Source organism: Arachis duranensis, chromosome 9 (genome assembly GCF_000817695.3).
Source record: "Arachis duranensis cultivar V14167 chromosome 9, aradu.V14167.gnm2.J7QH, whole genome shotgun sequence".
NCBI classification, from domain to species: domain Eukaryota; kingdom Viridiplantae; phylum Streptophyta; class Magnoliopsida; order Fabales; family Fabaceae; genus Arachis; species Arachis duranensis.
The window spans coordinates 20,468,879-20,521,418 of NC_029780.3; the positions used below are offsets into that span (position 1 = coordinate 20,468,879).

Genomic DNA, 52,540 nt, shown 5'->3' on the forward strand with positions numbered 1-52,540 from the left:
TGTCTTCCAGTATTACCACCGGATACATACATGCCACAGACATATAATTGGGTGAAACTTTTCAGATTGTGACTCAGCTTTGCTAGAGTCCCCAATTAGAGGTGTCCAGGGTTCTTAAGCACACTCTTTTTGCCTTGGATCACAACTTTATTCTTTTTCTTCTTTTTTTTTCTTTTTTTTTCACTGCTTTTTCTTGCTTCAAGAATCATTTTTATGATTTTTCAGATCCTCAGTAACATGTCTCCTTTTTCATCATTCATTCAAGAGCCAACATTCATGAACAACAAATTCAAAAGACATATGCACTGTTTAAGCATACATTCAGAAAACAAAAGTATTGCCACCACATCAAAATAATAAATCTGTTATAAAATTTAAAATTCATGCAATTCTTCTCTTTTTCAATTAAGAACATTTTTCATTTAAGAAAAGTAATGGATTCATAGGACATTCATAACTTTAAGACATAGACACTAAGACACTAATGATCATAAGACACAAACATAGATAAACATAAGCATTAAAATTCGAAAAACAGGAGAATATAGAACAAGGAAATTAAAGAACGGGTCCACCTTAGTGATGGTGGCTTGTTCTTCCTCTTGAAGATCTTATGGAGTGCTTGAGCTCCTTAATGTCTCTTCCTTGCCTTTGTTGCTCCTCTCTCATGATTCTTTGATTTTCTCTAATTTCATGGAGGAGGATGGAATGTTCTTGGTGCTCCACCCTTAGTTGTCCCATGTTGGAACTCAATTCTCCTAGGGAGGTATTGATTTGCTCCCAATAGTTTTGTGGAGAAAAGTGCATCCCTTGAGGCATCTCAGGGATTCCATGATGAGTGGGATCTCTTGTTTGCTCCATCCTTTTCTTAGTGATGGGCTTGTCCTCATCAATGGGGATGTCTCCCTCTATGTCAACTCCAACTGAATAACAGAGGTAACAAATGAGATGAGAAAAGGCTAACCTTGCCAAGGTAGAGGACTTGTCCGCCACCTTATAAAGTTCTTGGGCTATAACCTCATGAACTTCTATTTCTTCTCCAATCATGATGCTATGAATCATGATAGCCCGATCTATAGTAACTTCGGACCGGTTGCTAGTCGGAATGATTGAGCGTTGGATAAACTCCAACCATCCCCTAGCCACGGGCTTGAGGTCATGCCTTCTCAATTGAACCGACTTTCCTCTTGAATCTCTCTTTCATTGAGCGCCCTCTTCACAAATGACTGTGAGGACTTGGTCCAACCTTTGATCAAAGTTGACCCTTCTAGTGTAAGGGTGTTCATCTCCTTGCATCATGGGCAAGTTGAATGCCAACCTTACATTTTCCGGACTAAAATCCAAGTATTTCCCCCGAACCATTGTAAGCCAATTCTTTGGGTCCGGGTTCACACTTTGATCATGGTTCGAGGTGATCCATGCATTGGCATAGAACTCTTGAACCATTAAGATTCCGACTTGTTGAATGGGGTTGGTAAGAACTTCCTAACCTCTTCTTTGAATCTCATGTCGGATCTCCAGATATTCACTCTTTTTGAGTTTAAAAGGGACCTCGGGGATCACCTTCTTCAAGGCCACAACTTCATAAAAGTGGTCTTGATGCACCCTTGAGATGAATCTCTCCATCTCCCATGACTCGAAGGTGGAAGATTTTGCCTTCCCTTTCCTCTTTCTAGAGGTTTCTCCGGCCTTGGATGCCATAAATGGTTATGGAAAAACAAAAAGCAATGCTTTTACCACACCAAACTTAAAAGATTTGCTCGTCTTCGAGCAAAAGAAGAAAGAAGAGAGTAGAAGAAGAAGAAATGAAGGAGATGGAGATGGCTTTGTGGTTCGGCCAAAGGGGGAGAAGTAGAGTTTAGGTTGTGTGAAAATGAAGGAGTGAAGATGGGTTGATTTAGGGGTGGAGAGAGGGGTAGGTTTCGGTTATGGGAGGGTGGGTTTGGGAGGGAAAGTGGTTTGAATTTGGATGGTGAGGTAGGTGAGGTTTTATGAAGGATGGATGTGAGTGGTGAAGAGAAAGATGAGATTTGATAGGTGAGGGGTTTTTGGGGAAGAGAGAGGGTGGTGGGGTAGGTGGGGATCCTGTGGGGTCCACAGATCCTGAGGTGTCAAGGAAAAGTCATCCCTGCACCAAGTAGCGAGCAAATATGCTCTTTAAGCCAATTCTGGCGTTAAATGCCGGGCTGGTGCCCATTTCTGGCGTTTAACGCCAACTTCTTGCCATTTCCTGGCGTTTAACGCCAGGCTGGTGCCCCTTTCTGGCGTTAAAAGCCCAGAATGGTGCCAGACTGGGCGTTAAACGCCCATTTGCTACCCTTACTGGCGTTTAAACGCCAGCAAGGTCTTCCTCCAGGGTGTGCTATTTTTCTTTTTGTTTTTCATTCTATTTTTGCTTTTTTAACTGATTTTGTTACTTCTCATGATCATCAACCTACAGAACACATAAAATAATAAAGGAAAATAGATAAAATATAACATTGGGTTGCCTCCCAACAAGCGCTTCTTTAATGTCAGTAGCTTGACAGTGGGCTCTCATGGAGCCTCAAAGATACTCAGAGCAATGTTGGGCTCTCCTTTTCAAACCTCTCTCCTGTTGATACCCTGGGTCAAGCTGTCCGACCCGGGATGTTTAGCGACAAGCCGACCGACCTCTTCAGGTCAGACTATCCGACCTCTTCTCAAAGAGCTCGGCCAATGCCCGACCTCTTCTCAAAGAGCTCGGCCAAATTGCCAAAGGAGCCCAAAGCATGCCCAAAATGAAGGAACACAGCCTAGTCTAAAGGCAGCCAAAGCCCAAAAAAATAAAGGCGGTTCCCCTAAAGATAAGATGACCTCACTCAAAGATAAGATAAGATAAGATAACTATCTTATCTCCAGAGAGGTCACTCCTCACCATTATAAATACACTGGAGCACGGCGGCTCCAGCCACCATCAACAAGTCGGACACAACAGCTCCGACCAGTACAGAAGATCTCGTCCGAGATCGACCTACAGTTTCAGGTAACCCTCGGAACATTCCCTCGGAACATCTCCCTTCCTTAATATTCCTCTTTGAGGTGTCTTTTGCGAGATGATTTAGACATCCCTCCTCCTGTGAATCCTCCACGAACATGTCTCTCAGGGGTGTGAAGTTCGACGTTCAACTCGTCCGACCTCTTTGGCGTGAGACACTCAACTCGTCCGACTCGTCCGATTTCTTTGGCGTGAGACGTTCAACTCTTGCGACCTCTTTGGTGTGAGGTGGACCTTCATCTCGTCCGACCTCTTTGGGGTGAGGTGGACCTTCAACTCGTCCGACCTCTTTGGGGTAAGGTGAACCTTCAATGCGTCTGACCTCTTTGGTGTGAGGTGAGCCTTCAATGCGTCCGACCTCTTCGGTGTGAGGTGGACCCTCAACGCGTCCGACCTCTTTGGGGTGAGGTGGACCTTCAACGCGTCCGACCTCTTTGGTGTGAGGTGAACCTTCAATGCGTCTGACCTCTTCGGTGTGAGGTGGACCCTCAACGCGTCCGACCTCTTTGGTTTTGGATTGGGCGAGGTGGTGGGATCTTCTCAGTATTGCATATTTCTCAGTAGACATCCACAAGAGACACCCGAAGGGGTGTAATTGTGATATTTTCTAGGCTTTTCTCTATGTTGATCTTCTTTTTTCTTGGACTCTTTATCCTTATCCCGAGAGGAGTAGGAATGTTCAGTTTTTGAGATCTCTCCTAGTCGAGAGTTTTCCTCCATATTGATGTACTTCTCTGCTCATTCTTGTACCTCGTTTAGAGATGTTTGGGTGCTTCTTGGATATTGAGTGGCTAAAAGGTCCTTCTCGTAGACCATTGATGAGGCCCCTGATAGCTACTTCTGTTGCCAGACTTTGTATGGCCAGACATGTTTTGTTGAATCTTTCCATGTAGTTGCAAAAGGCTTCTCTCGATCTCCTTGCTTGATCCCTAATAGGCTCGGTGCGTGTTTGGCTTTGTCCCTCTGGATAGAGAATAACGGATTGCATCTGAGGCCTCCGTGAGATACATCCTGCTTCTGAAATTGCTAAGATGATGGCTTGGATCTGATGTGCCGTCGTACAGAAACCGTAGAGGACCATTTTCACTGAGAGGACGGGAAGTAGCCAGTGACAACGGTGACACCCAACATACAGCTTGCCATAGAAAGGAGTATAAAGGATTGGATAAAGGCAGTAGAAAAGTAGAGATTGAAAAAGGAATAACGCATCTCCATACGCTTATCTGAAATTCCTACCAATGAATTGCATAAGTATCTCTATTTTTATTTTATGTTTATTTATCTTTTAATTATCAAAACTCTATAACCATTTGAATCCGCCTGACTGAGATCTACAAGATGACCATAGCTTGCTTCAAGCCGACAATCTCCGTGGGATTGACCCTTACTCACGTAAGGTTTATTACTTGGACGACCCAATGCACTTGCTGGTTAATTGTGCGAAGTTGTGAAAAAGAGTTAAGATTACAATTGTGCGTACCAAGTTGTTGGCGCCATTGAGATTGCATTTTCGTGTACCAGTTTCTCTTCTACTTTTATTTATTCTAATACTTTAATTTATGAATTCTCATGTTAGATTTGATTTCTCTTATAATTGCAATTTGAGGTATTTAATGTTTATTGCTTGCTTCTCCATTTGTTGAATTTGAATCTCTTGGCTTTGGTTGAGTAATTGGTGACACTTGAGTTATCAAACTCCTTTCTTGATTGATAATTGAAAGTTGCTGGTTGATTTGGATCTCTCTAAAGCTAGTCTTTCCTTAGGAGTTGACTAGGACTTGAGGAATCAAATTAATTAGTCCACTTGACTTTCCTTTATTGTTAAGGGTTAACTAAGTGGGAGTAATGAACAATTCTCATCACTATGGATAAGGACAACTAGGATAGAACTTCCAATTCTCATACCTTGCCAAGAGCTTTTATAATTGTTAGTTTGTTTCCATTGCCATTTACTTTTCTTGTTTCCTATCCAAAACCCCAAAACACACTTTTCCATAACCAATTATAAGCATACTTCCCTGCAATTCCTTGAGAGACGACCCGAGGTTTGAATACTTCGGCTTATTTTTATTGGGTTTGTTACTTATGACAACCAAATTTTTGTACGAAAGGATTCTTGTTGGTTTAGATACCATACTTGCAACGAGAATTTATTTGTAAAATTCTAGACCACACAAGAATCCCGTTCGTCAGTTCTCCCTAGGAACTAGTGACCGAGAGCGCACAATTTTGGTTGTGAAAATCAAAGGAATTTTTTAATAATGAAGCAAACAATTAAAGGAATAAAAGAATTAACAATCAAAATTGTAACTAATGAACCAATAAACAAATTAAAGAACTATCTATGTAATATGAACAAGTAAAGTTTTGGAATAATTGGAGTATATGGTTCCAAACATAAATGAAACCTTGGCTTGGGATGAGCTAGGGAATCCTTTCCTTGTCATAACCACAACTATGACAATTATGATGGATCAATCTTACTTAGTTAACCTTTAACATCGAAGAGTAAGTCAAGTGAGCATAGTTGTTCTTAATCCACAAATCCTAACTAACTTACTAATTACCTTAATAAAAAGCTAGCTTTAGTGGAAACAAGAACAATTAACAATCTATGAATTATCACTAAATGTTGGACATTACAACTCTAGTATCCCATATGCTCATTTCTCCCAAGCCAAGGAGTGAAAATTTACCTCATAATAAAAATTGACATTTCGACAAACACTTGGTGGGCATAATCATAAAACATGGCCAAATTGGGAAAATAATAAAAACTATGAACCACAAATGATAAAAATCAACACTAGTAACTCAAACAAACATATAATAATAAAAAATCATCAAGTTCATCAACTAGAATTCAAAGATGCAAAAATATGTATATATTAACAAAATGTCTTTAACTATAAGAAAGTGTAGCTCAAGTGTAGTAATTAAAGAGAAAATTAAGTAATACTTACAATGGAGGCAAGCTAGAATCCAAGATCAAAAATGGAAATAGCACTTTGCAATGTAAACCCTAATAAAACCTTAAGAAAGTTGAGAGAAAAACTAAGAGAAAACTAAAACCTAAAGCCTCCTAAAACTATCTAATACTACTACTAATGATATGGTATGTTTCCTCGAGTGTAGCCCCCTCCATATGAGCTCTAGGCCATCAGATTTGGGCCTCCAAAGCCTCCAATTCGCAAGCCACATGACTTTTTAATGAAGTCATGCGCTGGTACTTGTGCGTATGCACAAGAGGTTGTATGCACGCTGTAACACCCTAATTACCCTAAGCTTTACCTCTAGCTGTAAAGCAAAAGTAAATCAGAGGTCACGATAATCCTAAAGCTTATTCATAAATATATATAGAAAGAAATAATAACTCTAAAAGCCTGATGAAGAAATAAGCTCAAAAATTGAGAATTACAAAAATGCAAAACGTTCACACGAAGCTACAACTTAACACACACGATGTAGATGTGATATAACCGAATATAAGAGTATAATAGCATAAGAATCTAGCCACGACTCGCAGAGTTTAAGCCAGCTAGCTATATACAGACCATACAGATTCTAAGGATTAAAACAGCTTATACAAGTTTTTCTCTCAAAGCAAGCATCTAGGCAAAGTAAAATATAAAAGTGAGAGATATAAATAAAATAAACAAAAGACATCCAAAATGTATCAGGATCCTCCACTCTGTCACCGAGGTGGGTTGTGACCTACATCTGAAAAACAACAATAGAATATGGTATGAGAACCGGAGGTTCTCAGTATGGTAACAATGCCCAGTGATGTAAGATATAAGACCTCAGAATGCCAGAGGCAATCCTAGAACTTCATATCCATCACAAGATTCATCTTAAAGCATAGCTAAAATCGTAAAGCATAACTTAAAACCATATTGATAAAAAGGGTGATCTAACTTAAAGGATTTTCTAAGCTAACATTTCTCCGCTGTCCCACAGCCTTCACCAACCTATCCTCCTTGCGATTCCATTGCCACCGCCTTCCAAACCTCCTCAATCCCAGAAGAAAGCACAAATAATATCAATGCAAGTAAAACACAAGTATAGACATATATGGAAAGTAATTCAAGTAGGCAAATAGGCATGTTATACACTTAGGCAATCAATTATGAGTCGGTAAAGCAAACAAACAGATAGAAGATGCATATGATGAATGCTTGTCTTATTGGCTGTGATATCAATTATCGGTTCAACTGCCAACCCAACTAATCTCCATGGAGATATCGTCCTTTGAAATCATCATTGGGAACCCCCGAGATATGGTGCTCAGAACACTGTCCAGGATTTTGTGCCTGCACACTCTATTGATCCGAAGGGATTCGAGCAGGATACTCTTGCCACGGATCTCACATCTCAATGCAAGCAGGACGAACCACCACCCTTACGCTGCCGTTGCTACCTCGACAGGAGGGATTCAACCGCCGTCTCTACTGGGCGCATAGCGTCTCAACAATCTCAATATAAAAATGATACATCAGTGGTTTTCAGAAAACATTTTTCAGTATAACATGGATCCATCATTTCATTCCGAGTCCTCAACTCATCTCAACCACTGTGAATTCAACATTTTCATTCCAAACTCAATAGTTCATCAATTTCTCAATTCATACATCTTTCTCAATTTTCACTCCACTAAATCCATTCTCATTACGCCAAAAACCTAAGCCTCCGTTCTCTAACTTTTCAAAGAAATACCAAATACAATCTTCTAGGACCTTTCCATGTTTAGATACCCAAAAACAAGCCCAAGAGTCTTAAAATGGTGTCACAAAAGCTCACAAACTTGTTGGGAAGGTGAAATAGTTGAAAATAAAGTTTTAGTTGAAAAACAGGGCATGCGCGTGCGCACGCCCAGGAAAATTTTCAAAAAGTGTGCGTACGCATTGATATGTGCGTGCGCACAAGTGCAAAATTTCATAATTATGTTCGCTCGCACAAGGCAGGCGAATGCCCTCAACAGAACGCACCTTCCAACGTGTGCGTGCGTACAGGTTGTAAAACTTCATTGGTTATGTGTGCGCACAGGTTGTGCTAGCGCTCTCAACCGAAGGCTTTCCCCTGTGTGTGCGTACGCACAAGTCTGTGCGTGCGCACAGGTTTGAAAAATCACATGGGTGTGTGCGCGCACAAGGCTGTGCGTGCGCACAAGGCTGTGCGTGTGTAAGAACCCAAATTTTTCACGCAAAACCATTTTTATAAAAATAATAATTTTGGTGTTTGGAATAGATTCAAAATTTAGAAGTTTTAATTTGAAAATAAAAAGGTGAAGTTTGATTTCCATGAATTTTTCTGATTTGGAAAATGTATTTTCTTTCGAAAGGTTTTTCTAAAAATGCATACTGGCGCTTAAGCCGGCAGTACCGGCTCTAGTCTGTCCAGTCTGCGTATTTTGGGAAATTGATTTATTGTTTTGAAAGGATAAAAATAATTTAGAATTGAAAATCGGACACTAATCTTAAAGGTTTAGGCGCAAAGTGGGTCAAACGGGTAAAAAAACGCTAACGGGTTGAGCCGGGCCCAAGTTGGGCCCAAGGCCCAACATATATAAGCTCAATAAATGAGCTTTGAGCTTATTTCCAGCCAAAAGAGAGAGAGCCACGCGGTTTTGAGAGAAGAGAAGAGAAGAGAAGGGGTGGTGTTACTATTCACCTCCACCTTTTAGGAGCTATAACTTGAGCTATGGACCTCCGATTGACGAGTCATTTGCGGCCACTTGAAGCTTTTGTCGAGCTCTATGCTTTTATCCTAGAAAACCTGGTAAGAACTTGAAGCTCAAGTCCCAGTTTGCTGTCCTAATTTTCTGCACATTTTTTGGTTTAGTTTTTGAGCAAGTTTTGTGGTTTTAGTTGTTTAGGTGATCTCTAGTAGCGGGTAATTGTTGGAAATTGCCCCAATCATCTTTGGACAGGGTGAGTTGCTCATGAACTTTTGTAGTGTTGTATGTTGTGGTTTCTAGGTTTTGATTTTTGGTGATATATGTGTTGTTAGTTGAGCTTTGGTGTTTGTTGGAGTTGGTTGAGGCTTTGGATCAAGCTTGGTGACTTCATTTTGGTGTTTGGTGCATTTGGAAATCGGCTAAGGTATAGTTTCGGTTTTCTTTATGTAATATGTAATGTTTCTGGATACTTAGACTAGTTGACCTTAAGATAGGATTGAATTATGTATGTGGCATGTGAATTGAGCTGAAGATTTCATGAATTGTGTATGTTAGAGTTTGATTATGATGTTGATGAGAAAATTGATGATTGGTGTTGTTGATGTGGATGGATTGGTGTTGTAGTGGTGTTGTGTTGAAGGAATTGGAATAATAATGATAATGATTATATGATTTGATAATGATTGTTGGCATTTTAATGATTAGGAAGGTTATTAATGAATGTGAGATTTATTGTTATTGATGAAGGTTTGTTGATATAGTTAATGATTGATGTTAAACATTAATGTTGTTGGTAATTGGAGATGAGTATTTAAGGAGTTGATAAATTGAGATATTAAATGTTGATATTTGTTATGGTTGTTGAGAGTTGTTGGTATTATTGATGATTATTGATGATATTGATGTATGATGTGTGAATTGGGTAATGATGATTTTTGAGGATTGTTAATGATTGATGGAGTTTATTGATGTTGATAGAGTATAGTGGGAGGATAGTTCGTGATGTAAATTGTTGAGAATTGAGTTTACAAGTAGAAATTGGTTTATGAAATTGATGATCTTTATGTGTTGCTAAGTTATGGATTGAAGAAAAGGTATATGAATATGGTTTAGGTACCTTTGGGACTATTTTGAATGTGGGATAAGTGATTTTGGATTGAGAGTTGGTTAAAATTGAGGTTATGAAGTTTTGGATAAAAATGGATTTTGGTGAACTTTGCCTGGTTATAACTTTTGCCTCGATTTTCAAAATTTGTTGAATTTAGCTTAGAATTAAAGATTATTGAAAACCCTTCGATTTGATATAAAGTTTGTAAAATTTGGAATTTTGTAGAAGAAGTTATGATCATACAAATATTGGTGTCGAAATCTGAAATTCTGCAGAGTTGCAGAATTTTGTGATTTCTGGTATGTGCACACGCACTCCCTCGGAATATTTTCCTCTGAAAGGAGAAGGTGGTAGGGCACTCATCCCTCGGAATTATTCCTCCTGAAAATGCGATTTCTCTCTGATTGCAAGGTGGTGGGCCACTAACCCACGAAATTATGCGACAACCAGAGGAAGGTGGTAGGGCACACTCCCTCGGAATGTTTTCCTCTGAAAGGAGAAGGTGGTAGGGCACTTATCCCTCGGAATTATTCCTCCTTATGCGCAATAGAGAGACTAATCCGGGAATTGTCGACCGGATTTTCTGTCAGGCTTGGCAATATAACCGACATATAATATCACAGCCAATAGGGCAGACATTCATCATGTGCATCTTCTATATGTTTGCTTGCTTTGTTTACTTGAGTTTGCCTAATTGTATAACATGCCTAACTGCTTCTTGAACTACTTGTTGTATATGAATATGATCTTTGTTTTACTTGTTAATTATGATTGTTTGGTGCTGAGTAGGTTAGATAGGCGGTGGCGATGGGATCCTACGGAGGTTAGGTTGGCGAAGGCTGTGGGATACAGTGGTGTGATTAGTATTAGTTAGAATTTCCCTAAGTTTAGATAACTTGGTTTATGGTTTAAGTTCTTTATATATTTATTTATTTTGTTCTAAGCTTGAATATCCGTATGTGATGTGAAGTTCTAGGATTGCGTTCAGCGTCCCGGAGCCTTACATCTTACATCATTGGGCACTGTTATCATACTGAGAACCTCTGGCTGTCATTCCATATTTTGTTGTTGTTTTTCAGATGTAGGTCGTAATCTACTTCGGTGAGATTGCGGATATGGTGACAGAGGGGAGTATGGTTTGTTCCTTGTTTATTTCTATTTTATTTTCGCGTAGTATTCTCTCACCTTTTGTATATTTATCTTTATGGCCTTAGAGGCTTATTTGAGAGATATGTTGTATAAGTTGTTTTAATTCTAAAACTCTGTATCTTTCTATTTGTAACTAGTCGGCTTAAACTCTGTAAGCTACGGCTAGTTTCCTATGATTATTATATTCTTATACTTATATATGTTTTATTCTCTTATACCTATACCTTGTATCTTATGCGTTAGTTTCGTGTGAACATTTCACGCTTTTGTAATTCTGTCTTTGAGTATAATCTTTCATCAAGCTTCTGCAATATATTATTTCCTTCTATATATAAATATGTATAAGCCTTAGGACTATCGTAACCTCTGATTAACCTTTGCTTTACGGCTAGAGGTAAGGCTTAGGGTAATTAGGGTGTACAGCGTGCGCACATAAACCAGAAATCACAAAATTCTGCAACATTATAGAATTTCATATTTTTACACCAAACTTTGAATAATCATAACTTCCTCTTCAAAAATCCAAATTCTACAAACTTTATATCCACTTGAAGACGTTTCATGAACTTTAATTCTAAACAAATTTCAACAAATTTTGAAAACTGAGGCACAAGTTATGACCCGTCAAATTTTATTAAAAATCAGTTTTCACCAACTTTCACAACTCAAACCAACCAAAACCACATTAATTTTATCCCACATCAGATTTTTACCATTTTTCATACCCCAACTCACCACTCAATCTTATGAAATCATCAATTTCCCATTATCAACTAAATAATACATTCATATTTCCAACCAACACATTAATCAAATATCATTCCACCATCACCAACAATCATTATAATCAATTTTAATCTCAGTCTCCGATATCATACTATCAATATCAACAATGCAATTTATCAACAATCCAAATCATCAAATCATCATACATCCTCATACAACAATTTCAATAACCAATCTAATTCAATCCTATCTTATGGGTCACTAGCCTAAGTATCCAGAAATATTATATATTACATACAGGAAACCGAAATCATACCTTGGCCGATTCCCAATATGCACTAAATCACCAAATTGACCTCCACCAAACTTCCACGAGCTCTCAAACTAAATCAAGCCACCAAGTCCACTTTCAAGTCACCAACATTTTCCACACAACACCACTTCAAGCTAGAAATTACACAAATTCTATAAATCAAACCTAGGGTTTTATATATACACAAAATCACAAGAGATCAAGTGTACTCACCTTACCAAATGTGGATTGGGTCAAAAACCGATAGGAATCAAGTGCTAAAGTGTACCTAAACACCCAAAATCACAAGATTTCACTCAAAACCAAAACCAAATTTTCGAATTTCACAAGAGCAGAAAATTGGGCAGGAAATTTCAAGATCCAAATTTTCGAATTTCACAAGAGCAGAAAATTGGGCAGGAAATTTCAATATCTTATCTACATAAGTGGTATAGAACTAATGGGCTCAGCAAAAACTTTGCGTAGCTACTGACGGCACGCGAATCAGAGCATTGTAGCTCGAGATATGGCCACCGGAAGTGATGAATGAATAGTACCCTTTCTCTCTTCTTCTCCTCTTCACTTCAGCCACTCAACCCTTATGTTTGTGTGTTTGTGGCTGAACGGTTCATTAAATGGGGTGTTATATATGTTGGATTTGGGCCCAACTTGAGTCCGATCCAATCCGTTAGCATTTTTAGTTCGTTTAGCCTAACTTTGGGCCAAACCTTTAAAATTAATGCCCAGTTTTTGACTTTAAATATTTTTCTAAAGTTTTTTTACTATTTTAAATTTTTCTCGCATAGTACCGAGTAGATTTAAACCGGTTCGACTGGTTCAGCTGCCGATTTGCAGTTTTTTTTGGTTTTTCGCCGAAAATACATTTTCTGACTCAGAAAAATCTACTGAGTCCAATAATCATATTTAAATCCTCAAATTCTCATTCTAGATTTTTAGAACCTAATTTGGGCAATTGAATTATTATTTACGTTAATTAATCGGTTAATTAATTCGCGATTCTTACACACGCACACTTCGAAATGCTTTTCTCTTTTGTTTCTTCATGTTTCCTCCCACTTGCATGCTTCTCTTCCATTATAATCAAGTCATTCCTACCTATTACACCTGAAATCACTTATAAAAAATATCAAGGTATCGAATGGAATTCAAATAGAATAAAATTGATTAATTTAAGCATAAAAGAGCATGTTTTCACAATTAAGCACAATTTAGGAAGAAAACACAAAAACATGCTATTTAAGGGAGCATGCTATTTAAGGGAATAAATGTGGTTTTACATGATGAAATCCACTTAATTTCAACCAATATTTATCATCAAATGTGGACCTATCACTAGTGATTCAGAAAGAAAGCTATTGGCAGCAGAGGAGGAATCATGTAACCTCTCTCAAGAACAATAATGATGAGTGGATTGATAATGTGAAAGATATTAAAGAGCTAGGAGTATCATTTTCTAAATCTCTTTATGCACCATAAAATTATTTGGTTATTTTACCTGGTTTTCCCATTGCAGGTAAATTCCCTAGGTTGGCCGAAGTTGATCTGTTTCTTTCAGCATTCATGGGATTGAGTTCAAACGATATTTCGGAGGTCAGAGGATATAGCTGAAGTGAATCAGACCCTAATTTATATTATCTCAAAAATTTTCACACCGGATAATTTTGCGCAATTTAGACTGATTAGTTTATGTAACATTCATTACAAGATTGTTACAAAGATTATTGCTAAGAGGTTTAAACCTAATATGAATTATATTGTCTCTAGGACTCAAGTGAGCTTTGTTCTAAGGAGAGTTAGTGCAAACAACGTCTTGATGGCCTAAGAGGTTATCCACACCATGAGGACTAGAAGCAGGGGAAAAAGGCTTATGGTGATTAAGATAGACTTGAAAAAGTCCTACGACCATCTAATTAGAGATTTGTCAAGGAGACTTTAAATGATATTAGAATCCTAAAGAATATAGTGAATGTCATACATCATTTTATCTCTTCTCCCTCGATGGATATTTTTGTTTTATGCATTAAAAAGCTGTCTCATTTAATTAATTCTCTTATTGAGCAGAAAAATAGAGACCGATTAAACTAGCTAGAAATGGTCCTCACTTGTCTCATCTTTGTTTTGCAGATGATATAGTCCTTTTTGTAAAAGCAGATAGAGGCCAAATTCAAGTCATTAAGGAAGCTCTTAAGGTGCTTTGTGAAGCTTTAGGACAAAAAGTCAACCTTGCCAAGTCTTGCATGTTTTTCTCTAAAATTGTGAGTCACACGGTTAGAGAAGAGCTCAGCAGAGAACTTGGTATACCACATACCAACAACCTAGCAAGTACCTTGGGGTGCTGCTCATTCATGAAAAATACGGGAGACAACATTTTCAATCTATCCTAGACAATATGCAAGTGAAATTATTTAGATGGAACATGTGTACTTTCTTGTTAGAAGGAAAAAGCATACTTGTCTAATCTGTGCTGCCTACCATACCTAGCTACACGATGTAGACCAAGAAGATGCTGAAAAAAGTTTGCAACCAGATAGATAGAATCTACAGAGACTTTCTTTGGGGGTCAAACGTTGATGATAAGAAGATTCATCTGATTAATTAGGACAAAATTTATAACCTAAAAGATATGGGAGGCCCGGGGTTACATAAAGCTCAGGAAACTAATAACATATTCCTCATGAAGTTGGATTGAAGTTTGGTTCACAACAATCACTCCCTTTGGATGAAGGCAATGAAAGCGAAATATGTTTGGAGACAGTACCATTCCTAAAGTTGTAAGAAAGACAATTTTTTCTAATGTGTGGAAGGTGATTGTTAAGGTTTTGGATCAATTTCAGAAGAATCTCGTTTGAAGGATTGGTGATGGAAAACAAATTAATTTCTGGATAGCTCACTGGATTCCAGGGATTAATATGCTTAGCGGACTAGCTCTGAGTCAAATTAGGAAGATAAGAAGAATGAGATACTAGAAGATTATGCTACAACAGAGGGAGATTGAGATTGAGAGAAGATAGCTCGGTTTGTGCCAGAAAACATGATTGATCTTATTTGCACTGCTAAATCTTCTCAACCCTCTCTCTGACTTGATTCACTCAGTTTGCTACTAAACTCACAAGGTGAATTCTCAATCAAAACTGCGTATAATACTTATTATAGAGAGAAAAATTATTCAGAGTAGATTTATAGTCTTTGCTGGAAGATTAGAGTTCCTCATAACTAAAAACCTTTTCTTGGCTATTATGTCATAATGCATTATAAACTAATGCTAAGAGAAGGAGTAAAGGACTTACTGACAATAATAGCTGATAGAGATGTTCGAACCAGGTAGAGAGTCTGATCCATGTGCTTCAGGGCTACTTATATGCCAGAAGTGTATGGATGAGCAGCTCAATTATAGTCCTCCTAGAATCCTTCTTCAAACACACCCTCATGGATGGCCTTGAGGAGAACCTGAGTAAGGCCTCTCAACATAAATGGGACTTCATGACCCACGTTTTTTCTTACCACTTGCAACATAATCTAGAGAAAATGAAATGATTTAATCTTCTAACAAGATACTTTCCCCTCCAGCAAATTATCTCAGAAATTAAAGGTGTTGCCAAGAACTATGAGAAAGTTATGGAGCTTATCAAAAAGAGCAAGAGAGCACTTAGATTGATGAACTCCATTCTAGTGGAGTGAAAATCGCCGGAAAAAGGATGATGTAAAGTCAATGTTAACAGATCTCTTATTCATGCAATCGAATCGGGATCCTGTAATGGCCTTATCAGGGATGAAAATGGCAGAGTCATTACAAGTTTCATGATGAATATTAGAAAAGTTACAATCGTAATTCCTGAATTATGGACAATCTAATATAGGAACTAAAATTGTAATTGAGATGGGTCTGAGTAAGGTTAAAGTGGAGACAGACTCTACTTGCACTGTTAAGCTACTGTAGAGAGACCCAAGCCCTCTCCATGGCTGCATGCCTCTCATTCGCGTGACCAGGGTTCTACAAACACGTCCTAGCTAGTTTAGAGTCCACCACTTTCAGAGGGAATCCAACTTCAGCATTAATGCTCTTGCTAAGCATGAGCACGACCTCCCACCAGGCCTCTACCATTTTGTTTCCCTTCCCTTTTCTGGCACCATTGATAGAAGTTGATAGAAGAACTTTGTTTTTCAGAGTAATGAAAATGTAGTTTTTTAGTTTTTTCTTTAGGCCTTAGGCCCTTTCATAATAAAAAAAATTCATAAATATAAACCATCTGAAACTGAAACAAAAAATTTTTCAAAAAATTATTTATTTATTTGAGTTGTGCTACATGCACACCACTTTCAACCACTATTTTCAGCCATTGTATTTGTATACGTATACAATACAAAATTCAAAAATTAAAAATCAAAATTCCACTTTCAACCTCATTTTCACTCTTTACATGTACTGAAACAACCGTTCCTCTTTCTTCTTCCATCACTCTCATTCTCACTCTCCGATGCGACTCCTTCCTCATTCTCACTTTCAAGGGTGATTCTCCTTCCCTTTCTCTCTCCGGTGGCACGATTCTCCTTCGCTCTCTTTCAAACGCAGTTGCGATTCTCTTCCTCTGTCTCGGGCGTGGTGCTCTTTGTCTCAAGTGCAAACTTCTTTTACTGCATTTTTCTTGTTTAATTTTACAAGGTAAGTTTCTATTCCTTGTACTTCTATCAGCTTCTTCTTCGGTATTTTTCTTGTTCATTTTGAGCTTCTATAAGCTTCTTCAATTGCATTTTCCTTTTTCATTTTGAGCTTCTACAAATTAATTTTTGTTGTGCATAATTTGTACTCTCAAAAAAAATTTATACTAAAAATATTTAAGTTAAGATTTTGATTGAAGTCTTAGTATGCTAATTTTAATAATTGATTGATAGTATAGTTGTTTTGTTTAATTTTATTGAGTAGCTTTATTTATTGGAAATCTGATAATATAGGAGGTCAGTTCTCTTTATTTTTTCCCTCGAGCTCTTGATTATTAGTAGACTATTAATTGATTATAACTGTATTTTTGTGATATGAGTTGGAGTATGTTTGATTATTATACTGAATGAGTTTGATTATGCTCAGTTTTTAAATATGATATTATAGTATAGTTGATATCTATAGTATGTTTGATTATAACTGAATTTTTGTGATATAGTTTGGAGTCTGTTAGATTATGCTCAGCTTTTAAAATATGATATTACAACATGTTTGATTATAGCATAGTTGATATTTGGTTATTGAATTTTAACTTTTTTACTTTTTAAATTTGATTGGATTTTGGTTGTTTAATTTGTTAGTTTTGAAAAATGCGAAAGAAGACTGCACCAAAATGAGTAGAAAGAGAACAAAAAAATAATTTCCAAACTAAGATTTTGGAACTAGCAAAGGGTTATCAATTTCATGAAAAAATGAAAGGAGAAAAATAATTGATTGTAAAAAATTTTTACTGAATTTTTACTACTGAAGGCAATTTTTTTACTACTGAATTTGATTTTCATGTTTACTAAGTTTGATTATACTCAGGTTTAGTGTTATATTTGACTACTGAATTTGATTATACATGTTTATTGAGTTTGATTATACTGATGTTCAGTACTATATTTGACTACTGAATTTAAGTATACGTGTTTACTGAATTTGATTATACTAATATTTATTGCTATATTTGACTATTAAGTTTAATTATACATGTTTATTGAATTTGATTATACATAACTACTGAGTTTGGTTATCTTTTTCATGGTACAATCTAAAATTTGATAAAATGTAAATCTTAATAAAAAAGGAAGTTAAGTTAAAAGTTTAAAATGATTTCTGTACATATATATAAATTAAATGAAGCCATCTTTAATTAATTGAAGCATCAACATCAACTTAATTTATTAGTTACATTAATTATTAGTACTTGTAACTCTTTTTTTTACTATGATCCTGTGCCAGCATATAGATATATGACACTAAATTTATATGTAAATATCAAATTTTTGAGAATCACTATAAACTTTAGATGCTGTCTTAACCAAAGTAACGAGATAAACTTTAAAGTGGTCCCTAAAGTTGTACTCGAGTCTTATAGTAGTCCTTGAACTTAAAAGTTACTCATATTCATCCCTGAAGTTGCAGTTTGGGACTCAGATTCGTCCTTCCGGCACATTCCGTCCATCTAGCACTACTGGAAAGCTGATCTGGACTCCTCCGTGACACGCTGGTCAGGTAACGGCTAGCTGACGTGGATTAGTAAACTTTTATGGTGCAATTTAGTCCCTAAATCAAAATTAAAAATTTTAATCCCCAAATTTAATCATCATTCTCTTCTCTACAGTAATCCCTCTTTTCTCTATAGGCATAGATCTTCATATCCCAAATTCACAAGATTTTTCTTTTTGTTTATTCTTAGTTGAAGTATCTTATAACAATAACAACAGCTAGAGTCTTCTTAACAACCATTATTTGAACAAATTTAACCACTTTTATCCTTTTTTCTGTAAGAAAGATGGTGAGATTATAACATAAAAAAAAGTTATATAATATATATAATTAAAGAAATAATGTCAAGTTTAGTTTCTAAAATTGTGAACGTTCATAAAAATTTGTTGACTTTTAAAAAATGATTAAATTGATTCCTAAATTCATAGATTGTGAATCTCAACTCATCTCTAATGCTAATATAAAATGTTAAAATGTCAGCATGACATTTACAAATAAAAAGATGATATGATTAATATTTTAATATGATCAAATTAGTGTCTTAAATCAGTTAATTATATTTATTTTGCTTAATTAGTTTTTTATTAATTAGAGACTAAAATAATAAATATTAAATTAGGCAAATTTTTGCTATTTTTTTGTTTTTCTAATATTACCCTTAATTAATTTGAAATACCTATTTAATTATAATAAAATCTTAGATACATTATTTTAATGGAGATGTCATACGATTTGAAATGCCATAATATAACACTTTATATTAATACTATGTGACAGTTAAATTAGGATGATGCACGGTTATTTTGGAATAGAATTCGAAAGAAAATATAATGTAGTATATAATAATAACGACGTAAATTTTTAATTCCATAAATACAAGAGATAGATTTTTGTAAAATCATATAAAAATATAGAATTGAATTTTGTAAAACATTTTAATTAAACTAGAGTTAAATGAGTGCATAAAATGTTAAATACAAAGACATAGTATGTGACTTTTAATTAATAAAACATAGGCATGCTTTTAATGAAGTCATAATTTGTAGTCTCTTTCACATCCATATGGAGAAGAAAAGAGAAGAAAAGAAAAGAGAGGGATTATTACTATAGAGAAGAGAATAATAATTAAATTTGGGAACTAAAATTTTTACTTTTGATTTAGGGACCAAATTACACCATAAAAACTTACTAATTCACGTCAGCTAGCCGTTACCTAGCCAACGTGTCACAAAAGAGTCCAGGTCAACTTTCTGATAGTGACAGGTGGACGGAATGTATCAAAAAAAACAAAATTAAGTTCCAAAATGTAACTTCAAAGACGAATATGAGTAACTATTAAATTCAAAAACTACTATAAAATTTGAATGCAACTTCAGAAACCACTTTAAAACTTATCTCGGAAAGTAACTTATACGTTCTAAATGAATAAACCCCAAATCAACCACGAGAAGAATGGAGACTACATACATTAACATTTTCTAATGTACTTAGTAAGGGTGGCTGAATTGATGAGTGATGTAAAAATAGTATTTTTGTATTTATTTATATTTATTTATTCCCCAAAGCCCCAACTAAACCTCGGAGCTGCCGCTAATTATCCACTCCCTGTATAAAAAGCCCCTTATACTAGCAGAGTAACTTAGAGGCTTATAAGGTCATCCATTTCTCCACCGAGCTGCGTGAGAGAGTGACCTTATCCTCTCCCCTCTCCTAAACTCTCCCTTTTCCCCTTCCTTCTTCAAGCCAATTATTATTCTTACTCCTTTCCTCACATAAACGCTCAAATGGTTTCCGTTATTGGCGTTTCTTCAATATACCAAACCCACGCTCTCGAACTCCACAAGAGGGCAACGTCCACAACAACAACAGCAGCTTCGGGTTCTTCCAACGCCGTTTCGCTCCCTTCGTTGTCGTTTGACAACAAGTCGCACTTCAACGCCGTTCTCAGAGCTCATTATCACCTTAACGACGGCAATAGGCGCAGGCTCGGTTTTGTTCCTACTTCTAATGCAGTTGTGACAGCTAATGACTCTTCCGTACTCAGCGAAGAAGCCTTCAAGGGTTTTGGTTTTGACGGTGTTGGCGATGATGATGAAATTGGTTATGAGTATGAGAGTGACGGTGACGCTCATTTTATTGCTTCAAGAGAAGATGAGCTCGATATTTCGAAGCTTGGCTTGCCTTCGAGGCTTGTCGACTCGCTCCAGAAACGTGGAATCACTAGCCTTTTCCCAATTCAGGTCTCTGTTCTTTATTTGATTTTAATTTTAATTTTAATTTTCATGTATGGTTTATTTCGGAATGGTGATGTTATATTATGTAATATATAATGTTATAGTATAGACATGTAAGGTGCTTGTGTTTTGATCATTCCCCGAAGAAAAAAATTATTAAAATTATTATTATTGTTAGAAATTTCAAAACTTTATTATAAAAAATTTCAATACAAGATAGTTCATTCAAATTCATACACGAATTGTATTCTACAATGAATATAGATAATTTAAGACGTGCTAGTTTTTCAAATTAGTCGTGTTATATCAATTGCTTGGGGTTAGGGCTTTATGTTTTACTGTTTTCGTTTTTTTCTTCCCATGAAATGTGGCACTCATTATAATTATATATGTTCATTGAGTGTTCGCTTGCTTCTATTAATTTATTGGAAGCTAGATACATGCTTTAGTTGCTTTTGTTAAATTTAACTCAACACTTATAGTTATATGGATTTGGGTTTATCTTATTTCGACTAATGTTGATTTTGTATTGTATGATTTCTGTCAAATTCTTTTGTGGATTTGGTTGGACTCTTAGTTTCCTTTCCTCCTTGTAAATTTACTAACTTTCTGTTTGGTGATTAGAGAGCTGTGTTAGTGCCTGCCTTAGAAGGTAGAGATATCATTGCCCGGGCAAAGACTGGGACAGGGAAGACATTGGCGTTTGGGATTCCCATTATTAAAGGCCTCACTGATGATGAGCAAGGTTCCTTCAGGTGAATATTATTCATGCACAATACACCCTATTTGTTTTAGGATTGCTTGATATATTGATGCATTTGTTTGTTTATTGCAGGCGTTCGGGCTGTCTTCCTAAAGTATTGGTCCTTGCACCTACTAGGGAGTTAGCAAAGCAGGTCGAGAAGGAGATAAAAGAATCTGCACCTTATCTGAATACAGTTTGTGTTTATGGTGGTGTTTCTTATGTAACACAGCAAAGTGCTCTTTCGCGTGGTGTTGATGTAGTGGTTGGAACACCTGGTAGAATAATTGACCTAATAAATGGGAACAGCCTTAAATTGAGTGAAGTTCAATATTTGGTTCTTGATGAAGCTGATCAAATGCTTGCTGTTGGGTTTGAGGAGGATGTGGAAGTAATTTTGGAAAAGGTCCCATCTGAGCGGCAGACAATGCTTTTCTCTGCGACAATGCCGGGTTGGGTGAAGAAATTGTCAAGAAAATATCTGAACAATCCGTTGACAATTGATTTGGTAAATTCTTATTGCTTTTGACTTCTCTGATCCCTATTATGCACAGAGCATAGTTTGTCAGTGGAGTGGAAAACATAGATTATAGCATGCAGTTACAGCATTTTCTTTCTAATTTTATACATGGAATTTCAAAACAGTATTGATTAACTGATGGTATTCTTCCTGAATGTTTGAAGCTTATTGATGCTGATGGAAAAACTTACTTGACTGAAAAGGGAAGTCTTTTTTATGTTGTAAATTTTGATAAACCTATCAAAGCATTGACCTCATGGCTTACTAGCTTGTAATATAGCACGTTTTGGGTTCAACTCTGTAAATCTAGTTGCAATTCCTCATTGTAATCCTAATTTTATCTGTTTGTTACCATTTTGTTCTATGTTTGTCTGTTTGATACAAGTGGATTTGGAGAGAAGGGGAATCACTGTGGAGTGAATTATACTATAATAACATTAGCAGGATACATCTAGTTTCATTTTTAATTCCAACTCTATCAAATAACTGTGATTGTGTTTACCAATGTTTAAGTTATTGTAGAATAATCTTGATTATCAAAACCCACTTTTTCCTTTTCTTTTAAATAAGGTTGGTGATGAAGAAGAAAAGCTTGCTAATGGGATCAAACTTTATGCTATGTCAGCCACTGCCACTTCAAAGCGGACAATTCTTTCTGATCTTATAACTGTAAGTTTACTGAAACTGAAAAGTCCATCCTTATATGAATGGAAGCCATGTCAGTTGCTTGTCTATACCAGAAATATCTTGATTATAGAATGCAGTACAATGATTTCACTGAATTTAACTAAAATTCTATGTCTACGACCTTTAGGTCTATGCAAAGGGTGGAAAGACTATTGTTTTCACACAGACAAAAAGGGATGCCGATGAAGTATCACTGTCATTAACAAATAGTATAGCTTCTGAAGCTCTGCATGGTGATATATCTCAGCATCAAAGAGAAAGAACATTGAATGGCTTTCGGCAAGGGAAGTTCACTGTTCTTGTTGCCACGGATGTTGCAGCCCGTGGACTTGATATTCCCAATGTTGATTTGGTAAGTTCAAGGGACTTGATATTCCCTTGGTGCTTTCTGGTCTTCGCTATTGTATGATTCTTCCCATGTACTAGCAGTTTTATGTTTTTATTATCCAGTTTTGATTAAATGGTTAGTCCTAAATTAGGTTCAATCGGTGAACACTATACTTCGATAATTCGATTTGTCAATTATGATATATTTCACTTGCCTCTGACCTTATCATTCAATCTTGATCACTGTAAACTATTTAATTGATTTAACAGTTATAATTTTGTTTGATAAATTGTGTTTGTCCAAATAGCAACTTATTTATTTATATTTTATTTTTCATCTCAATCTCTTTCTGTTTACCTCCAGAGGCAGTAGAAGATCTATATCCGAATTAATTTGAGGATTCTTTTCTTTGACTATTACTGAATTTGTCTGCTCTCAACATAATGAAATTCCTTTCAGGTTATCCATTACGAACTTCCTAATGACCCTGAGACTTTTGTGCATCGCTCTGGTCGTACTGGGCGTGCTGGAAAAGAAGGTACTGCCATTCTGATGTACACCAGTAGCCAGAGGAGAACAGTTAGATCCCTTGAGCGTGATGTTGGCTGCAAATTTGAATTTGTTAGTCCACCAGCTATCGGAGAGATTTTGGAGGCATCTGCTGCACAAGTTGTTGCTACGCTTGAGAGAGTTCATCCAGAGTCTGTTGAGTTCTTCACTGCAACTGCACAAAAATTGGTTGAAAAACAAGGGGTTAGTGCCCTTGCGGCTGCACTAGCCCAGCTCAGTGGATTCTGTAGACCTCCATCATCCCGTTCATTAATCAACCATGAGCAGGTATTGGGGAAGTTTATATTTCAATTTCAACTTGAGCCATTCCAATTTCTAAAGTATTTATTGGTTCTCAGTGTTCTTTCATCAACATTATGTAAATGATGTTAATCCATGTCATTGGGATTCAACAGAATTTTACGTTTGGCCTAACACAACACTTCTCTTCTATTCAGGCATTGGCTATGTAAAAAGTTTGCAATAAGCTAAACATAGAAATGGTGTTCATGTAACAAAATCTGTCCAGAACATGAAATTGAAAAATCTAATTCTGCTCTAGCTAAACCGCAGATGGAATATAATTCATCAATTTAATAGATGTTCACCTTACTCTAAAGACCAGTTAACTTGGAATACTGATAGAATCCCTACAATAAATATAATCTACCCAGTGGAAGAGAAGCAAGAGGAAGAAATGTCCATGGGTTAGCATACACGTCGTAAGAAACTGCTGATCTGGCAGTTGAGAGGAGTGGATGCCATTGGTTGAGGATATATTATGCTAGGGAAAGCATAGTGTGAATCAGGCTTCAAGTTAGGTAGATTGGGGGAAAGACTAGGAACTCTCCGACTGCCTGGACCCTTGCCCATTAGCATTTCTCTGTATTCCTTTTACATTTCTTGGAAACCAGTTGCTGATGCCTGATATCAACTTGATACCTTCTGGGGATATGATTTAGTTCAGTAATTTTTTTTTTCTCTTCCTAGTTCTTATATCTGACACCATTGTATATTCGTATAATATCACTGGTTTTAATTTAATGTTTGCTTAGTTAAGCTTTTGAAAATCTAGTTATTACCTGATTAGTGTTAAGATAACATATAAAAAAAATAAAAATTAGTGAAGGTTGATCCAAAATTATATTTTATTTGCCTTACCTGGTTCAATCTTATAAATGCTGTTTCCGAGAATGTACTTGATTAGCTAATTGAAAGCTCTGTCAAATGCAGGGATGGGTTACATTGCAACTCGCTCGAGATGGAGATAATTCTAGAAGATTTCTTTCTGCAAGATCGGTCACTGGGTTTCTTTCTGATGTGTATTCTCCTGCTGCTGAAGAAGTCGGAAAAATACATGTAATTGCAGATGACCGGGTTAGTAACTTCATATGCAAACCATATTGTTCTATTACGTAGTGTTTGTTTCCAGAGACTGGAATTGGGACTGGAGGAATAGGACTGAGTATCGTGTTTGGTGGTCAGAGACTGGAACTAAAATTTCAGTCTTGGGACACAATTTCAGTCCATTCAGTACCATTATGGGAACACAAGGGACTGGAATTTCTGGAGACAGGGACTAAAACTTTAACATTTTCTTTAATGACTAAGGATATTTTAGTAAATATTCTTATTTCATATCCATATCTATTTTGAACCAAATAAGATACTAAGACATAACTCAGTTCGATGCACTTTACTCCAAACATAATACAGAGACTTAACTTAGTGTCAGTCTCTCTATCTCTGTCTTCCAGTTTCTGTCTCTTAGTCTCAGTTCCTCTTCCAAACACATCCTTATTGTGTTAGGAACTTCTTTACTATTGTCTATCAAGATAACGAACCCATGCTGTTCAATTTATTTGACATTGTTAATACCTAATGTCAGATTCAAGGAGCTGTTTTTGATCTTCCAGAGGACATTGCTAAAGAGTTACTCAACAAGGATTTGCCACCTGGAAACACTATTTCCAGGATCACCAAGGTAAATGAAATATTCGATTAATATATTTAATGCTCAACTGTTTGTTATTTATGTGAAACAGTTCATAAAGGCAATCTCATATCCCTCTTTGTATTGGCAGTTACCTGCTTTGCAAGATGATGGACCTGCAAATGATTACTACGGGAAGTTTTCCGACAGAGAACGAAGTAACCGAAGAGGTTCAAGGGATCAGAAAAGTTTTAAAACCTCACGAGGATATGGGGGAAACCGAGGCTCTAACGATGATTTTGGTAGTTCATACGGGAGAGGGAGTAAAAGTTTTAAATCTGGCAACAGCCGGTCTCGAATGGGAAAAAGCAGTGATGACTGGCTGATTGGAGGTAGACAATCAAGCAGGTATTCATATCATCAAACAAGTTATAATGGCTTTTCTTTTGTTTTCCTGAGATGCAAAGTTATAGTAAGATTTATCCATGTGATACTTAGACATAGGATAATTCTTGAATAGTAAGCTAACAACTAATATTTAGATGGGAACGGCAATCAAACTTGAAAGTTCACCTAAACTCTAGGTAAACTCGAATAGTAAAGCTCAACATGAATTCAAAGAGCTTATAAATATCTAAATTGGAGATCTAAAATTATGAATCCGTAGGGTTTACAAATTACAAATTAACTTGAATTTGAATAACCTTGCTGGTGGGAGCCACGTTTGAGGTGTCTAGATGAGTTGTTAGATTTGTTCCTATGGAAGAATATCATAAGCTTTGACTTCAACTGATGGGACATCCAAATGTGACTTGCAGGGGTGGTAGCTACGGAGGGGCCTGTTTTAATTGTGGAGAATCGGGGCATCGCGCATCAGATTGTCCCAATAAGCGAAGCTTCTTTTAGCTAATGTATTGGCAATTTTGGCGCCACCTCGGCAAAGGCTTGATCTACTGCTGCCACTGGTGATGGCCTATTGGGTTCTAGAAATTTAAAGATGCTTGCTCAAAAGGATTACAGAATCAAAGACACTTTGCATCTGTCGTGGGGCAATCTCCACAGAGGCCTTAGCCTTGGGTCTTCGATGTATTTGGTTAGCTCATTCAAGATGTATTTAATGATGTAAAATTTATTTGTAATTTGTACTGCGGTTGTGTTCATTTTTGGCAAGAACAGTAACTATGTGGTCCTGTTTTGTCCGTTTAACCGCTTAATAGTATGGCGTTATGCAGAATGTTTAACTGATCATGATATTGTTGCTTATGAGATGAAGATCATCGTAGAAGTTGGTCATTATGCTGCAATCAGGATTTTGCAAAAACACCAATCTCATCTAAAAAATATTAGTATTAGAATCCCGTTTCAAAATGTTATTTTGGATAAATTGGTTGATCAAAAACATATATTTAGATGTAAATTTAAATACTTACGTTTTTTATTTGGACATGGATGCAGCAAGAAAGTAGTATGCCAATTTATGTCATTTGCAGGTAAAAGAGGTGACTTAATGGGTGTGAAATAAAGTAATATTTTACAAGCAAAAATGACATTTTGGCAACTTTAAAGTAGTATTATACTAGTATTGAGTACTGACCTTAAAGTTTTGCACAGCAAGGGGAAAAAGTTAAAAAAAAAAAAAGTCATTCTCACTCAGGAACTGAGAAACCTGATGACGAAGCAAAGAGACAACGTCCACAATTGACTTCAACATCTCAATTCCCTACTGAAAAGATTGCAAGTCCAAAATCACACACACTGCTCATTTTCCAAAAAGAACGTTCATAACAGTTCTGAAAACTGGTCCTCTTTTATTGCTCATAACCTCCCTCACAGCCTTCTCATCAGGTTCAAACCCCTTCTCCTTCATCTGCCCCAACAACTCCATAGCCTCGTCAACCTTCTCTTCCCTAACCAGCCCCTCAAACACCGCCGTGTAAGTCTCGGCACTGGGCTTCATCCCCTTATCCATCATCTCCAACACAAATCTCTTGGCATCCTTCAAAACCTTCCCACCAGCAAGCCCCTTTATAAGCACAGCGTAAGTATATGCATTGGGTGTAACCCCAGATGCCAGCATTCTCATGTGGGCCTTTAGAGCTTCCTTGGGCCGGCCCGCGTTGGCGTAGGCCTCAACAATGGCCGTGTGGGCCACCACGTCCGGCACGTGACCTTTGTCCTTGATCTCAGCGAAGAGCTCTAGCGCCACGTGCGTGAGACCCTCTTTGGACAATGCGTCGAACATCTTAACTGCATGGTTCATGAGGCCATCGCCGCTTCTCATGTTGTGGAAGATTCCTTGCAGGTCCTTGGGGTCCTCGGGCTCTTGTTTCGGGGGCTTCTTGCTGAATGGGTCGTAGGGGGGTGGTAGCTTTCCCTTATTGCTGTTCTTGTTGTCTTTGGTGGCGGCAACAACGCTGTCCTTATCGGAGTCGGAGTCAGAGTCGGAGAGTGAGAAGTTGAGTTTGGTGTCGATTGTAGTGTTGGGTTTCTTGGAGGTGAATGGGCGCGTTGTGAAGTGGAAGCTGTAAGATTTGGGATATGGGTGTGAGTGTGAGGAGAAGACGGAGATGGGTGGTGGTTGGAGGAGGGAGGTGGGAGTGCGGGTGCGGGAGGAGGAGAAGAAGAAGGCGCGCGATAGAGATGAGAGTGCGGCTCTGGTGGTGGCGGTGCCAGGGAAGGCCATCGATGCCATGATGCTGTGTCTCTGCGAATTTCTTTGTTATTTGATAGAGTGCTGCTATTGTGCTATATGCGATTGAAGGAATGATGAAAAGGAAATACAAGCTCATAGGACACTCCTAATTAAATATTTTTAAGTATAAATACATGTGTAATTTAATTTATTTTTAATATATATTTATATTTTAATATATATTTTATATTTTGATGTATATGTGATATAATCCTAAAATATCTATGTATTAATATATTATTTAAATAAGAGAAAAAAGATTACTTGTTGACCAAATTGACTTCTGAATTTTTTTTATAAAAATATTAGAGTTATCAAAATTTATTATTTTATTATGTAATTATTATTTAATAATTAATTTAATTTTTTTAGTCTAATAATCTAATAAGATATTTTATCCTATATTTTTAAATATTAATGGCTAACTGATGATATAAAATAATAAATTTTAATAATATTTTAACATTCTTCTTTTTTTTAATCAAAGTTCATCTTTAATAATTTCAAGTTGGTTATATCAGTTCTTCTATCACTTCTATTATTAACGACGGCAAAATTTATTAACACGTGAAGTAAAATTTGTAAAAATCGAAATAACCGCATTAATAAAATAATAAATTAATTACCCAGAATAAGTTCAAAAAAAATATTTTTTTTATAAAATATAAAGGTAATTAGTCCTCTTTTTGGTATATCATACTTATATATATCTTGTTAATTTAATTATTACGTTGTGTATTCTAGAGCTATGTACAAGGTTTTATATATATTATGTCTTGTTCTGTCTGTGCCTACGCGTTTAGTTATCGTGTGTGAACGCTTCGCATTTTCTAATTTCGCTTTATGCGACTTTGAGATTTTATTCCTTCATCAGACTTCTATTGATATGCATAGCATGCTTGTATGTGAGTGTTTTTCTGGGATAATTGAAGCACTAGACTTGAGATATTGAGATTGATCACCTCAATATCGATTATTTAGTGTAGATATGACCCTGAATGGCAACTCGCGGACGAGGTCAATCACGTTCATGGAGAGATAGTGAAGATGACTAACCTAGTTAATGCGTTACAAGCTCAACATCTTCCAGAAAACCAGTTTGTCGAGTTTGTGGCATATCAGTTAATTGGTGAACCGGACCGGTCATCAAACCGCTCTAGTTACTGGTTCACTGGTTCATAAGTTCAACCGATTCGACCGTAATTGAACCAAAAAAATGTTTTATAAAAAAATAATCAATAAAATATAAATAAACACACAAAAATATCATTATAGACTAATATAATCTTTAAAATATTATCCAAACTAAAAGTATTACATCAACCACAATATTATAATCTCATCCAAATACAAACACAAAAGTCAAATAACAAAAAAAAATAATCAATTACAAACCATTCAATTATTCACCATCTTCGTATTACATGTCGAATTGCTGCACAGAGAATACTAATATTTTGATGTATTTAATTTGATCACTGCTAGTCTTCTGTTACGTCATGAGTGTTGTTTATTCAGCAATGGAGAGTATGTAAAGGCATGATTGATGAATTAGAGAGATTGTGTATTGAGGCCACTGATGAGGTGAGCACCAATCAACCATTTGAGACCATTCCTTCTATTCCATATTTATATCATAACCTGAATCTTTCATGCACAGTATGTTGGCTCAGCCTGGGAAGAACTGAAACATATTGAGCAAGCTGTAGGATTCCTAGTAAAAGTCAGTTTTACAGAATCTTGAATTCATATTCAAACAAACAAACGAAAAGAAAGTTAATATTGCTCATCTTCCATTCAATTTTTAATCTCAGGTGTTGCATCAAAAACACAAAAAAAATATTTAATGAAGTAACAAAGGAGCTCTGCCCAATGAATGTCCTCTTTTCAATTTATAGCTACCTGTAAATTGATATACCTCAGTTCCATTCTCTTCCTAATAACAAGGACAATTAATTAAGATAAAAAACACAAATAATTTATCAAATTAACATTAATAACATGAACAATTTATCAAATCAAGAACAACAAACCATAACAAGAAAAAATTATAAAATTAACAAATTATCAAAAGGTCAAGAACAACATAACAACTTAACAATCTAAAATTTAAAAGTTAAGAATAGCACCAAAATATTAATTTATTAAATTAACAAGTTAATAAGATCAATTAGAACTGAAAATCAAAATAACAAGAATTAGAACTGAAAATCAAAATAACAAGAACAACTAAAGCTTTAAAATACAGCAAACCAACAACAAAACAAGAATTGGAACAACATACTAATCATTAAAAACAACAATTAAATAAAATAATAACTGAACAATTAATACAAGAAAGAACAAGTAAAGGAAAATAAATTACCTTAGACTGGAGCATGTTCTGAAATTTGAACAGAACAGGGAAAGGGAGCTGGAGCTTCGAAATGCGATGGAGATGGTTGAACAGAAACAAAACAGCGGTTGAACGCTCTAACACGCGAGGAGAGGTCAGAACAGAGGGCTAAGCAGCTCGAACAGAAAGACAGGGGCTGGAGCGTGGGGGAACAGAGCTTGAAGAGTAGTAGAACCTTGGCGAGATAGCGGTGGAAGCTCGGCCAAAAAGGAGGCGGAACACGCGTTGTGACGACGCTGTTGGTCTATTGCAGTATGGACAACAACGGTGGTTGGACATTGAAGAACGACGAAGAAGAAGAACGGCAGTGGTGGCAAAACTTTCCAATTCAAAAGTTGAAGAAGAAGAATGTGGGAGTAAGGGAGGAGACTCAAATGAGAGGCGCATGTGAGAGGAAGGGGAAGGAGTGACTGAGTGAGTGAGACTTGAGAGAGTGCGTAGCTTTGGTTAGGGTTTCAATGAATGAAATGGCGCCGTTTGGGCGAACAATAAAAAAACTGGCCAGGTCCCAGTTCGGTTCGATCGGACGGTTCTCGGCCGGTTCGGTGGTTCAACTCCGATTTTTAAATTCAGCGGTTATGCTATCTATCCGATGCGTCTTTCTTGTTGGTTCACGGTTCGACCGGTTTGACAAGAAAAATGCCGACTGATGCAGCTACAGACTGAGGATAAATACTTTTGGGGTTTTTAATTAAGATTTTCAATTTCTAACCGGTATGGCCTTAAATCATGTTGAAAAAGTTTTAAAGTTTAGAATGATTTTCAAATTACTTTGGAACTTTTGGTTTAAATGATTTGGTTTTGAAACTAGGTTAGAACTCTTGGATTAAATGATATGGTTTACAAAAAAGTGAGTCCTATGATTTTGTTAATTTGTGAATTTATTTTGTAATTTAACTCATTGAAAGAGATTCAAATTGAAAAGCTATGATTTAAGGATTTTAATGAATTTAAGAAAAATCATGATTTAAAGTAATTGATTTAAGAATAAATAATTTTTGAATCTTTTGAAAAAGCTTTGATATTGAACTGATTTAGATTGATCTTGTTTTGAAGGTTTTAGAAAATATTACAAAATCAGTATTTGATTTAAAAGAAAATTCGGTTCGATGTAGTGGAGTAATTCAGATTCTTAATGGCAACTAATCAAAGTGACGCAGCAAAAAGTGTGGGGGAGCATTGACACGGTAGAGCTATAATGAGTGACGGGATGCTTTGACGACTTGATTATGTCGACAACATTAGTAGCAGGATATTTTGTGGAGAAAATATCACGCGATTCAAATTTTAGGGACAAAATTCCTAATTAGGAGGGGAGAATGTGGAACCGTAATAACCGCTTTAATAAAATAATAAAATAATTGCCCATAATAGGTTAAAAATGTTTTTTTTATAAAATATAAAGATGAGATTCGGATTCAATAGATTTTTCTGAGCGGGAAAATGTATCTTTTGCAAAAATTTTTTGTAAAAATGCGTACCGGTGCTGAAGCCGACAGTATCAGCTCTAGTCTGTCTGGTACCACATATTGAGAAAAATAAGATTTTAAAAAATTGAATTTACTATTTTAAAAGGACAAAAATAATTTAGAATTGAAAATCGGACGCTAATTTTAAAGGTTTTTGCCCAAAATGGAACGAACGAGCTAAAAACGCTAATAGGTTGGACCGGGCCCAAGTTGGGTCCAAGCCCAACGTATATAAATACCCTTTAATGAGTATTCAGCTCATTCTTGCCCTATTTTGAAGGAATTTAGATCCTCTAAAATTTGAATTTTCACTTTAGAGGGTAAAGTGTGATCTCTCACCCTTGAATGATTTCTCTCTCATATTTTCTCTTGGTCCCACCTATGAAATAAATGGTGAGAGATCACACTTTACCCTTTAAAGTGAAATTCAAAATTTAGAGGATCCAAATCCATTTTGAAGAAAGGGGAGCTGAAGTGAAGAGAGGAAGAGAGATTCAGGTTCTACTATTCATCTTCTCCTTTATTTGGCCATATCTTGAACTACGGAGCTCCGATTAAAGAGTCATTTGTCACCACGCAAAGCTCTTGCTGAGCCCGTCATTTCTAACTAAGCTTTACTGGTAAAAACTCACGTCTCATACTCCAGTTTCCTGCCCTAATATTTTCGCATTTTTGAGTTTTGTTTTTTAGTAGATTTTGTGATTTTTTTTGTTTAGCGTGATCTAGCATTGGATTATTGTTTGATTTTATCCCTAATATCATTGGGTAAGGTAAGTCTCTTCAAACTCTTGTAGGTTGATGTTTTGGTTAGCCATAGTGTTGATTTTTGGTATGTTATACGTGTATAGCTTGATAGTTGGTGAGTTTTGGAAGTGTTGTTGGTGCTTGAGGCTTGTTGATCTTATTGGAATCAAGCTTTGGGTGATTGTTCATATTGAGAATTGGCCAAGGTATAGTTTCGATTTTCTTTATATAATATGTAATGTTTCTGGATACTTAGACTAGTGGCCTTTAAGATAGGTTTGAATGCTGTGGTTATAAGATTATTTGTATATACATGTTATGCTTGATGATGGTTGGGATAGAGGTTGAATGAGTTTGTATGTGAAGATATATATATATATATGTCTTGGTAGATGATGATTATTGATGAGTATGATGACTTTGATGAGTTATGGTGGTGGGTGTTGATGTTTGAAGACGAATGTTGATGATGATTTTGATTATTGGTTATTGTGGTTCATGTTGAAAACAAATGATTGAGGAGATTTGATGAATTGAATGAATTGATTGATGATAATGGGACTAATTGGATGAAAGATTTGATATATGTAATATTGATGATTGTTGAAAATATTGAAAGGTGGTATTGAAGAACTTTGGTGTGAATTTAGGTTGAACTTGAAGTTGGATGAGGTGTGTATTAAATGGTTTTGATAGTTAGGTAATTGATAAATAATTGGGGAGTGTCTATTGTGGATTTTAGGTTGTTTTGAGTTGGTTTGATTTTGATGTTTTGGAAAATTAGAGAATTGTTGCTTTTGGTAAAAACTTGTTTTTTAGTGAAATTTGGTGGATCATAACTTGAGCTTTGATTTTTGAAATTGGTTGGATTTTATTTTAAATTGAATATGGTTTAAAGAGATTTAAAATGGTACAAAGTTTGAGGAAAATAGAATTTTGTGGAGAAAGTTATGAGCGTTTAAAGTATGGTGTTTAAAACTGAAGTTCTGCAGCATTAAAATTTTTCTAAGTCTGATGCAGTATGCGTACGCGAACCTGTGCACGCGACGCAGGTATTCTCTACTTCCTGGGAGTCTCGCGTATATGGGCAATGTGTTGCGTATGCGAGTATGTGAACTTTTGCTATGCGTATGCGAGTTTTAACATGCGATGCAGGGATTCCTCTCGGGATAGGAGTCTCGCGTACGCGAGAAAGGAGTTGTGTACGCGAGCCTCACTTTTTCAATGTGTGCGTACGCACGGCAGGGGTGTGTGTATGCAAAGACCCTATTTTGCTGAAAAATTGTTTTTTTTTTCGTTTTCAAAGGTTCTCTATGTTTCCAAACTTCTTTAATTTTCAATTAAGACTCTTATTTTATAATTAGACCCTAAGACTAGTAAGAATGGGTTTGCGATTGAGATTGGTGAAATTCTGTATGAGTTTAGAAGACAGAGACTTAGATTTCTGAATTTATGGGTGAACTAGTATAGTGCTTTACTGGCGATGACTTTGAGAACTTGTGAGTGGATGATAATTTGTGAAATTAAAACTGATGATGGTTATGATGAGTTGAGAATTTGGAAAGTAATGATGATCTTGATGGATATTAAAAGATAGTGTGCCAGGCACTATCCTTGGAATGATAGTGTGTCGGATACTATATCTCTGGAATGTTGAGACTAGAGAGTTGAGAATGAATTGAGAGGAGAAAATAGTGGTGATATGATTTGAGGTTAATGGACTTGTTGGATGTTGAAAGTGTGCTAGGCACTACATCCTTGGAATGATAGTGTGCCGGGCACAATATCCTTAGAATGATTTATGATGAAACAGATGTTGTTGTTGTTTTCCTTTTCTGCCACAAGAGTGTGCCAAGCACTGTATCCTCGGAATGATAGTATGCCAGGCACTATATCCTCGGAACAAAAGCGTGCCAGGTCCTATATCCTCGGACGTGGCAGAAAGGCGACATCCGAAAGGATGTGTCGGGTTGGCATTTATGGACCGACAAGTGATATCACGAGTCAATAGGACATGCATTTATCATGTGCATCTTCTATGTGTTTTTCTTGCTTTTCCTAATTGCATCTTTTGCCTAAATGTATAATATGCTTACTTGCTAGTTGTTTTACTTGCTGTACATGTATATTACTTGTGTTTTACTTGCTTGAATTATCTGTGATTGTCTGGTACTGAGGAGGTTAGGTAGGTGGTGGCGATGAGATCGCATGAAAGGTAGGTTGGCAAAGGTAGTGGGACAGTGATGTAATTTGGTATTAGTTAGAAATCTCCGAAGTTTAGATAACCTTGTTTACGGTTTGTGGTTTATGGTTTAATTTATTTATTTCGTTAAGCTTGAATACCTGTGTTCGATGTGAAGTTCTAGGATTGTCTTTGGCGTCTCGGAATCTTATATCTTACATATTGGGCACTATTACCATACTGAAAACTTTGGTTCTCATACCATATGTTGTTATTTTTTCCAGATGCAGGTCGCAACGCACCTCAATAAGTTTGCGGATATGGTGACAGAGCGAAGGGTGATCTTTCTTATGCTTTATTTTACTTTACCTTTGTTGTAGTTATTCTCTTACCTTTTGTATTCTATACTTCCTGGACTTAGAAGCTTGATTTGAGAGAAAAATTGTATAAGCTGTTTTAAACTTCTAAAACAATTTGGTATTTCAGTTTGACTAGCCGGCCTAAACTCCGCAGGCTGTGACTAGTCCTCTTTTTGGTATATCATACATATATATATATCTTGTTATTTTAATTATTACCTTGTGTATCTTGGAGCTATCTACGCTGTTTTATATATATATTATGTCTTTTTTTGTCCGTGCCTATGCGTTTAATTATCGTGTGTGAACGCTTTGCGTTTTTATAATTCCGTTTTATGCGACTTTAAACTTTACTGGTATCAGAGAGGTTCGTCCTCGTGAGCCTGAGGGAAGGACCAATTGTGCTTCATTGTACACTTTGGGTTATTTTTCTCTTGTGCTATGTAGGATATTTGTTTGATATGCATAGCATTATTGTTTGTGAGTGCCTTTCTGGGATAATTAAAGCACTAGGCTTGAGATATTGAGACTGATCACCTCGATATCGATTGTTTACTGTAGACATGACCCCGAATGGCAACTTGCGGATGAGGTCAATCACGTTCATGGAGAGATATTGAGGATGACTAACCTAGCCAATGCGTTACAAGCTCAACATGTTCCAGGAAACTAGTTTGTGGAGTTTACGGCATATCAGTTGATTGGTGAGGCTCAGCACCGGTGGCAAGGGAAGTCCCAACTGATGCAACTACAGACTGAAGATAAATGCTTTTGGGATTTTTAATTATGATTTTCAATTTTTAACCGGTATGATCTTAAATCAGGTTGAAAAAGTTTTAAAGCTTAGATTGATTTTCAAATTTGGTTTGGAACTTTTGGTTTAAATGATTTGGTTTTAAGACTAGGTCGGAATTCTTATTTTAAATGATATGGTTTATAGAGAAAGTGAGTTCTATGATTTTGTTAATTTGTGAATTTGTTTTGTAATTTAACTCATCAAAAGGGATTCAAATTGAAAAGTTATTATTTAAGGATTTTAATGAATTTAAGGAAAATCATGATTTAAAATAATTGATTTAAGAATAAATAATTTTTGAGTCTTTTGAAAAAGTTTTGACATTGAACTGATTTAGATTGATCTTGTTTTGAAAGTTTTAGAAAATGTTACAAAAGAGGTATTTGATTTTAAGGAAAATTTGGTTTGATGTAGTGGAGTAATTCGGATTCTTAATGGCAACTAATCAGAGTGACGCAGCGAAAAGTGTGAGGGAGCATCGACACGATAGAACAATGATGGACGGGATGCTTTGACTACTTAATTATGTCGATGATGTTAGTAGCAGGACGCTTCATGGAGGAAATATCACGCTTCGAATTTTGGGGACAAAATTCCTAATTAGGAGGGGAGAATGTAAGAACCAGAATAACCGCTTTAATAAAATTATAAATTAATTACCCAGAATAGGTTTGAAAAAAATTGTTTTTCAATAAAATATAAAGGTGAGATTCGGATTCAATAGATTTTTCTGAATTGAAAAATGTATCTTTTGCGAATTTTTTTTGTAAAAATGTGTACTGGTACTTAAGACGGTAGTACTGGCTCTAGTCTGTCTGGTACCGCGTATTGAGAAAAATAACATTTTGAAAAATTGAATTGATTGTTTTGAAAGGACAAAAATAATTTAGAATTGAAAATCGGGGACTAATTCTAAAGGTTTTGGCCCAAAGTGGGCCGATTGGGCTAAAAATACTAACGGGTTAGATCGGGCCCAAGTTACGCCCAATCCCAACATATATAAACACCCTTTAATGAGCATTTAGCTCATTCTTGCCCTATTTTGAAGAAAGGGGCGCTGAAGTGAAGAGAGGAAGAGAGATTGAGATTTCACTATTCATCTTCTCCTTCATTTGGCCATATCTTGCACTACGGATCTTCGATTGACGAGCCATTTGCGGTCACGTGAAACTCTTGCTGAGCCCGTCATTTTTAACTAAGTTTTGCTGGTAATAACTTGTGTCTCATGCTCCAGTTTTCTGCCCTAACATTTTTGCATTTTTTTGTTTTATTTTTTAGTAGATTTTGTAATTTTGTTTGTTTAGGGGTGATCTAGCATTGGATTATTGTTGGATTTTCTCTCTAAGTCATTGGGTAAGATAAGTCTCTTTAAACTCTTGTGGTTTGATGTTTTGGTTAGCCATAATGTTGATTTTTGGTATATTATATGTGTATAGCTTGATAGTTGGTGAGTTTTGGAAGTGGCATTGGTGCTTGAGGCTTGTTGGAATCAAGCTTTAGGTGTTTGTGCATATTAGGAATCAGCCAATGTATGGTTTCAGTTTTCTTTATGTAATATGTAATATTTCTGGACACTTAGACTAGTGGCCTTTAAGATAAGTTTGAATGATGTAGTTGTATGAATATTTGTATGTACATGTTATGCTTGATGATGGTTGAATGAGTTTGTATGTGAATATATATATATAATATATATATATTATTGGTTATTGTAGTTCATGTTAAAAATAAATAATTGAGGAGTTTTGATGAATTGAATGAATTCATTGATGATAATGTGATTAATTATAAGCTTTAGAACTGTCGTAGCACTTTGTTTTCCTTTGCTTTACGGCTAAAGGTAAGGCTTAGGATAACGGGGTGTTACAGAATTAGTAACAAAAGTACTAATATTCTCTTTTACTGCACTTGTTTTGCTCAATTTTATTGCATTATCTACAGATTTTTTCACTTATTCTCTTTTCTATCAAAATTTGTGAATCTGCAACTTAAATCTTCATGAAATAAAATATTTTTTTAGAAATATTTAATATTTTTTGTGCCATGTTACTGAACTGCTGGTGCCAATTTTAAGTAATTTCAGTGCTAAATATAACACCTTAATTACCCTAAGCCTTACCTCTAGCCGTAAGGCAAAGGTTAATCAAAGGTTACAACAATTCTAAGGTTTATACATATTTATATAGAAGAAAATAATATATTCTAGAAGCCCAATGAAGAATTTAGCTCAAAAAATAGAATTACAAAAGTACGAAACATTCACACAAAGCTAACGCACAAGACACAAGGTATAGATGCAAGAGAATAGAACATATATAGATATAAGAGTATAATAATCATAGGGAACTAGCCGCGGCCTGTGGAGTTTAAGCCGACTAGTTATAAATAGAAAAATACAGAGTTTTGGAGTTAAAATAGCTTATACAACTTATCTCTCAAATAAGTCTCTAAGGCCATAAAGTCTAAAACAAAAAGGGTGAGAGAAAGCACTACAACAAAATAAAACAGAAATAAACCAGGAAGAAACCATACTCCGCTTTACCACCATGTCTGCAATTTCTCCGAGGTGAATTACGACCTGCATCTGAAAATCAACAACAAAGTATGGAATGAGAATCGGGGGTTCTCAGTATGGTAACAGTGCCCAATAATGTAAGATATAAGGCTCCGTGATGCCGAAGGCAACCCTAGAACTTCACATCGAATACGAAAATTCAAGCTTAGAATAAAATAAATAAATAAAGAACTTAAACCATAAACCGGGTTACCCAAACTTAGGGGAATTCTAACTAATACTAATCACACTGATGTATCCCACAGCCTTCGCCAACCTACCCTCCATGCGACCCATCGCCATCGCCTACCTATCCTCATCAACACCAAACAAACATAGATAATGCAAGCAAGTAAAACACAGATAGTATTCATATATAATAAGTAATTCAAGAAGCAAGTAGGCATATTATACAATTAGGCAAACTCAAGTAATCAAAGCAAGCATACATATAGAAGATGTATATGATGAATGTCTGTCCTATTGGCTGTGATATCACATGTCAGTTATAGTGCTAAGCCCGACTTAAAATCCGGTCGGTAACTCCCGGATTAGTCTCTCTGTTGCGCATACTCAGGAGGAATAATTCCGAGGGATAAGTGCCCTACCACCTTATCCTTTCAGAGGAAAACGCTCCGAGGGAGAGTGTCCTACCACCTTCCTCTGGATGCCGCATGGTTCCGTGGGTTAGTGCCCTACCACTTTGCAACCAGAGAGAAACCCATGCTCAGGAGAAAAATTTCGAGGGATGAGTGCCCTACCACCTTCCTCTGGAGCGATAATTATGAGTAAGAAGCCCAGCTTCAACCCTCACATCCGAACGTAGGCAGGAGACTGCCACAGCCCCTACGACGGAGAACAATACATATCATAATCACAATTTCACTCTCAGAGATCATTGCTCATAGCACAAGTCCATTCATATCCATCTCATAGTCTACAATCATTCATCCTCAATGTATGAAGTTCATCCTCAAATCCTTAACACCATAATCTTATCATACCAATTGTCTTTACAGCACTCTACTGCTTCACTCATCTAAATCACCCTTAGTACTCCTGAAACCTAAGTCTCTGTCTTCTAAACTTTTGCCAGAGATATCTAGTTAAACTCACTTATAGTATTATCTATGTTTAACATCCAAAAACAAGCCAAAAAGTCTTAAATAGGTGTCACAGAAGTTTACAAGCTTGTTAGGAAGGTGAAGCAGTTAAAAACAAGATTTTAGTTGAGAAACAGGGCATGTGCGTGCACACGCCCAGGAAAGTATTCAAATGTGTGTGTACGCATAGAGGTGTGCGTACGCACAGGTAGTAAAAATGTCTACTCTGTTCATCTGCAAAAGGCGTGTGAACACCCTCAACATAGTGCACCTTTGATAAACTACTATTTTATGGTTTATCTTGTGCTAAATTGAGTGGTTTTTATCAAGCTTTTCACCCACTTATTCATATGAATTGCATGATATTACAATTCCTTCCCAAATTTATTCTATGATTGAAAACTTGCTTCCTAAAGCTTTAAATTGTGTATTTTAATTTCTCTTTTATACCATTCGATGCCATGATCTGTGCGTAAGTGTTTCAGGCTTCGTAGGGTAGAAATGGCTTAGAGAATGGAGAGGAAGCTTGCAAAAATGGAAGGAACACAAGAAATCAAGGAGATGACCAGCGAGAAGCGACACGGATGCATGGCTCACGCAACCGCGTGAAATAGAGGAAAACGCAGTGACGCGCTCGCGTGCCTGACGTGAACGCGTGAATTGGAAGCTGCACAAGTGACGCGAACGCATGGACGATGCGTACGCGTGGCAAGGAAAAATGCTGAATGATGTGCACGCGTGGACGATGCATACGCGTGACATGCGCGATCTACAGAATTAACAGAAAACGCTGGGGGCAATTTTGGGCCGCATTTTGACCCAGATTTCGGCCCAAAAACATAGATTAAAGTCAGGGGAACCTGCAGAGACTCAACATATCAGATCATACACACAATTTTAGTTTTTAGATGTAGTTGTTAGAGAGAGAGGTTCTCTCCTCTCTCTTAGGATTTAGGATTAGGATTCCTCTTAAAGGAATTAGAATTTCTTCTTCTCAATTTTCACCTTCAGTGTTCCTTTTACTTAATTTCTCAATTTGGTTTATGAACTCTTTATGTTTGGATCGATTTTCTTTTATTAATTCAATTTGAGATATTTCAGATCTATGCTTTTATTTAGCTTTTTACATTCTTAGCTTTGGTTGATTAATTGGAGACACTTGAGTTATCAAACTCAGCTGTTGATTAAAATTGGAATTACTGATTGATCTGGATCACTCTAAAGCTAGTCCTTCCATAAGGATTGACTAGGACTTGAGGATCAAGCTAATTAGTCTACTTGACCTTCCTTTGTTTAGTAAAGGCTGACCAAGTCGGGTTGAAACCCAATTCTCATCACACCTGATAAGGATAACTAGGATAGGAATTCCCGTTCTCATACCTTACCAAGAGTTTTTCAATTACTAAGTTATTTCCCTTGCAATTTATTTCTCTTGTTCAAACCTTTTAAAAACCCCAAAACATACCTTTTTCCATAACCAATAATAAATCATACCTCCCTGTAATTCCTTGAGAAGACGACCCGATGTTTAAATACTTCGGTTATCAATTTCAAAGGGGTTTGTTACTTGTGACAACCAAAACTTTTGTACAAAAGGATTTTTTATTGGTTTAGAAACTATACTTACAACGTGATTATATTTGTGAATTTCTTTACCGATAGAAATTCGCTCGTCAAAATGGCGCCGTTGCCGGGGAATTGCAAACGTATGCCTTATTATTGATTATTGTAAATATTTTTCAAAAAAAATTTTCAGATTTTTATTTTAAAATTTTTTTATCTTATCTTTTTTTTCAAAAAAATCATATCTTTTTCAAAATCTTATATTTTTTTTTCAAAAATCATATCTTTTTCAAAATCTTATCTTATCTTTTTTCAAAAAATCATATCTTTTTCAAAATATTTTCTTTTTGTTAGTTTTTGTTTTTATTTTCTCTTACTACTATGAACTCTCACCCATTTGGCTATGAGTCTGGTTACAATTATGTTGCAGGAAGAGGAGATTATAATGACAACTTGCATCAAAGATGGGACAATCAAAGATGGGAGGAGTCACAAGGACTTGATCAACCCTCATGGCAACAACCACCTCCAATGGACTATCAACAACCATTCTGTGATGCATATCAAGGCAATGGCTATGGTGAGCACTCTTTTGATTATCAACAACCACCACCATATGCCTATGAACCCCCTCCTCAACATAACCTTGGACCACCATACTCACAAGCCCCTTTCCACCATTCACCTCCATATGACCCTAATCCTTATCCACCATACCAACCACCATATAAACCATACCCAGAACCACCACCTCAATATTCACCATCTCCATATCCTTATCAAGAAGAACCACCTTCCTACCATGCACCCTTTCTCTAAAATAATGAACCCTCCTATCCACCCCAAACCTTCATGGAGAACACACTTACTTCTCTCATTAGTCTCACCTCTACACTCCAAAATCTTATATCCCGCATGGACCAACCTTCCACCTCCAATATTCAACCCTCAAGCTCTAGTGCACTTCCTTTTCAACCACAGAATGATCTCTCCATCCCATCACCATCATCCATGGAAGATCACCCACATCCATCAATCTAAGAGCAACATGATCCCAATGATGCTATTGACATGGAACAAGAGAGAAGGGATCATCTTCGCAAATCCATACTTCATAAGGAGCTAGAGGAGGCACTAAGGGTGAAGGTAGAAGAGACCTTTGCAGATGAAGGAGTAGTTGAAGGAAGTTGTTATAGAAAAGAAATCATCAAGGAGGAGTACAATTTTATACTTAAATAACTGGACAAAGCAACAATTTTTGAAAAGGAAAAAGTGGTTGACGACTTAGGAGATGTTGAACTTCCATGGGAAAGTCAAGTCATAGAGCCTCTTTCCAAGACGGGTGAATTTGATGTTCAGGAGGGTGTACAACCTCCAAGGCATATCATGGTTGAAGACTTGGAAGAGGTTGATCAAGAGATGGAGATTCAAGAAGAAGAGGCACAACCTCCCATGTCCTTGGTGAGCAATGAAGAAGAGATTGAATTGGAAGAAAGCTACCAAGAGGAAGAGGTTGAAATTGAAGAAGCTTGCAAAGAGGTGGAAGATGTCAAAGAAGAGCACAAGGAAGTGGAGCTTGCAAGTTCATTAGAAACACCTCTCCCACGACTATTACCATCCAACACAACGTTCAAGTGGGTAAAATTCTTATCCTTGACCTTTACCTTCCCACTTGAATATGGGCTACTGGAGACGGATGGTCCACTTAGAACTCTTTGTGGCATTAAGACTAAGAGAAAGATGGTTAGTGGTGGGCAACACAATCCTAGGTTCATTATGGCTAGAAGCTCAGAGTTTAAATGCAAGTGTTGGTGTAGAGCTCAATTGAATGGGTCTAGGATGTTGTTTAGCCGCTTCAGTTAGAATTCAAATTACTTGCCACTCAGCTGGAACAACGATGATCAACTTGAAGACGGGTGTCGAAACAAGATTTGGGATCTGGGAATATATGAGGATCAACTTTGGGAGCTCAAAGCTTGTGGAGAACTTCATCAACGCTTGGTGAATTTATTTGGAGATGTTGAAGCTTATTGGAAGTCCAAGCATTTGTGGCAGTTTCAAGATGAGTTCAAGCACAAACTACCATGACAAGGAGCTCGCCAAATGTCCAACTTAAGGACTTTAACTAAAAGTGCTAGGTGGGAGACAACCTACCATGGTATGATAATTCCTTTTTTAGTTTTAATTCTAGTCTGTTTTGTTTGTTTTTGAATTTTGATTGGACCTGGAATCATGCATAACATTCATATTAGCATTGCATTCTGCATACTACATTATTATAAAAAAACGGCCCGCGACGCGTCCGCGTCATATGTGCCTCAAGGAAGAAAAGAGACTTTACAGAAAGTCACGTAAAAGCGTGGCTGGAGGCGTGCCTTTGGCACAAATTGATCCACACGACCGCGTCGCTGACGCGTTCGCGTCATTTGCGAAAAATACCTCCCACGCGTCCGCGTCACCAACGCGAACGCGTGACCTGAAAATCGGCATAAAAAAAGGGTGTATGGCAGCAAGTTATGATGGAGTGGGGCTGGACTCGTGCTAGAAGCACAAGCCCTACCACGCGAACGCGTGCCCCACGCGTCCACGCCGTTTTTTAGAAAAAGGCCAACCACGCGATCGCGTCCCCCACGCGACTGCGTCACCTTAAAATTTGGCAAAATAAGTTTCAAACAGAGAGTTGCGCGACCGCGAGGCTGCCCTCGCGCTAAGGGCACGAAACACTCCATGCGAACGCGTGACCCACGCGTCCGCGTCACTTCATCGAAGCGCTATCCACGCGAACGCGTGACCTACGCTTTCGCCTCACTTGCGCCGCACAGCTTATCCAGATCGGCCAAGATATCTTATCTTTTCTTCCCCAAATCTAAATATTTTCTTTCCCTTCTTATTTCTTTCTTCCTCCTTTCTTACTTTCTTTTTCTTTTTCCAATGGTGTTAAAATTTTTTTCTCCAACTATTGCATCTTTTCTTGAATTATTTTGGTGCTTCATGACTTGTTTTATTCTGATTGGGTATTATTATTCATAAATCAATGCTAATTTTTATAATACTAATATTCCTTTTGCATTGATATGCACTTACACTATCTTGCATTACCTACACTCTCTTCTCCATTATTGGAACTTTTGCACCACTGGTATGCCATGTGCTTCTATTGTTCTCTCAATTGCGTGTTGTAGCTACCATGTAATTGAGACCCTCATTATTTGGCATTAACACCCATATTTTATTTGTTTGCTATCTTTATTTTTGGGTTACTTTTCTTTTTTTTCCTCTTCTTTCAGGATGGCCACCACGAAGGGAAAGAAAAAACTTCTTAATGGGGAGACAAACAAGTTTATCTGCTCAATCTTTGGGAAAAGCATCAGTTGAAACAACCCATCCACTTGCACATCTTAGCATGCACCGAGGACGGTGCAATCTTTAAGTGTGGGGAGGTCGATATCGATCTCCATGGGTTTGTTACCTTCTTCTCAACACCAATGTCTTATCTTATTTATTAGTTCATTGTTGCCTTGCATAATAGATTGCATGTGTAGTTGATTGTTTGCATTTAAATACTACTGGGTTGAAAAATAATAAGTTTCTTTCTAGGACCCTATTTTTGAAAAATTTTACTAATTTAAATTAAAAAATTAAAATTTTCTATATGTTAAATTTGTTTGAAGTTGTATTTGGAACATGGTTTTTGAGCCAAAGAACACACAACCTGTGAGATTTTGAGCCTATTTATATGGTTACATTATTTAACCATAAATATTTTATTCTTGTGTGTTTTCTTCTCTATGATTGCAATTTTTACTTTGTTCTATTCTATATGTCCACTATTTAGTGTATTTACATGCTTGCATATGATTGAGGCCATCATTTGATTATTAGCTCACTTATCCCAAATAAGCCTACCCTTTTATGTCACTATTGTTAGCCACTTTGAGCTTTTTAATCTCATTCTGTTCTATAACCACATCACTAGCCTTAAGCAGAAAACAAATTAAATATCCCAATTGAATCTTTGGTTAGCTTAAGGTAGAGATTGTGCATCAACTAAGTGTGGGAAAACTGTGGGAACATTGGTTAATAAGGGAATGTATAATGTTTCTAATTTATTTTAATATTGGAAATTTGGGAACCTACTCGTGTAAAAACCAGAAAAATTGAAAAGCCATGTGCATTGATAAGTTATATTTCAAAAAAAAAGTAAGTGAATAAGGGGATAAAATTACCCCAATGTTAAGCTTTAATAAAGATCAATGCACATGTGATAAAAGTAAAGAAATATCAAAAATTTGGTACATGAGTATGGGAATTATACAAAAGTGGGAATTATGGGTAGCTAGGTGTGATTTTAGAATTACATAAGTGTGGTAAGAGCTTAGGTTAGTCAAAGATTCATATTATAGCTCACTTGACCATACATATATCCTCACCCTTACCTTAGCCCCATTACAACCCTGAAAAGACCTCATGATGTTTGCATTGGTATGCTAAATATTTGTTGATTGGTTAGATGAAGAACAAGGTTGAGAAAGCATGACTAGGGAAGAGTAGAGTGATTGACCCCAGACACTTGAGAGTTAGAGCGATATACACTATCATTAAGGATTCAGTGCTTGATTCTATGTAAAGCGCTTTCATGAGCTATCGTCTTACAAGTTTACTTGTTTTCACTGTATAATTTGAATTAGTGGAATTTGGTTTGTATTTGTCTTGGAGAACTTGTTTGTTTTTAACCAAGTCGATAGAGACATCTTAGCATGTAGTTGCATTCACATTCATAGGTTGCATTGCATGAGTCTTGCTTTTTCTCTACTCATCTATTTTATCTCCTTAAGCTAAGCATGAGGACATGCTAATGTTTAAGTGTGGGGAGGTTGATAAACCACTATTTTATGGTTTATCTTGTGCTAAATTGAGTGGTTTTTATCAAGCTTTTCACCCACTTATTCATATGAATTGCATGATATTACAATTCCTTCCCAAATTTATTCTATGATTGAAAACTTGCTTCCTAAAGCTTTAAATTGTGTATTTTAATTTCTCTTTTATACCATTCGATGCCATGATCTGTGCGTTAAGTGTTTCAGGCTTCGTAGGGCAGAAATGACTTAGAGAATGGAGAGGAAGCTTGCAAAAATAGAAGGAACACAAGAAATCAAGAAGATGACCAGCGAGAAGCGACGCGGACGCATGGCTCACGCGACCGCGCGAAATGGAGGAAATCGCAGTGACGCGCTCGCGTGCCTGACGTGAACGCGTGGATTGGAAGCTGCACGAGTGACGCGAATGCGTGGACGACGCGTACGCATGACATGCGCCATCTGCAGAATTAACAGAAAATGCTGGGGCAATTTCGGGCCGCGTTTTGTCCTAGATTTTGGCCCAGAAACACAGATTAAAGTCAGGGGAACCTACAGAGACTAAACATATCAGATCATACACACAATTTTAGTTTTTAGATGTAGTTTTTAGAGAGAGGGGTTCTCTCCTCTCTCTTAGGATTTAGGATTAGGATTCTTCTTAAAGGAATTAGGATTTCTTCTTCTCAATTTTCAGGTTCAATGTTCCTTTTACTTAATTTCTCAATTTGGTTTATGAACTCTTTATGTTTGGATTGATTTTCTTTTATTAATGCAATTTGAGATATTTCAGATCTATGCTTTTATTTAGCTTTTTACATTCTTAGCTTTGGTTGATTAATTAGAGACACTTAAGTTATCAAACTCAACTGTTGATTGAAATTGGAATTACTGATTGATCTGGATCACTCTAAAGCTAGTCCTTCTATAAGGATTGACTAGGACTTGAGGATCAAGCTAATTAGTCCACTTGACCTTCTTTTGTTTAGTAAAGGCTGACCAAGTGGGGTTGAAACCCAATTCTCATCACACTTGATAAGGATAACTAGGATAGGAATTCCAGTTCTCATACCTTGCCAAGAGTTTTTCAATTATTAATTTATTTCCCTTGCAATTTTTTTTTCTCTTGTTCAAACCTTTTAAAAAACCCCGAAAACATACCTTTTTCCATAACCAATAATAAATCATACCTCCTTACAATTCCTTGAGAAGATGAGCCGATGTTTAAATACTTCGGTTATCAATTTCAAAGGGGTTTGTTACTTGTGACAACCAAACTTTCGTACGAAAGGATTTTTTATTGGTTTAGAAACTATACTTACAACGTGATTATATTTGTGAATTTCTTTACCGATAGAAATCCGCTCGTCAACCTTCCTCTACAAAAATCCATTTCCTACAAACTTTATATCCATCTAAAGATTTTTCAATGAACTTTAATTTAAAGCAAAATTCAACAAATTTTGAAAACTGATGCTCAAGTTATGATCCGTCAAAGTTCACCAAAAATCCATTTTTACCAAATACACTAAAACTCAATATTGCCACAACTCTCAATTCATGACCAACTCAAGCCCACTTTTAACCATACCAAAATAACCAAACATTCATACCAAACACTCCTTCAACTATTTTATCAATCACCCAACCTTATCAATCATTAAACCATTCAATACTCACCTCATTCCAACTCTAAATTCAGTCTAATATCACATCCAAATTCCTCAATCTCCATTCAATATCAACACCAACCACAAGATTCAAAACACCAAAATCATCATCAATATATATATCATCACACATCATAATCATTATTCAACCACATCCAAAATCATCATAAAGACTCATAATTCTCCTCATTCATCAATAACATTCGCAATAATCATCATTAATTAATCATTAACAATACCAACAACTATCAACAACCATAACAAATTTCAACATTCGTCATCAAATTTCTCAACATCAACAACCATCAATATATAATATCACTCCTCAACCATATCCACTCCATACACTATTATATCAATCACTAAATCACAATTCAGATTCAACTAACATATACATTCAATTCAATCCTATCTTAAGGTCAACGAGTCTAAGTGTCTAGAAACATTACATATTACATAAAAGAAACCGAAACTATACCTTGACCGATTCCCAAACGCACCAAACACTAAAACAAAGTCACCAAGTTCGATCCAAAGCCTTAATGAACTCCAACGAACACAAAAACTTAATCTAACATCACATAACATACAAATATCAAACTTATGGTTTACAAAAACAACTAAACACAAGGGTTTAGTGAAATCTTATCTTATTCAACGATATTAGGGGTAAAACCCAACAATATTTTAATACTAGATTACTCCTAAATAAACAAAATCACAAAATCTACTTAAGAAATAGACATGAAAATGCAGAACTGTTTGGGATGGAAACTGGAGCTTGAGTTTCAAAATCTTACCAGCAAAACCTAGATAGAATCGAGGAGCTCGTCGAGAGCTTTGTGTGGCTGCAAACGGCTCGTCAATCAGAGCTCCATAGTTCAAGTTATAATCAAAACAAGGTTTGGGTGAATAGTAAAAACCCCAAACCCCTTCTCTTCTCTCTTCTCACCGTCCCTCTCTCTTTCCTTTCTGAAAATGAGGCTAAATGCCTCTTAGTTAGGGTATTTATATGTTGGACTTGGCCCCACTTGGGCCCGGTCCAACCCACTAAATATTTTTAGTTCGTTTGGCCCACTTTGGGTCAAAATCTTTAAGATTAGTGCCCGGTTTTTAATTTTAAATTATTTTTGTCCTTTCAAAACAATAAATCAATTTTCAAAATCTCATTTTTTTCAAAACACAATACTGGACAGACTAGAGCCGATACTGTCGGCCTAAGCGCCAGTGCGCATTTTTTCAAAAACTTTTCGTAAAATATACATTTTCCAACTCAGAAAAATTCACTGAAATCAAATTTCACCTTTAAATTTTCAAATTAAAACTTCTAAATTTTAAATCTACTCTGGGTACTACAAATTATTTTATTAAAATAATTTTACGTAAAAAATTCTAGTTCTTACATTCTCCCCTCCTAATAAAATTTTTGCCATCAAAAATTTGAATCACGCGATATATATATATATATATATCAACGTTATCAACCCAACAAGTTACCAAAGCATCTCATTCACTATTATCCTACCGTGTCGATGTTCTCTCTAGCCTTCGGCTGCGTCACTCTGATTATCGTCATTAAGAATCCAACAATTTTTCTTAAACCAAATACCGATTTTGTAATATTTTTCAAAACCTTTAAAACAAGTTCAATCTAAATGAGTCCATTTTTAAAACCTTCTCAAAAGAGTCAAAAATCATTTGTTTGTAAATCAATCACTTTAAAGCATGATTTTCCTAGATTCATTGAAATCCTTAAATCAGGACCTTTCAATTTGAATCCCTTTCGATAAGTTAAGTTGCAAACCAAATTGACAAGTTAACAAAATCATAGAACTCACTTACCTTTTTAAATCATATCATTTAATCAAAAAGTTCCAATCCCAGTTTCAAAACCAATCTTTTAAACCAAAGTTTCAAACCAAATTTAAAAATCATTCTAAGCTTTAAAACTTTTTCAACATGAACGGCGATAGTCTATACTATGAAAATAAGTTAAGATTTGGTTACTGGCTTCATAATTACCTCAACCCTGTTGTTGTGATCGACACGCCTCATGTGTTCCTCGATGTGGACAATCTCTAACCAAATGTTCCGGTGCGCGACACTTGTAACATAGTTTCATACCCAACCGGAATGGCTTATTCGGATGGTAGTTCCCACACTTCTGACATTTAATATCAGGGGAGTAAGCTCTTGACTGCTTCCTTTCACCATTTCTCTTGAAGTTTTGTCCCCTTGGTCCAAGGTAATCGTCACGTTTCCTATTAGTGTTTCCTCTACGAGTGTCCCTTGACAAGGCTATCGTCTATGCATATTCCTCAACAACTCTCACCTTGTTCACCAGATTAGAGAAAATTCGAATCTCCAAAGGAACCACAGCATTCATGATGTTATCCTTCAAGCCCCTTTGATACTTGATGCACTTCCAGCTTTCATAGGTCTCCGGGGAACCCTACACCCTAGAGAACCTACAGAGCTCCTCAAATCGGCTAGTATAGTCCGCCACAGATAAAAAACCTTGCTTCTGCTGCATAAGTTTCATCTCCTTTGCTTCCCTTGCAATTTCAGAAAAATACTTCTTATAGAAGACCGTCTGGAAAACATTCCAAGATTTTTCAAAAATCCATTTCCTACAAACTCTATATCCATTTAAAGATTTTTTAATGAAATTTAATTTAAAGCAAAATTCAACAAATTTTTAAAACTGATGATCAAGTTATGATCTGTCAAAGTCCACCAAAAATCTATTTTTACCAAATACACTAAAACTCAATATTACCGCAACTCTCAATTCAAGACCAACTCAAGCCCACTTTTAACCATACCAAAACAACCCAACATTCATACCAAACACTCATTCAACCATTTTATCAATCACCCAACCTTCTCAATCATTAAACCATTTAATACTCACCTCATTCCAACTCTAAATTCAATCTAATATCACATCCAAATTCCTTAATCTCCATTCAATATCAAAACCAACCACAAGATTCAAATCACCAAAATCATCATCAAATATATCATCACACATCATAATCATTATTTAACCACATCCAAAATTATCTGAAAGACTCATAATTCTCCTCATTCACCAATTAACATTCCCATTAATCATCATTAATTAATCATTAACAATACCAACAACTATCAACAACCATAAGAAATCTCAACATTCGTCATCAAATTTCTCAACATCAACAACCATCAACATATAATATCACTCCTCAACCATATCCACTCCATACACTATTATATCAATCACTAAATCACAATTCATATTCAACTAACATATATTTTAATTCAACCCTATCTTAAGGTCAACGAGCCTAAGTGTCCAGAAACATTACATATTACATAAAGAAAACCGAAACCACACCTTGGCCGATTCCCAAATGCACCAAACACCAAAACGAAGCCACCAAGCTTGATTCAAAACCTCAACCAACTCTAACAAATAGCAAAACTTAATCTAACATCACATAACACACAAATATCAAACCTATGGTTTACAAAAATAACTAAACACAAGAGTTTAGTGAAACCTTACCTTACCCAATGAGATTAGAGATAAAACCCAACAATATTCCAATACTAGATCACTGATGCACCGCTATTTCGTGGTACATCTTGTGCTTAATTGAGTGGATTTTATCCACTAATCTCAAACTTATTCATTGAATTCGCATGTTTTATATTTTTCTTCCTGATTTTGTGCTATGATTGAAAACATGTTTCTTTGGTCTTAGATTTGCTAATTTTAATCCTCTTTTATTACCATTCCATGCCTTTATATGTGTGTTAAGTGATTTTAGGGTTTATAGGGCAGGAATAGCTTAGAGGATAGAAAGGAAGCATGCAAAAGTGGAAGGAATACAAGAAGCTGAAGGAATTGCAAAGCTGTCAACCCTGACCTCTTCTCACTCAATCAATCATAACTTGAGCTATAGAGGTCCAAATGAGGCGGTTTCAATTGTGTTGGAAAACTAACATCTGGGGCTTCACAACGATATATAATTTTCCATAGTTGACCTGGCGTTTAAGGACACGCACGCGCAAAGCACGCGCACGCGCACATTGGCCAAAAGTCCATAGGCGCACACGCGTACTTTGCGCGTAGCGTGACATGCGCGACGTACTGTGACTGCAGAAATCGCTGGGGGCAATTTCTGGGCTTTTTTGACTCAGTTTTTGGCCCAAAAAAATACAGATTAGAGGTTACAGAGTGGGGAAATCATTAATTCAGATCATTCACTTCTCATTCACACAATTTTAGGTTTTAGATGTAGGTTTTAGAGAGAGAGGCTTTCTCCTCTCTCTAGGTTTTAGGATTTAGGATTTCTCTTCTACTCTTATTAATTACTCATTGTTACTACTTTAGTTTGTAAACTTTTGATGTTAGATTCAATTTCCATATTAATGCAATTGATTGTTTGGATTTCATTATCTCTTATTGCTTTTCTATGATTTTGTGTTGTGCCTTCCAAGTGTTTGATAAAATGCTTGGGAGGGTTCTAGAGTAGATTTTTTTTCTTTTGGCTTTGGTTGAGTAATTGGTGACACTTGAGTTATCAAACTCCTTTGTTGATTGATAATTGAAAGTTGCTGGTTGATTTGGATTCCACTAAAGTTAGTCTTTCCTTAGGAGTTGGCTAGGACTTGAGGAATCAAATTGATTAGTCCACTTGACTTTCCTTTATTCGTTGTGGGTTAACTAAGTGGGAGCAAGGAATAATTGTCATCACAATTGATAAGGATAGCTAGGATAGGACTTCAAGTTCTCATACCTTGCCAAGAGCTTTTCTAGTTATTAGTTTATTCCTTTTGCAATTTACAATTCTTGCTTCCTATCCAAAACCCCAAAACACACTTTTCCATAACCAATAATAAGAACACCTCCCTACAATTCCTTGAGAGACGACCCAAGGTTTGAATACTTCGGTTATTAGATTTATTAGGGGTTT

General features: G+C 36.3%; 2 protein-coding genes across 2 annotated transcripts; one reads left to right on the forward strand and one right to left on the reverse strand.

Annotated features, from left to right (window-relative positions):
• The first annotated feature begins 19,828 nt into the window (after nucleotides 1-19,828).
• Nucleotides 19,829-26,453, forward strand: LOC107465049 (DEAD-box ATP-dependent RNA helicase 3, chloroplastic). The gene is made up of 10 exons (XM_016084017.3): nucleotides 19,829-20,437; nucleotides 21,056-21,186; nucleotides 21,267-21,681; nucleotides 22,264-22,362; nucleotides 22,508-22,732; nucleotides 23,168-23,545; nucleotides 24,491-24,634; nucleotides 25,146-25,241; nucleotides 25,342-25,598; nucleotides 26,009-26,453. Exons 1-10 carry the CDS (start codon nucleotides 19,982-19,984, stop codon nucleotides 26,094-26,096), a joined length of 2,289 nt encoding a protein of 762 aa, XP_015939503.1. The 5' UTR covers nucleotides 19,829-19,981; the 3' UTR covers nucleotides 26,097-26,453.
• Nucleotides 26,454-26,586: 133 nt separating this feature from the next.
• Nucleotides 26,587-27,978, reverse strand: LOC107465050 (pentatricopeptide repeat-containing protein At4g38150-like). Its single transcript, XM_016084018.3, has one exon. The coding sequence runs from the start codon at nucleotides 27,880-27,882 to the stop codon at nucleotides 26,950-26,952; it is 933 nt and encodes a 310-aa protein (XP_015939504.1). The 5' UTR covers nucleotides 27,883-27,978; the 3' UTR covers nucleotides 26,587-26,949.
• Nucleotides 27,979-52,540: the final 24,562 nt, after the last annotated feature.

Bases quoted from the DNA above. Each gene is read 5' to 3' on its own strand.
- LOC107465049 (XM_016084017.3), top strand. From the start codon at position 19,982: ATGGTTTCCGTTATTGGCGTTTCTTCAATATACCAAACCCACGCTCTC. The intron at 20,438-21,055 runs GTCTCTGTTCTT...TTTGGTGATTAG, and splicing joins CTAGCCTTTTCCCAATTCAG to AGAGCTGTGTTAGTGCCTGC. The intron at 25,599-26,008 runs GTATTCATATCA...TGTGACTTGCAG, and splicing joins GGAGGTAGACAATCAAGCAG to GGGTGGTAGCTACGGAGGGG.
- LOC107465050 (XM_016084018.3), bottom strand. From the start codon at position 27,882: ATGGCATCGATGGCCTTCCCTGGCACCGCCACCACCAGAGCCGCACTC.